The sequence below is a fragment of the Cryptomeria japonica genome, chromosome 5 (genome assembly GCF_030272615.1).
Source record: "Cryptomeria japonica chromosome 5, Sugi_1.0, whole genome shotgun sequence".
Taxonomy (NCBI): domain Eukaryota; kingdom Viridiplantae; phylum Streptophyta; class Pinopsida; order Cupressales; family Cupressaceae; genus Cryptomeria; species Cryptomeria japonica.
In genome coordinates, this window is record NC_081409.1 from 900,727,303 (window position 1) to 900,799,391 (window position 72,089).

At 37.4% G+C, this 72,089-nt stretch overlaps 2 protein-coding genes across 2 annotated transcripts; both read right to left on the bottom strand.

Moving 5' to 3' along the window:
- Window positions 1–2,186: 2,186 nt before the first annotated feature.
- LOC131034693 (subtilisin-like protease SBT1.5) lies at window positions 2,187–3,224 on the bottom strand. Its single transcript, XM_057966262.2, has one exon. The coding sequence runs from the start codon at window positions 3,222–3,224 to the stop codon at window positions 2,187–2,189; it is 1,038 nt and encodes a 345-aa protein (XP_057822245.2).
- A 9,383-nt stretch (window positions 3,225–12,607) lies between these two features.
- LOC131034692 (subtilisin-like protease SBT1.4) lies at window positions 12,608–15,100 on the bottom strand. Its single transcript, XM_057966261.2, has one exon. The coding sequence runs from the start codon at window positions 15,058–15,060 to the stop codon at window positions 12,799–12,801; it is 2,262 nt and encodes a 753-aa protein (XP_057822244.1). The 5' UTR covers window positions 15,061–15,100; the 3' UTR covers window positions 12,608–12,798.
- Between the last annotated feature and the right edge of the window lie 56,989 nt (window positions 15,101–72,089).

Consider the following 72,089-nt stretch of genomic DNA (forward strand, 5'->3'; position numbering starts at 1 on the left):
GGTGGTGTATGGTGGTGGAGGCTAAAAACAGTTATGAGATGCATGTAGTTGCATGCTCAAGTAGCATCAGTTATCAACATATTATAAATCTTGTGTAGGGATGAATGAAAACCAGACATCGTTTTATAGGGATAAGCGGAGGTAGATGTTACCGATTAACCCATGTGAGAAAAGCATAGTGCAGATCATATTCCTCGACATGAGAGTCTGGGTCCTTGCATCCTCCTTTATATAAAGTGACTATGATCATTATTGTTCAACGTGGGATTTCCACTATAAAGGATATATGATGATTTTTTTTTAAACAAATACCCTTAGACAATCAGTCAACATAAAGAACCCAACTATGATATTTCTCATCTTGATTATTCATACGCGATGATATGGTCAAATTGTCAAATGAACAACTTACAGATAAGAACAAATAAAAGATGATAATCACAAAAATAAGGTGTCAACATATTATGCTTGCGGTCAATTAGAGCTCAACTTTCAAGCATGGAACTTCCATGTCATATACAAGTATACATCAATGATACATGGCACTATTATAAAAAAAAAGTGTAGTAAAGAATAAAGAGGTATCTACCTTAGCTAATTCTCCACTATGAAGATAACTCTCCACAAGGCCAATTTGTGGTTACCTTAATATTAATAAACTCCACTTAAAACATAAACCGCTAGGTAAACAAGTCAAAGAGTTATTATAATTAAAGGGCTTTAGATAACATGAAAGGGCTACCATGACTACGCATGTTAGAATCATATTAAGATACAATAGTAACACAAATAACATAGAAGAGATCCAATAGTACACAAGGGAATAATTTTCCAGCTTGAGAAGGTATAATTTCGGGGTGTCTTTTCAACTGAAATTTTTATTCCCCGGATGAGAAAGTTATGTGGATGACCTGGTCTGAAAAGGAATGGGAATATTTTTTAGAGTAATTTTATTCACTAAAAAGTATTTCTTTTTTATGTTTTTTTCACATGAAATACTTTATATAAGATTGAAGACTTTGACCGATGTTTAAATGATGTAGGACATGCTTACAATAGATTTTTTTAATAGACCTAGAAAACATTCAATAAAAACGTAATTTGGCAAGCATAAAGCCCAATTCCACAACCTAGCCTATGGAAGTCTTAGAACAAATATAGAACAAATAACAGAAGAGATATAATCACAGACTAAATGTTGGACAATATCGCTTAAGGAAACGAGATCAAGGAAAGTAAAGATATGTAGCTTAAACTTAAGCCTTCGACCTAACAAAGATTGTGTAAAGCCTTTATCCATGAAAGATATGGAAGCATTTACAAGTTGTGTAGACAATTTATTCAATGCCTCAAAGAGATAGAATTGCAGTAATCACAAATTAGAATAGAAAACTTCAACCGCAGGCAAATAGCTAATGTGGAGTCGAATTTCCTTAGACTGCACTAGGCATTCTACTTAAACAAGATAAATGGAAATATCTAATTTAAATGGGAAGGAACATATAGATAACTACTAATGAAAAAAGAGTAATATATATTTAGAATAGTCATCCCACTACATATGAGAAAGGCTCTTTTTGAGCTAAATTGTAAGAAGTACTTAACGGTCCATTTTTTAGCTAAATTGTAACACCTAAATGTAGAACTTGTACTCATAGGATGAAACAGTCACTGTCAAGCTTTGATGCTTATGGCAACTGTGCTTCAGACAATCTATGACCCACCTTAGGTACATTTCCAAATTATATCTCCCGACGCAATTGTCTCACCACTATAACCGACTGTTCCTTCAAATTTAACAGTATAGCTTGTAGTTTCCAAGTGCTTTCCGAACTTCAATGTTTGTGGTTCCACGATTATAGTGCACCAGCAGGGTTCTTCACACTCACTTGGTACACTGCATCAGCCCCTATGCCCACATATGTCACTGTTTTTCTCTTTACCTAGACCAAATTGCTCCATGATTTCATCAACATAGAAAATGATGGATAGTTGAGATTGTCGGCTTCCAACCTGGAGTTGGGATAGGAAACTGACTCCTTTGTAAGAAGAGAAATATGTTGTTCTTTGTAGTTGAGAGAGCAGAGGAAGGTGATGTAATCTTGAGGCACCATGTCGTAGACAAGCCCCGGGTCTACCGCAGCATTTGGATCCACATGACCCACGCCCAATGCAAAGGGATCCACTTATTTAATTGTATTTGAATCCTTGATGGGCTGATCTGCATTATTAGTCACGTAGGGTGACGTCATGAGCACAGACTTGATAGCAGCAGGGCTCCATGTAGGGTGTATGGCTTTTATTAGTGTTGCTATGCCGCTGACGTGAGGGCACGACATGGAAGTTCCAGAAAGGATGTTGTAGGGAAACTCTCCGGCGTATGCTTCCAATATGTTCAAACCCGGTGAAATCATATCTAGCCTGAGAATTTGCCGATACGCTTCACTAGGCCCCCTCGAAGAAAAGGAAGCCACAATGGGAGCAGTTGTTTCCTTTCGCACAACCATTAATCCTTTGAGATTCATGGTAGCGGTTGCATTATTCCCAGTGCGTTTGATGTAATCTTTGATTTTTTCTCTAGTCGTCAAACTCACGCTAATAGCCGATAGAATATTTGGATTTGTAATGCACTGCTCTGACCCATAACGCTCATCATTTGCACCAATCTTTCCTGCACCCCCTTCTCTAGCCACTTCTTTATAGGACATTATCTGATCACCAACCATGATTTTGTCCTTAACCAACTTGGGATCAAGGCTGCCAGGGACACAATAGCTTGTGCTGGTGTTGGTGGATACGTAGACCAATGGCAAAGACCATTGCAAGGTTGTATCATCTAGTCGACTGTACGTGGAAGTGCCTCTGTACATCTCTTGGTTACCCAAAACAACAGATGCAGGGAAATCTCTATTGATGTTGCTTGCACCCACAGTAGTAATGTAGGGTGCAACGTTACCAAGACTAGACGGATAAGGCTCATCGTTTCCTACCAAGGCAGAGAAAAAAACACCCTTTTCGATGGCCCTAAATGCTGCAATAGCTCTGTTATCGTCGGTAAATGGCGTTTCTGGTGAGCCAATTGAGATAGAAATGATTTCGATGCTGTCGGCAAAGGTTTGTTCCATGGCAACAATGGTTTGTTCCATGGCAGCAACGGTGCCCGTGTCATAGCAACCATCTTCCCAACAGGCTTTGTAGATGGCCAACCTGGCCTGAGGGGCCATCCCTCTAGCCGCCCCATTGGCAAAGCCAAAGTAACTGATCCAGAAACTGCGGCACCAGCCACGGTTGAAGTTATATGGGTGCCATGTCCTGATACCTCAGGCAGAAAATAACAATCTGGAATCTCTGTTAGCAGATAGAAAAAAGAATGAAAAGAATGGCAATCTGAATATAATTTGTATTCCCACAAAAACTGTTACAACAAAATAAAATAAACAAACAGATATAAGAGGAGGCAAAAATAGTTGTAAACTGTTATACAAAACTGCTAGAATGGAAAAAACCTAATTGAATAAATTAATGAAAAATTAATCTAAATAAAACTAAACCCTTGATGAGATATTAACATCCCCCCCTTAATCTGAAGGGGTTAAGCCGAGCATTTCTCTAAACTTCTCAAACTTTTCTCTGCCCAAAGCCTTGGTAAGAATATCTACTGGTTGATCTGTAGTGGGGCAATATTTAAGGTATATGCTGTCATATTTCACATAATGCCAAATCAAATGAAACTTTGTATTGATGTGCTTGGTGCGATCATGAAATACTGGATTTTTTGCCATTTTTATAGCAGATTGATTGTCAATGAAGAGTGGAGTTGACAAAATCTGTGGTGTCTGCAAGTCTTCAAGAATTCTTCAAAGCCATAAGATTTCTCGAGTTGCTTCAAAGGCGGCCATATATTCAGCTTCAGAAGAAGAGGCAGCTTGAATAGATTGCTTTTTAGATCTCCAAGAGATGAGAGCAGATCCAAGATACATTAAATACCCGGATGCAGATTTTCCATCTATGGAATCACCTGCATAATCAAAATCGAAATAGACAACCAAAGAAAATTTGTTGTTCTTGGAGTATTTGAGCCCATAGTGTTGAGTACATTGCGAATAGCGAAGAATGTGTTTGGCAGCTAACCAATGAGTTTCTCTAGGTTGTTGCATAAACCTTGAAAGAACTCCAATAGCAAAAGAAATATCCGGATGGACAGTTGTAGCATAAATCAAACTACCAACAAGTTTCCTGTAGATAGTCACATCAACCAATGCTAAGGGTCATCTGAAGAGAGCTTAAGATTTTTCTCCATAGGAGTAATAAGGGGCTTACAATCAGCCATGCCAAACTTCTGCAAAATTTTACCAATATATTTTTGTTGGGTGATAAAAGTAAAATGAGGTGTTTGAGTTACCTCAATACCCAAATAGTAATGAAGATGGCCCAAATCAGTCATATCAAAACCTTGCTTCAGTTGTTCTTTCATGTTTTGAATATTATTTTCATCGGGACCAGTGATAAATAAATCATCCACATAAACAACAAGATAAGAAATAATGTTATCATGTTTTTTAACAAAAAGTGTGGCATCATCAAATTCAAAATGCTGAAAATTCAACTTTAAGAGATACTCGATAAGTTTTTCATGCCAAGTTCGTGGAGCTTGTTTCAAACCATATAATGATTTGACAAGCTTGCATACCTGATGTTCTTTTCTATTGACTGCATACCCATCTGGTTGAGTCATATAAACTGATTATTTGAGATCACCATTTAAGAATTCTATTTTAACATCCATTTGGTGAATTTTCCACCCATATTGAGCCGCAAGGGCCAACAAAGCACGAATAGTGGTCCATTTTGCTGTAGGTGCAAAGGTTTCATCATAATCTATGCCCTCCTTCTGAGCATAACCTTTGGCAACAAGTCGGGCTTTGTGTTTGTCAAGTGTACCATCTGTTTTATATTTATTCTTGAAAATCCACTTGCAGTCAATAGGTTTACAACCAAGTGGAGGATCAACCAACTCCCATTTGCCATTTTTCAAAAGTGCATCATACTCATCTTGCATAGCTTTCCTCCATAGTGTAATATTTTTGGCTTCGTTATAGGATGATGGTTCAGAGTCAATTATAAGATTGAGTTCACCAATGGTCTCCAAGTTATCAGCACTATTGGTTTGAGCTTGGAGCCTTTCTTTGTAAGAGCTTCTTGTACCTATTTTACCTATTTCATCAGGTCTTAAATCTTTCAATGTTTGTTGGACTTGTTTTGCCCACTTATGAGAAGACTTTGGTTGCACAAAAGATGTGACTATTTCATTACTAGATGTTGCATTAGTGGTTAATGGTTCAGAGAGTTCAAGCTCATCATGATGGGTTTCTTCTTGGTCATTTATTGATGGAGCAACATGAGTTAGATTACCTGGAGATATAGATTCTATATGTGGAATCTCTCAAGAGTTTTCTATTCAAGGAGAAAAATTTGTAATTGTATCAAGTTGTTTGAATTTACATTCATAATTTTCATCAACGTTGGAGGTTTCAACAAATACAACATCACATGGAATAAAGAAAGTTTTGTTGACTTCATCATACGACCTATATGCTTTGGAATATTTTGAATAACCAAGAAAAATACACTTAATAGTGTGATGTTGCAACTTACTTCTTTTGTCCTTGGGAATTAAAGCATAGAAAGTGGAACCAAAAATGCAAAGATGTCGAATAGAAGGAGGATATCCAAACCACACTTCATATGGAATAGATTGGTGTAATGCAGATGATGGAGATCTATTATGAAGATAAACTACAGCTTTTGCTGGGGTCAAAAATGTAATTTGATTCCTTTAAAATATAACATTGCATGAACCATATTCATGATAGTTCTATTCATTTGTTCAACAACACCATTTTGTTGAGGAGTACCTAGAACAGTAAGATGATGTTGGATCCCATTTTGATGTAGATAGTCCTAAAAAACTAGAGAAGTAAATTCTCCACCATTATCTGTTCGAAGAGTACTAATTTGAGTTTGAGCTTGTTTTTTAATCATAACACGAAATCTTTTAAAAATTTCAAAAGCTTCTGAGTTTTGCTACAAGAAATAAATCCAAGTCATGCGACTATAATCATTAATAAACAACATGAAATACTTAGATCCTCCCACGAAATTTAGTGGTAAAGGCCCACATAAATGAGAATAAATAAGCTGCAATTTTCTTTGTGCTCTCCAAGTGGAGGGAGGGAAAAAATTTCTATGTTGCTTGGCAAGAATACATGCTTCACATTTTTCAGTTGTTTTAGGCAAAACAGGTAAGCCATCAACACCATTCTTTTGCAGGATATGAATGTTATCATAACCAATATGCCCAATTCTTGCATGCCATAAAAGAATAGGAGATAGACTACCTTATTCAGTAAGATATGTAAAAATTTTAGAAAAATAATAAATGCCATTTAGTTTTAATAATCTTCCATCCTCACATCCAGTGAATTCAACTTGATTATTTGATTGTTTTCTAGCAATAACTTGCCCATATTTTAACAGAATAGAGTAGCCTTGTTGTTGAATCAATACTAGTGATAACAAATTACGTTACAATTGAGGAATAAACAATACATCATGAAGCACAAAGTCTGGAAGATTAGGCAACTTAAATCGAATAGTTCCTTTTCCAATAGGTTTGAGACTTGATTTATCAACTAAATAAATTGGACCACATGCACTTTCTTAAAATTCATCAAAGTAATCACGTCGGAATGTCATATGTTGTGTGGCTCCAGTATCTAAGATCCAAGAATCATCCCATGAGGATTAGATGCAAAGTCAGAAATAGAAAGCACATATTGATCACCATCACTATCACAAGCAAATTGGACTGCTCCTGGAATTTTATCATCTGAATGTTTATCATCATTATAAACTTTTTCTTTATCATTTTGCTTAAAAATATTTTCTTTAAAACTTTCTATCTTATCCCATGACAACTTGCATTCATGTGCTTCATGACTTCCTTTTCTACCACATCTTTTACAATATAAATGTTGCCTATCATTTTGATTTTCATTTTTCCTCCATTGATCTCTACCTTTGCCTCTATCATTATAGCCTCCTCTTGAAGAGCCTCTTATTTAGAGGTTTTTCTTGGTGAGCAAAACAAACATTTTCATTAGTATTATCTATTTTTCTTCCAAAAGCTTTTTCACATTCAGCCAACTTTTCAACCAATAAATCAAAAGTAATGGTTTTCAATTGGTTACTTGCTTGAAGGGACTCTACATAAGTAGAATGTGTTGGAAGGAGTGCCTTAATAAAAGCAGTGAGATAAATATCATCTTTCCCACCAATAACATTAACGTCTTGTTTTATGGCTCTAATTTCAGAAGCCAAACTCATAACATTGCCATTTTTTAATTCAAGATTGAACAATTTTAATTGTAATTGAATAAATTTTAATTCTGAATGAGAATCAAATAATTTTTTTAACTTGTCAAGGGCTTCCCAAACAAATTCGCATCCTTGTATATGACGATATACATCTCCATTAACTGAAGCTCTTATCAAAGCCAAGGCTTTTCAATTTTTATAATTCCAAATTCTTTTTCTTTAACATCTGTTGGTTCTGTAGGTTGGGTATCTCCATCACATATTTTATACCATAAATCATTAAAAATTAATGTAGTTTCCACTTTTCTATGCCATTCCAACCAAGTATCTTTTCTAGTTAATATTTCCCCAATCAATGAAACAATAGACTGCATTGTAAATTGAAAATAAATGTATATAGAATTTGCACAGTTTGCAAATTTATAGGATTGCTCAAAATCTCTTGCCCAACTTTACCAAATATAACAAGATATAAAATTCTTGTAAAAATAAATAAATTGATTTCACCTAATCAATTTTTGTTTCCGTATTTTGATTACGTAGAAAGCTACAATCTTCAGATGCTTCACATAAAAATATACTACAAACTCCAAAGCTCTGATACCACTGATAGCCCAGGCAGAAAATAACAATTTGGAATCTCTGTTAGCAGATAGAAAAAAGAATGGAAACAATGACAATTTGAATATAAAAACCTAATAAAATAAACTAATAAAAAATTAATCTAAATAAAACTAAACCCCCGATCAGATATTAACAATGCCCATCGTTGTCTCTGGGAGATTTGTATTCCAAAGTTTCGTTAATCGGACTCGGGTTCTCCGATTCGTAGCCTTTCGAGAGGTATCTAGCTCGAATGATTTTTCCATTGCAGTTGGAGGAATCAAAGCCCCTCCCACTTTCGCACGCGCCTTTCCATCCAGTGGGAGCTGCGGGTCCCAAACCTTCATCTTTGAAGCTTTTGCTTTCAGGCCATATTCCCGTAGGATCATGCCCACTATGATATCTTTGCCATATGTAGAGTAGCGCGACCACAATCCAGAGGAGGAGGAGAGACCAAGAAACTCTGGTGTGCGCGTGGTGGAAATTTTATTGAGGGAGGAGGGGATGACATCCAAGCAGCCGTCCATAACCTCCATGGCCTGGGCCTCTGCCTTGCTCAGCCGCGCAGCAAAGTCGTGCAAGAGAGTATCATATGTATATAATATCTCATTCACACTCGGATCCGACAGCACGACCTGGTCAAGCACTGAAGCACACCAGTGGTGGTGCGAAGTGAAGTGTTGGGGTTTCATGGATTTTAGGACATGAACAATGTAAGCCTTTCTTCCATCTTCACTTTCAGCGGTACCCAAAAGGGCAGAGAGAGAAAGCAGTGTGAATACGAAGGTGACAAGACAAGCCTTCGCCATTCTTTTAGAAGAATAGTATAAGAGAAATATCTTTTATATGGATGAATGTAAACGAGACAGCGTTTTATAGGAACTGATGGCTGCGACATAACCGTGTGGAAAAACCATAGTTGCTTTTGAACTTTCTATCATATTTCTGGATAAAGGAAGCTACATGCGAGTGTGGGTACCTGGATATACCTTGATTTAAAGCACCATTGGACATTGTTGTTTGATTGAAAATAATATTAAGGGTTATTCTTAAACCACGTAAACTTTCTATATTTTTTTAATAATAGTAAGCAGTATTGACTATTTGATATTTATAGTGAATAGTAAAAAGATTAAATAAATGACAAGCAAAAATTCTCTTGTACAAATAAAAATTTTAATTAGAGAAAGATTAAAGAAAATAAGGAAGGAAAATATTTTCTTTATTTTTAATATTTTAAATATATAAAAAAAGTTAATGTTGAATTAATATTAACATTTAATATAGTAGTAAATTTATTTCATGATATAATGGTGAAATTATCAATGTCATTTTTCATTTAGTTTTCTACCCACCTTTATGAAAATATCTTTATGAAATAATATATGGAGTGTAATATTCATATGCTATGTTTGTCTTGAGGTTCATTTCTTATCTATTTTCATTAATGTTCATACATTCGTTATCTAGAAATCACCTTATCTCTATGGATCACTTTTTAGTGGCTTATGTTTAAGCCATTTCAATTTAAGGAGATTTAGAATGATACCTAAAGTCCACAACATTAAATTTTAATTGAAACTTTCTTACCATTTTATTATCACTATTATCAGTCAATCTAACATACATTTAGCATGATAGGTTGTTATGTAATGACATTTAAGAAATTTATTTTTTGCATAACACCTATTAGAGGGAATCCAAGAAAAAGGAGGATAATTAAACCATAATTTAATTGTAAAAGGTTATAAAGAAATGAGATCTATATGGGTGTTAAACAATGAGTCTACTTTTTACCTCATAAGTGGATACATTTTTATTGATAATAAAAATCGTCATAGTTCAAACATAAATTTCAAGAATTTACACATAGAACATTAATATTGGAAATATCAAATGTAGGATTTAATTTCTAGTTTTCAAATATATAATTTATTCTAATAATCAAACAATAAAAGTTAGTTTTATATAAGATTTATGAAAGTATCATTAAAAAACCATATGTTGAAGGCGAAAATATGCATGCATATAATAAAAAAGAAAACTAGTAAATATTTATTTATTTTTTTGTAAAGAAGTTCTGTAGGAAGATTAATATGACACAAATATTTGGTCAAGATATTTTTCAATAATTACATAACAAATATATATTTTTCATTAGTTCATTTCAAAGATTAAAATGTTTCTCTTAAACTTTTGGTATACAACCAACATAAAAAAGTATCATATAGTGAATGATTTATATATTCATAAGCTATTTTTGTCCAAAAAGATGTGAAAATATCAAGCGCAACTCGCAATTGTGAAGACAACTCTTCACAAGGCCAATTTGTGGTTAATGCAATATTTATAAACTCCACTTAAATCTTGAATACACATTATAATCATATTATGACACTAAAGTACCACAAATAAAACAGAGAGTTCTAATACTACACAAGTGAGTACTTGTAAAGATTGACCAAGATATAATAGGTCATGAATTATCCTTCCAAGCCAAGAACATAAATGCAAAGTATGCACCAAATATAAGAAATGATCTAAACGAAAATGAAGTACTTAATGGGGTCCATTAAATAAAATTTATCAAATTAGTTACGAAAGGGCCATGAAATGAAGTAAAAGAAAAATACCAAATTATAAGATTTGAGAGAAATAAAATGGGTAAAAGATAACTAAAGTTTAGATCTAAAATTTAAGATATTTAAGGTTGCATTCACATTTGTGGAATTGATTGTACATGATTTTGAGAGAAAACCAACTTTAATCTCATGATTCTTCGAACATGTACAAGTAGTTGCAATTGTGTGTTCTTTCAAAATTTATGATCAAAATACCAAACAACTATCTTTTTGGCTATACAAACAAAACTATGATAAATTTGATATAGAATTAAATGTCTAAAACTAAATACATAAATAGACATAATAAATAATAGTCATATATAAGAATATAAATAAATATGAATTAAATAAAAATAAAAATATATAAATTAAAAAACAAAAAGTAAAAAGAATCCCAATTTCTATAAAATTAAATTATTATTTAATATATAATTTTAATATATATTATTTTATATAAAGTGGAAGAGAACTAGTAGCCATTATAGTTCCAATAAACTGTTCACTCCTTATGCACACAACCCACCAATTACTAACTTTAAAGAAACTAAATAAATGATAACTAAAAGTTTTTTTAATAAATTTAGCATGTATCAATAGCTAGTCAGGTTTTAGCATTTTTGGACCATAATTGGTCCATTTGTGCACAACTAATGAGACATTTGTGTGTCCCTATTGGACCATTTGTGCATAAGTATTGACAATTTTAAGTGCACGATTGTTGGGACATCTTTTAGTAGGTATCAGGGGACTCTTTGAAATGTGTATGTTTTTTACCGTTGTGCTCATAATGAATCCCACACTTTGTCATTACTACCTAGAAACAAAAACAAAAACTATAAGCTGTTAAGTCGCATATGAAAACAACCCCCAAAAATCATTGAAATCCAACATATTGTTTAAAATTTGTTAGTGGTACACTTCTCCTATATAACTTTATTTTTAATATATAAGATTACATATTTATTTGTGACTTGTTATTTTCATTAATATATTTATAAAAAAATTAATAATTGTGACGTGATTCTAGAATAAGACATGGGATCTAACATTATTGCCCCACTTCCACTTTAATGACTTCTCGCAAAATGTGGAAAATCAGAGAAAAAATTACGTCAGCGTGTCTTTTCACGTGAGATTTTTGATTCCTTGGATAAAGTTACGTGGATAGCATTGGTGAATGGATAAAAAGAAAAGGGAATATTTTACGTTATTGTTTAATGAGCAAGTTTACTCACTATAGTGTCTCGTTTTTATGTAGTTTTTCTGGATGAAATAGTTTATATAAGACTGAAGGCTTAGGTCGACGTTTAAATGATTGAAACTTCATCAATATCATTTGACATCCGTAAACTGTGGAGGAAAAAGTAATTTGGAAGGCATAAAGCCCAATTCTGTGCTTTAGAACAAGTATGGACACAGAATAACATAAGAGAAATTTACTCGATTTTGACGTTGCGAGTTCCTTGGTAGACATGCATGTAAAACTGTTGAATAATAATTAAAGCACACAAATTGAAAAGCTTCAAGAAAATGTGGTCTCATGAAACGGCATTGATTGTAGGGTATGACAAAAATATTTTGTTGAAAGAACATAAGAAATTTTCAAATAAAATATGATTGGAGAATAGTCAGATTAAAATTTTAATCTATACCAGCATTCTTCTTGCGTCGGCCAATGTGTGCATTTAGAAACAGTGAATGGTCATCCATCAAAGAATAGAGGAATTCTAGCAGATGTAGATGTTGTGGCTAACCTTAAAGTCATTGCATGTAACATGGAAAACAATGAGCAAGCACAAGAACTCTTGGATAATACGCTAAAAGAAAAGAGCTTAAGGAAAGTAAAGTTTTTTACGTTAAACTTAAACCTCTGACCTAAACAATAATGTGGAAAGTCTTATACGAAATAGAAAAAAATTCGAATGCTTGCAAATTAAATACAGGAATAGAAAAAAAATCAACTGAGAATTAGGCAATGTGATGTTCTAATTAAAGATGATAAATGGTAATATCAAATTTAAATGGGAAGGTGCACATACATATAAATATACTTATGAAAATGATTAATATATATAGTCAAGTCATCCCACAACATATGCGAAGGGCTCTTTCTGAGCTAAATTTGTAAGATGTACTTAACGTTACATTCTTAATATTATAAATTATATATAATGATACGATGAGACAGTCACTGTCAAGCTTCATTGCTAACGGCAACTGGGCTTCGGACAATCTGTGATCCTCCGTGAGTACATTTCCACATTATCTCTCCAAACGCAGCTGTGTCAGTGCTAGAAGCGACTGTGCCTTCGACTTTTACGCTATAGCTGGCAGTTTCCAAGGGCTTTCCGAACTTTAACGTTTGAGGTTCCACGCTTATAGTGATGCCAGCAGGGTTCTTTACACTCACTTGGTACACTGCATCAGACCCTGTACCTACATATGTCACTGTTCTCCTCTTTACCTGAACTGAATTGCTCCCTGATTTCATCACAACGGAAAATGATGGATAGTTGAGATCGTCGGCTTCCAAACTGGAGTTAGGACAGGAAACTGACTCCTTTGTAAGAAGAGAAAGCTGTTGTTCTGTGTAGTTGAGAGAGCAGAGGAAGGTGATGTAATCTTGAGGCACCATGTCGTAGACAAGCCCCGGGTCTACCGCAGCATTTGGATCCACGTGACCCGCACCCAACGCAAAGGGATCGGCTTCTTTCATTGTATTTGAAATCTTGATGGGCTGCTCTGAATTGTCAGTCAAGTAGGATGAGGTCATGAGCGCAGACTTGATAGCGGCAGGGCTCCATGTAGGGTGTATGGCTTTTATCAGCGCTGCTATGCCGCTGACGTGAGGGCACGACATGGAAGTTCCTGAAAGGATGCTGTAGGGAAACTCTCCGGCGTATGCTGCCAATATGTTCAAACCCGGTGCAGTCATATCCGGCTTGAGAACTTGCGGATACGCTTCACTAGGCCCCCTCGAAGAAAAGGAAGCCACAATGGGAGCAGTTGTTTCTTTTCCCACAACCGTCAATCCTTTGAGATTCATGGTAGCGGTTGCGTTATTCCCGGTGCTTTTGATGTAATCTTTGATTTTTTCTCCAGTCGTCAAACTCACGCTAATAGCCGGCAGAATATTTGGATTTGTAATGCGCTGCTGTGACCCATAACGTTCATCGTTTGCACCAATCATTCCTGCACCTCCTGCTCTCGCCACTTCTCTGAAGGAGGATATTTGATTACAGACCACAATTTTGCCCTTAACCAAATTGGGATCAAGGCTGCCAGGGACACAATAACTTGTGCTGTCGTTGGTGGATACGTAGACCAATGGCAGAGGCTGTTGCAAGGTTGCATCATCTAGTCGGCTGTAGGTGGAAGTGCCTTTGTACATCTCTTGGCTGCCCAAAACAACAGATGCAGGAAAATCTCTATCGATGCTGCTCGCACCCACAGTAGTAATCCAGGGCGAAACGTTACCAAGAGTGGAAGCATAAGGTCCAGCGTTTCCTGCCGCGGCAGAAACAAAAACACCCTTTTCGATGGCCCCAAACGCTGCAATAGCTCTGTTATCACTGTAAAATGCCCTATCTCGTGACCCAATTGAAATAGAAATGACGTCCACGCCATCAGCAATGGCCTGTTCCATGGCAGCAACGGTGTCCGTGTCATAGCAACCATCTTCCCAACAGGCTTTGTAGATGGCCAGCCTGGCTTGAGGGGCCATTCCTCTGGCCGTCCCGTTGGCAAAGCCAAAGTAACTGATCCCGGAAACTGCAGCACCAGCAACGGTCGAGGCTGTATGGGTGCCATGCCCATTGTTGTCTCTCGGAGATTTGTACTCCAAAGTCTCGTTAATCGGAAACGGGTTCTGCGCTTCGTAGCCTTTGGAGAAGTATCGAGCTCCAATGATTTTTCCATTGCAGTTGGAGGAATCGAAGCCCCGCCCGTTTTCACAAGTGCCTTTCCATCTAGCCGGAGCGGCCCCAAGGCCTTCATCTTTGAAGCTTTTGCTTTCAGGCCATATTCCTGTGTCGATCATGCCCACTATGATATCTTTGCCATATGTATAGTGCGACCACAATCCAGAGGAGGAGGAGAGACCCAGGAACTCTGGTGTGTGCGTGGTGGCAATTTTATTGAGGGAAGAGGGAATGACAGCCAAGCACCCGTCTGTAGACTCCATTGCCTGGGCCTCTGCCTTGCTCAGCCGCGCAGCAAAGCCGTGCAAGAGAGTGTCATATGTATATAACATCTGATTTGCACTCGGCTCTGACTGCACGACCTGGTCAAGCATTGAAGCATACCAGTGCTGGTGCGAAGTGAAGTGTTGGGGTTTCATGGACTTGAGGATATGAACAATGTAAGCCTCTCTTCCATCTTCACTCTCAGCAGTGCCCAAAATGGCAGAGAGAGAAAGCAATGTGAATACGAATATGACAAGACAAGCCTTCGCCATTCTTAGAGTAGAAAAATATAAGAGAAATTTTCATGTGTGGATGAATGAAACCCAGAGAGCGTTTAATAGGGAGTAGTGGAGGCAGCTATGACTTGACTACTATTGCAAACCAATCTGTCGGAAAATCGAAGTTGGAATCCTATTCCTCTGTGGGTCCCTGGCCTGCATCCAGCTTTATCTAAAGCGAGACTGCATATTCTTCTTGCACGTGATTGACAAAAATAAAGTTCGATGTGATTGGCTCGATAATTATTTACAACTTTTTCCTAGAGATTGATGTGTAATATATGTTACTATTTCTTCTATAATTCATTGAATATAAACTTTAATTATTTAATTAATTATGTGATTTTATTCTTTTATTAATATTTTATTATTTAATTAATAAAATCACTATTCGCCCACATCCCATGTAGAACCTAAATCACTTAATCATATTTATTTTAATGTCCGCTTTAGATAAATAAATTTAAATATTCTTTTACTTAAGTTCCCCATCCTCATCTAAAAAAATAAACAAATGTCCTATTTATTTAATTGTTTATTTTACTCACTTTTCATTATGTGGATTACAATATATTAACCCCTTAACCATCCTCTGGCACATTCAAAATTCTAATTGGATCCCCTCCAATCCTCTACATTGTCCAAGTTGTAGAAAGGCATGGACTCTTTGGACATAAGACATGGGCCTTAATACATGTGGTACCATGACACATTGCTCAAAGAACTTGCCCATGTCTAAAGGTTCTCCAGAGTACCCAAGTCCATCTTGTCCATTCAATCTTCCCGAGGATAATCTCCATGGGCTTGATTTTATCCTCAATCCCTCTCCCTCCATCTTCTACCACAACAACCATTCCATGGTGCAAAAAGGGTTAATATGATGAGATTTTTATGTTTTCATCATATTTTATTAACTCGTGCTTAATCATGAGTGTTTATTTTATTTGGATAGAATAGGTTAATATTAATTTAGCTCATTTTATATGTTCAAAATTACATGCACACATCTTTGGAAACTTTCTTGAGGACTCATGTCCCTTTTCTAATAATTTTCTAGTGGTAACAATGATTTTTTCATTCTTGTAGGTTATACTTTGGCATATCAATGAGTTGCTTGTTAAATTTATTTCATTTTGATTGCATTGTTTTGCTTTGTGTTGAGGAGAAAACCTATCGTTCCATGGTGAAAAGAAAGAGTATCTCGGGTTGTTCTAGTAGGGTGTGGCACTCTTAGGAAGGGGTATGAGTACCCATGGTATTTCTATGTGGTATGAGTACTACCATTCTATTACGTGAATGTTACTTGAAGGGAATGAGTAGCAATTACCACAATTCTATTATGTGAATGTTAATTGAAGGGGCATGGGTTCCCACGATTTTTCATGTGGTATGAGCACCACCATACTATTAAGTGGAACTCCAATTGTTTTATGCTTACACTTTGAGATGGGGATTGGGAGATACAAGGGAAATTTGATGTGTAATTTTAATTATATTCCTCAGAAGGTGTCTCATACACCCTTTGGAATGTGAGAGACATACTCTCCTTTTGTGGGCATGATATGTTGAACCTGTTGTAAAGTGGAAAATTGGATCCTAGTGACTCCCCACCTAGGGGAGAGAAAGGAAGCCACTAGGATGATTTACACTTGGGAAGAACTTTACATTCAAAAGAGGGGCTTGAATCCGCTAGATCCAAATCCAAGGGAAACAAGGATGTGAATTTTGAGTGGATTGCAACTGGTTGAAGTGCAATTTACCCTCTTTTGTAAATGAGAAAGTTGACTTGTTGACTATGTGGACAAGAGAGAGGAAATGAGTGAAATGAGGTGCTACCAGTTCAGGGTCGCATTGTAACTTCCGATTTCAAATAATTAATCTGACATGGATCTGCCTTGCAAATTTGGAGAAAATTCGTCAGGACCGTGGCAGGAATGTACGTGGTATGCCACAAAATCTGCGAAATGAAAAGGGTTCTTTCATCTCTGCAAATGAAGCCCAAACCTGCAATTACAACTACGCACCTACAACCTACATACAAAAAAGAGAGGGAGAATGGTTGTGGATGATGAATAATGATGAACAACAGATACCCCAACCGGTACTGAGAGGGGGGGGGTGAATCAGTATAGGTAAAAACTCTCCTAACAACTTATCTAGCTAAAGCAAAAACCAACTGGTTATCACCATTATGGAACTTAACCATGGTGATACCAGTTAAACATAGTAAGACACTAGACACCATAAACTGATAGGTTTGAATACTTCAAATACGATCAATTATGCAACAACAACTTTACCCATAAATATATGCATGTGGTATACTAAAAATACCATAACCTATTAACCTTGCATGAATTATCTTTCAACCAAATACTTCATAAACATCACATGAAAAATGCATAACACATAACACACAGATTTTTCACGTGGAAACCCAAATGGAGAAAACCACGGTGGGGATGAATAGCCACAAGCTTGTTTTGAACTCTTTTGAATCTCGCCATGTTAGGAGCCTAGTCTGGTTAAAGACTTTACAATAAGGTTCTGCTAGGAACCGATCCTGTTAGAGATCACTCGGTTAAGGGATGGCTATATACCCTGTTAAAGGTTGAAACCCTATTAAAGGTTACCTCGCTAGAGGATTTAAAGAACTCAATGATCTTGAGTCACCTGGTTACAGGTTTTACAATAAGCTTGTTAAAGCTACCCGATAAAGGGATTTTCCATCTGTTGAAATGATTAGAAGACAACAAGAAAAACTACGATCTGATAATAGCACTACATGCCAAGGCAGATCCTTTTCATATCCTCTACTCTACAATCACACTTTGTAGTTTCCCTCTTACTTGTCTGGCAAGTATCAAGTATCTCTTCACTCGGATACATACACACAACATTTTCCAACAACTTTTCAATAACAAACATCATCAACCTTATAGACAACAGATAGGTCAGTAACATAAACCCTAAACCCTAAGATGCTTAGGTTTACAACACAGGCGGTCCAATCTTGACCATCCAAACATATTACATAGAGCATTACAATTTCAAACAGATCACAAGATAATATGCATCATTCATTCATCGCTGCACATGGGAATGAGTAACCCATCACATTCTCTTCTCATACCACTAAGAAGAATGATCATTCCCGAGGTAGACTTCAAACATGGTCGATCTTCTTATGCCTCAATCCTTCATGCACACAAATTTGACATGGCACCTCGATCACATCTCTTAGCTAACTCATCATAGAGTATCATTAGTTTAACACACAAGCTGGATCACCAAACTGATAACCATAGAGCTGAGACTATCAACCACTAATCACACTTAGTGAAACCCTAACACCAGTTCACCAACTTCTTCCAATCTACACATCGGTGCACTTACACTTATTTGACATCAATGACAACATACATTATCATCATATCAACATACTGGTTCATCATATGCCAATGATATCCAACAATCTCCCCCTTTAGCATTGATTGCAATACTCAGTGTAGCATTGCAACTGAAAACCTCATAGATCAGTGTATCTGCATTATTAGATATCTTCTCCTCCATACATCAGATATCTTCTTCCCATACATCTATCATATATCCTCTCCCCCTTTGATAGCAATGCCAAAGTGGAGGCATAAGATTCCAAAATCTACTATGTTGCTACCCCTAAGGAGTAGCTTCCATCAGCACATCAATCCTAAAATAGTTGATGCTATAGTACTTGACTGATGCGGAGCACACAACCTTAATTGATTTCATGGAGGGGCAGAACCCCTAATTCACCTCTCAAATAGGTAAATGTAGTCTTCGGTAAGGGCTTAGTGAATATATCTACTAGCTACTCTAAACTGGAAACATGTTGTAATACAACCTCCTTATTCTGAACTTTCTCTCTCAAGAAATGATATTTAAGCTCAATGTACTTAGTTCTAGCATGCAATACCGGATTCTTGGAGATGTTTATTACACTTGTGTTACCACAAAATATGTTCACTGATTCAGATACAAGTACCTTGAAACCTTCCAATACATGCTTCATCCAAATTGCTTGAGTGCAGTTCATAAATGCTACCACATATTCTGCTTCGATTGCAGATTAAGAAGCATATCTCTGCTTCTTGCTTGTCCATGAGACTAATCTTCCATCGAGAAATAATGCTCCACTGGTTGTGCTCTTCTGGTCTCCACATTACCTGCCCATTCGGCATCGGTATATACTTTGAGATTATAGTCACCATTATATGTATACCACAATCCATAATCAATTGTTCCTTTCAGATATCTAAGAATCCTCTTCACAACTACCAAGTGGGATGCTCTCGGACATTTTTGAAAACAAGCTACTATGCCCACTACATGAGCAATATCCGGTCTGTTGTGCACCACATAGTGTAGTTTACCGATCACTTACCGATACTCTTTTTCATTCACTAGTGCTGAGTCATCTTCCTTGGTCAGTTTACAGCCAGTCACCATCGGTGTACCAACCGGTTTGCTTTCCTCCATGCCAAAAGTCTTCAGACCTCTTTGACATACTTGGACTGGGTAATAAAGATACCCTCTTTCATTTGTTGAATCTGTAAACCAATGAAGAATTTTATCTGTCCTATTAAAGACATCTCAAACTCTTTCTTCATTTCATTTGCAAATGTATGACTCATTTTATCATCTCCTCCAAAGATTATGTCATCCACAAACACTTCACAAATCAGAATCTGATCACCTTCTGATTTCAAGTAGATGTTGCTATCTTCACTAGTTCTTTGAAATCCAATCTTCACAAGATGAGAGTTTAGTCTTTCATACAATGCCCTAGCTACCTATTTCAGTCCATACAGGGCTTTGTGTAATCTACACACCATGTGACTACATCCTGATAAGGCAAACCCTTCTGATTTCTCTATATAAACTTCCTCTTCTAGGATTCCATTCAGAAAAGAAAACTTTACATCAATCTGATAAACCTTAAATCCCTTAAATGCTGCAAATGCAAGTAGCATTCAAACACCTTCTAATCTAGCCATAGGAGCAAAAGTTTCTCCATAGTCTTCTCCTTCCTCCTGAGCATATCCCTTACATACAAGCCTAGCCTTGTTCCTGACAACTGTGCCTTCTTCATTTAGCTTATTCTGGAAGACCCATTTGGTACCTATGACATTTTTATGTTCCGGTGTAGGCACCAAAGACCATGTCACATTCTTTTCTATCAGGTCTAGCTCCTCTTCCATTGCTTTAATCCAGTCTTCATCTGTAAGAGCTTCTCTTTATGTCTTGGGTTCAAATTTAGAAATCATGCAAGAGTTTTCTTTCACTTTTCTTCTTGTGAGTATCCCTGCATCTTTGTCTCCTATGATTTGCTTTGGATCATGGTGTAGCTTCCCATATCTAGGAATGATTCTAGCCTGATCTGGTCACTTTTCTTCTTCTTCTTCACTAACCTCTTCTTCTTCTCTTACTGTAGCTTCTACCGGTATAGGAACATTAAGATCTTTACAAATTTCTTTCTTAACCAGTTCCCAGAAAGCTAGACCCGGTTCATCTTCCACTTCTTCGCTACATGTTTCCTCAGGTTCCTCAGGGAATTCCTCAACCCTGATATTGATAATTTGAACAATCTTCTGAGTTCTATTGTTGTAACACTTGAGAGCTTTGCTCTTAGTGGAATATCCCATAAATATTCCTTCATCACATTTTGCATCAAATTTTCTCAAATGTTCACCTCTCTTGATATAGCACTTACTACCAAACACTTTAAAGTAACTCACAGTGAGATTTTTCCCAGTCCAATACTCATAAGGGGTTTTATCTTTAGCTTTCTTGATGAGTACCTAGTTCATAGTGTAGACTGCAGTACTCACTGCTTCTCTCCAAAAAGTGTGAGCAACCTTTCCTTGGATCAACATAGTTCTATCTGCTTCAACTATAGTCCTGTTATTTCTTTCTGCTATGCCATTTTGTTGTGGTTTCCTTGGGGCAAACAACTGCCTCTTGATACTGTTATCTTCAAAGTACTTATTGAATTCATCAGAAGTGATTCTCCTCCTTGATTAGTTCTCAAGCACTTTATCTTTTTACCACTTTCTTTCTCTACTAATTCTCTGAAAGCTTTGAACTTTCCAAATGCTTCAGACTTGTCTTTCAAGAATGTGATCCACATCATTCTTGAGCAGTCATCACTAAGAATCATAAAATACCTATCTCCCTGAATACTTCTAGTTTTCATAGGACCACACAAGTCAGTATGCACAAGATCAAGTAAATTTTCTGCTGAGAAAGACTTACCTTTAAAATTTTAGGAAGACATCTTCCCAAGTTCATATTCTCTGCACAAAGAATTCTTAGGTTTGTCCAGCTCCGGTAATCCTCTTACCACCTTGATCTTACCAGCTTTAATAATGTTGTCAAAGTTCATATGAAAGAGTCTCCTATGCCATATCCAACTATCATCAAACCTAGCCATTAAACACCAACTTATCTTGGCATTCAACTGAAATAAGTTACCTTGGGCTACTTACCAGTCACAATAAATTCACCACTCTTTCCAATTATACTGCAAATTCCACCTTTGAATTCCAGAATTAATCCTTTTTTATTCAGCTGAGCAAAACTCAACAGGTTATGCTTAAGACCTTCTACCCAGTAGACATCATCTGCACTTCTCTTTCCATTCAATGAGATGGATCCTTTTCCTTTCACCAAGCATGGTGCATCATTGCCAAATCTGACAACACCTCCATCATATTCCTCTAGAGACATAAACTTTCTCCAGTCACTAGTCATATGGTGAGAACAACCACTATCAATTATCCACTCATTGGAGTTTTCAATGCGAGAGACAAGAGATTTCTTGTTGGACACTTGTTCTTTTACTGCTACAGACACCATGTCTGAACATTTTCTTCATCTTTTGATTCTTCATCAGTGACACCTTCATCCACAGCAACTAGACAATTTCTTCTGTTTCCTCCTTTATACTTTCTGATCCTCTCTAGTTTGTCCTTATTGTCATTGTTAGGGCAATTTACAGCTATATGTCCTATCTTTGTAGGAAAAACATTTCAAAGGAAGTTTACCTCTATATTTTTTGGTTCCCTTTGGAAGTCTTTTAGCAAGAAGAGCTTCAAACTCCATCAGAATCTCTTCATCATCCATATCTCTGCATTGCCTAGATTCATAACTGGTACTAGTTTCGTTTCCTTTTCTGGATGGTACAGTAGATTCTTTAAAGGTTGACTCAGTCTTCTGAACACTACCATCATAGCTATTCAACTCATATGTAGTTAATTTTGCAATGATAGAGTCTAAGGATACCTTGGTCTTATCAATAGACCTCAATTCTTGGATAGTAGCAACTCTGATTGCATTGATTGTTAATAATGATACAAGGACTTTACTAACAATAGTGGTATCATCAATAGTTCCACCAGTGCTTTTGATATCACCAACCATAGTCTTAATCCTAATATCATACTGTTGAATGGTTTCTCCTTCAACCATCCTCATATCCTCAAATTTACCTCTAAGGCTTTCTTCCTTAGCTCGTTTTACATGCTCATGACCACCATAGATTTTTTCCAGTGTATCCCATACATCCTTAGGTGTGTCCTTGTCTTGAACATCAATAAACTCAATGTCTAACAAGCTACTAATAAGGGCTTCCATGACTTGCCCATTTTCCTGGATTTCTCTCTTCTGATCATCAGTCAAAGTGCTAGTGGGAGTCACTTATGCATTCTCAACATAGCTCCAGTGTTGAGCACCCATACTCCTGATGTAAATCTTCATTATGTCCTTCCATATCTTAAAGTTATCTCTATAACTTAGCACCTTCCCTCTTCATCATTACAGTAGGATCTTTTACCTCAAGAGGTTAAGCTTATATCACCGAGGACTTGGAGTTGCTATGATACCAATTGATGAATAATTATGAACAATAGATACCCCAACTGGTACTGAGAGGGGGGGGTGGGTGAATCAGTACAAGTAAAAACTCTCCTAACAACTTATCTAGATAAAGAAAAAACCAACTGGTTATCACCATTACTGAACTTAACCATGGCGATACTGGTTAAACACAGTAAGACACCAGACACCATAAACTCATAGGTCTAAATACTTCAAATGCAATCAATTATGTAACATCAACTTCACCCATAAACATATGCATGTGGTATACTAAAAATACCATAACCTATTAACCCTGCATGCATAATCTTTCAACCAAATACTTCATAAACATCACATGAAAAATGCATAACACATAACACATAGATTTTTCACGTGGAAACCCAAATTGGAAAAACCACGGTGGGGATGAATACCCACAAGCTTGTTTTGAACTATTTTGAAGATCAGTATGTTAGGAGCCTAGTCCAGTTAAAGACTTTACAATAAGGTTCTGCTAGGAACCAATCCTGTTAGAGATGACCCGGTTAAGGGATGGCTATATACCCTATTAAAGGTTACCTCGCTAGAAGATTTATAGAACTCAATGATCTTGAGTCACCTGGTTATAGGTTTTACAATAAGCCTGTTAAAGCTACCTGATAAAGGGATTTTCCATCTGTTGAAATGATTAGAAGACAACAGGAAAAAATATGATCTGATAACAACACTACATGCCAAGGCAAATCCTTTTCATATCCTCTACTCTGCAATCACACTCTGCAGTTTCCCTCTTACCAGTATGGCAAGTATCGAGTATCTCTTCACTTGGATACATACACACAACATTTGCCAGCAACTTTTCAATAACAAACATCATCGATCTTATAAACAATAGATAGGTCGGTAACATAAACCCTAAACCCTAAGATGCTTAGGTTTACAACATAGGTGGTCCAATCATGACTGTCCAAACATACTGCATAGAGCATTACAATTTCAAACAGATCACAAGACAAATTGCATCGTTCATTCATCACCGCACATGGGAATCAGCAACCCATCACGTTCTCTTCTCATACCACTAAGAAGAATGATCATTCCTGAGGTAGACTTCAAATGCGATCGATCTTCTTATGCCTCAATCCTTCATGCGCACAAAGATGACATGGCACCTCAATCACATCTCTTAGCTAACTCATCACAGAGTATCATCAATTCATCATACAAGCTGGATTACCAAACCGATAAGCATATAGTTGACACTACCAACCAGTAATCACACTTAGTGAAACCCTAAGACCGGTTCATTGAATCTCCTCATGCCTCTTCATACCAGTTCACCAACTTCTTCCAATTTGCACATAGGTTCACTTACACTTATTTGACATCAGTGACAACATACATTATCATCATATCAACATACCGGTTCATCATATGCCAATGATATCCAACAGTGGATAGGGGTTTGCCTCAGTCAAACCCCAGTTGAGGAATCAACCTAGAAAGAAAGTAATGGCAAATACCTAAATGTAAATAATGGAGATGTATACTTTGTAGATCTGGAACTTGTTGATGATGATTTCTTTACTTCTTGAATGTAATCACAAATGTTGTATGAAATGGCATGTAACATGACAAAACCCTAACACACACACATGCTTGCAAATGAATGTTGTAATGTTGCTCCAATGGATGAATGAAGAAGACTTGAATTCTTGAATGCTTGATGATGACCTTGAAATCTTGTATCTTCTCCTTATGCTCTTTATCTATCCTTTCGCTTTTCCATTCATCCTTGAATGAGGGTATTGAATTCCCTTTGATACATGCCTCAAAGATTAATTTTCAACCACCAAAGGCCAACAAAGAGGAAAAAAAACCTCAAAGAAAAGAAATGAATAGTAGATCAGACAGACTGAACATAGGGCCACCCTCAAAGGTGGGGACAATGGTGCCAGGCCCCTATCCTAGGGGGACAAGGGCACCACACCCTTGTCCTAGGGGAGAAAAGGGCACCACGCCCCTGTCCCACCCTATTTTGGGGCCTAGACAAGGTCTAGAGAAGACACAAGACATGAAGGAGGAAGAGTGAAGGGTTGGAAAAGCAAAATAAGTTCTTGGTTAGGGAAGGGGATGACATCACTAAGGTGAGGACCCAAAATATGGTTAAAAATGTAGGGGTCACAATTTTATGACACTACATTTAGCCCCACTTTAGCGAGAGTATGGCTTACGCCACTACTATTGGTAAAGTAGAAGAAGAGATGAAGATGAGAGATGAGGAGCAATGTCACAAGGAGTATATGACACCAGGGTATGTGCATAAAGAAGGTGGTCAAAAAAGTGGACACCACCCAAAAAAAACATGGAAAAACAAGCAGTGTGTACGCGGTTCTAAAATTTGAATTCACCGTGTACGCGCTTAGGTTTGTTGTTCACGAGCCTAGGGAAGGTAGCGCATACACACTTCTTTTAGGGAAAGTAGTGCGTACGTGCTACCTCTGGGAAAATGAGCACATACGTGCTACTTATAGGAAAATGAGTGTGTACATGCTAATAATCCCAAGAGAACCACATACACGATGCTTGTCAAAAAAAGTTTTTTTAAAAAAATTGGGTCTTATTTTCCCATGAATAGTGCGTTTTTACTTTGTTTTTCTTCATTTTCTCTCCTAAACCGCGAACGGGGTGCTAGATTTCTCCTTCGAACTATTGATCAAGGTTAGTTTTTATTTATTTTTGTCTTTCTTTCTCGTTTGTTTAATTTGTTTTACATTTTAAATTTAATTTCATTAATTTTGATTAGGTTTTTTCATTTTTTTTTCAAAAGCCAAATTCTTCTAATCCACAACAAGAACAACCAAATGCACCTCCTGAAAACCCACAAGATACACCCCCAATTCCTCCTTTTGACTGCACACCCAAAACACGGGAGCATTTAATTAATCAGTTAGGACAAAATATGTCTAAAATCAATAGACTAATTGTTAAATTGAAAACATCTGAACTTGAGCATCATCAATCCCTCACCACTAGCCTAGAAACATTATCTAGTGGTGCCATAGTTGTTTCCACACAAATTACCAAATGGGGAAGCTTTAGGGATAGGTGTCATGAATTCTATGCTGATGGTATATCATACGAGGGAGTAAAAAACAAAAATATTAGTAAACAAGAAATATGTGCCCTTTTCGTTGATCCCAAAACTGGTCAGTCATTATCTCTTAATGCAAAGAGGTTTCCCATACATTGGTGTACCAATGTACAAATGAAGAATCCTTTTTGGCAGAGATGGTGGATGGTCTTTGATGATCCACCTTGTAATAATTATGAGGTGCCATTATATTTTTTGAGAAAAGTATATTGTGAGTTTGTGCTCAATGTGCGCCCAAACTATCTTAAAATGAGAGAGTTCCATGGTAGATGTGGTGGGTCTGCCCAAGATAGACCTGGAGCTCGTAGGTGATTACTCACGGAGATTCGTCACCCCCTAGCACCCAAACCCAAGGTGCATCTGGTTGTCCTAGTAGAGCTGAAAGAGTCGATGGAGCTACATACTCTTCAAGCGGCCACAACGTTGACGGGTGTCATCATCCAACATGGGATGTCGTTAGCACACCCTATTGTATTGGATGATGAGCTCTTAGTTTCTCCGGGTGGTGACAGAGAGCCCATCCAACATATGTGTGTCAGTTGCTCGGGGATATGCTTGGGGATAGATGATGCAGCTGGTGCAGATGGATCCTCATCTCATCTATGCACGATTTGGGGGAGTAGATGTCAGGCCCACATGGCTAAGGATTTTGAGCTGATAGATGAGCTGATGGACATGGTGTTTGCACTCGTACATGTATGTATCTCTACTTTATTTTCTTCATTTCATGATTATATGCACGCGTACATGTGAACTTGGGATATATTATAATCTTATAATTTTTTCATACAGGAAATATCCATGCCTATTTCTTCAATGGCGAACCCTCCTCCATGCACTGGAGAAGCATCTCAAGATCCGGTACACTTTTGTTTGATATGTAAAATTAATTGTTTTTAACCTACAATACTTATCATTATATTAATTGTACTTAATCCTTGAAATTTTTTTGTATAGGTAATAGTGACAGTTTCTCCATCGATGGTGAGCCATCATCAGTCCATTGGAGAAGCATCTCAAGCATAGGTCTGTCATTGTTCTCTATATTATAGCTTTTAAGTGTTTTTGGTATATTTATGTTAGTACATTATGTTAATTGTACATTTAATCTGTAATAGACCCCTTCATGGTACAACCATAACGTGGATCCATTTAATTATGTCTTCAAGAAAACTCCTAAGAGTGACAAGGAGAGGAGAGTGAAGACATTAGCTCCTAGATCAGCCGATAAGGTAATCTACATTTCAATTGCAAAGGAATTATAGTTAAATGCATAGTTATGTTGTTAATTGTGAACAATTTTCTACAAAATAATTCTAACTTGGTTTTTGAATTGTGGTTTTGCAGCCATCTACAGAGCCGCATACTACATCGAAGAGGCTTGATTTTGATGATCCACCACAAGTTTAGAATCATCTAGTGTTAGTTTTGGTCATAGAATGACCAATACATGTAGATATATTATACATTTTTATTGTATATCAATTTGGACATGGCATATGCCACATTTTTGTAATACTTGTATTGACTTGGCAGACATGCCTTTTTTTATATATATAAATGTTGATATTTGATCCAATAAATGTGTACTTTTATTATTTTGTATTTGTTGTATTTTGTGGTTTTCCTTTTATAAATTTAATTGATCATTTGCCTATGTAATCAACAATATGAATATAAACAACAAAAATATATGATATAAAACATTGCAATCGTGGAGTATGATTTGATAAAATTTCTAAAATGTTGAATTAACCCTACAAAATTCCTTGTATTCAATTCATTATTGTGTATTTGTTGTATTTGGTGGCTACCCTTTTATAAATTTAAATGAATATTTGCATATGTAATCAACAATATGAATATAAACAACAAAAATCGACAATATGAATATAAACAACAATATGTGTTTGGTGTGAGAGCACCCTCATGCTCACAATGGTCAAATTTTGTTAGTCATGTGCACAAACCGATTTCGCGAGCGCATCCGGGTGGGCAGGCTTAGGCTAGGCATGCCCTTGTTGTGCATCACAAAGCATTGGAACGTCGAGAGTCATACCATACCGGTGCGATCTCTCAAGTGCCCTGAGTCCAAAAAATTGTCAAAATTTGACGGACTGTTTCCTCAAATCTATGACACATATGGTCGATCTATTTGAACCCGTGGGGTCGCGTGAGGGTCCTCTACAATGGCTGATCTCATTTTTTGATGACTCAAAGCCATTTTCAATTGGTAGCATTTTTTTGCCTGCTACAAAAACTGTCAGTTGCATGCAATGCAAAGTTGCAAGATTGGCTAGAATTGATACGGTTCATCGTGTGCACAACACGACATCACGACCACATCCATGTGCAAATTTTTAGGCTAGGCATTCCCCTCTCATGCATCCTAAAGTGTCGAAACATTGAGAGTCATACCATACCAGTGCGATCTCTCAAGTGCCCCGAGTCCAAAAAATTATCAAAATTTGACAGACTGTTTCTTCAAATCTAGGACACATATGGTCAATCTGGTTGAACCCGTGGGGTCGCATGAGGCTCCTCTACAATGGCCTATCTCATTTTTTGACGAATCAGAGCCATTTTCAATTGGTAGCATTTTTTCGCCTGCTACAAAAACCGTCAGTTGCATGCAATGCAAAGTTGCAAGACTGGCTAGAATTGATTTGGTTCGTCATGTGCACAAACCAATGTCACGAGCACGTACGAGTGGGAAATTTTACGCTAGGAATTCCCTTCTCATTCATCCCAAAGCATCGGAACATCGAGAGTCATACCGTACCGGGGCGATCTCTCAAGTTCCATGAGTCCAAACAATTGTCAAAATTTGACGGTCTGTTTCTTCCAATCCAGAACAAATATGGTCAATCCATTTTGACCCATGGTTTCACATGATGCTCCTCTACAATAGCCTATCTTAGTTTTTGATGACTTGGAGCCATTTTCAATTGGTAGCATTTTTTCGCCTGCTACAAAAATCATTAGTTGCATGCAATGCAAAGTTGCAAGATTGGCTAGAATTGATTTGGTTCGTCATGTGCACAAAACAACATCATGAGCATGTTTGGGTGGGTAGGTTTTCTCTAGGAATTCCCCTCTCATGAATCCCAAAGCATCAGAACGTCGAGAGTCATACCATACCAGTGCGATCTCTCAAGTGCTTTTTGATGGACTATTTCTTCAAATTCAGGACACATATGGTTGATCTATTTTAACCCGTGGAGTCGCATGAGGCTTCTCTACAATTTCCTATCTTTTTTTTTGACAACTCGGAGCCATTTTCAATTTGTAGCATTTTTTTGCCTCCTGAAAAAATTGTTAGTTGCATGCAATGCAAAGTTGCAAGATTGGCTAGAACTGATTCGGTTCGTCATGTGCACAAACTGACATCACAAGCGTGTCCAAGTGGGAGGTTTTATACCAGGCATGCCCCTCTCATACATCCCAAAGTATAGGAACATCAAGAGTCATACCATACTGGGCCGATCTCTCAAGTGCCATGAGTCCAAAAAATTATCAAAATTTGATGGACTATTTCTTCCAATCCAAACACATATGATTGATCTGTTTCAACCCGTGGGGTTGCATGAGGCTCCTCTACAATGGCCTATCTCTTTTTTTGATGACTTGGAGCCATTTTCAATTGGTAGCATTTTTTCACTTGCTGCAAAAACTATCAGTTGCATGCAATGCAAAGTTGCAAGATTGGATAGAATTGATTTGGTTCGTCATGTGCACAAACCAATGTCACGAGCACATCTGGGTGGGAATTTTTACACTAGGCATTCCCCTCTCATGCATCCCAAAGTGTCGAAACGTCGAGAGTCATACCATACCAGGGCGATCTCTCAAGTGCCATGAGTCCGAAAAATTATCAAAATTTGACTGAATGTTTCTTCAAATAGAGGACACATATGGTCAATAAATTTGATCCTGTGGGGTTACATGAGGCTCTTCTACAATTTCCTTTCTCATTTTTTGATGACTCGAAGCTATTTTCAATTGGTAGCATTTTTTTGCCTGCTGCAAAAACCGTCAATTGCATGCAATGCAAAGTTGTAGGATTGGCTACAATTGATTCAGTTCATCATGTGCACAAACCGACATCATGAGTGCATCTAGATGGGTAGTTTTAACCTAGGCATTCCCCTATCATGCATCCCAAAGTGTCAAAACACCGAGAGTCATACCATACCGGTGAGATCTCTCAAGTTCCCCGAATCCAAAAAATTGTCAAAATTTGACAGACTGTTTCTTCAAATCCAGGAAACAGATGGTCGATCTATTTGAACCGGTGCGGTCATGTGAGGCTCCTCTACAATGTATTATCTCGGTTTTTTATAACTCAGATCCTTTTCAATTGGTAACATTTTTTCGCCTACTACAAAAGTCGTCAGTTGCATGCAAAGTCGCAGGATTGGATAGAATTGATTCGGTTCATCGTGTGGACAAACCAACGTCACGAGCGCATCTGGGTGGGAATTTTAATGCTAGGCATGCCCTTGTTGTGCATCCCAAAGTATCGGAATGTCAAGAGTCATACCCTACTGATGCAATGTAGAAGTTGCTTGACAACTTTTTTGACAATTTTTGCTTAAATTGTATCTAGTCTCAATCTATGACCCCTATGACCCGATAATGACTGAAATAATTCTCCATGATTATAAAAGAATCAAGAATACTCATGATTGACCAGGGACACATCACATATACTCAAAACATAGTCACAAAACATTGAGACACAAAATTGTCACAAAACATTGTCACATATTATTCAAAAATTTGCCTCTAAATATGGTCAAATCGGCTCTTGGCTATTTGATTATACAAAAAAATGTCTTACAAATCATCTCATGGGATTTTATACAAAATTTGGCATTACAATATGTGTGATTCAGCTCATCACCATTTTAATATACAAATCATCTCATGGTCTTTTATACAAAATTTGGCATTACAATATGTGCGGTTCAGCTCATCGCCATTTTAATATACAAAATTTGGCATGTACATATGTACAAATCAGCTCATTGCCATTTAAATATACAAAATTATGCCCCTAAACATGTATAAATCAGCTCATGGGCATTTATATATACAAAAAATGAATATAGAATAATTCGTCGATGATTTATACAAAATTCTCAAAATCATTCTACTCTGAACCATAGAGTCAATCAAGTGAGCCTTCAGGATCGACTCAAATCTAGTATTGTGTCAAGTATTGTCTCGTGGTCAAATTCATGAACTTCATGTAAAATCTTGTTTTGAGGTCTATCACGATACTTCATCAAATGAATATTTGTTGCAACAACAAGGTTAGACAAAATGAAGAAAATGTCTGTGTGTTTCAAAGTCCTCGAATAACCAAACATCAGAATTATTGATAGGGTATCTCCGAAGCCATGTTCCTATCATGACAACAGACCCTATTGGGTACTCAATACCCTCTCCGTCAATGATTCTGGTTGTCAATTTTCTTTTTGGCTCAACACAATGACACAAATAGTAATTTTTTCCTTCTTCATTGTTATCTTCTACAACAACTACATACACATGACTTGTATTTTATAAAGTGTTAATTAATACCAAAAATAAAGTATGATGTACAAAAAAATAAACCAAAAAGAATACTTGCAAAAAAATTAACTCAAAATATCACTTGAATCCACTAGGTCAGATACATGGTCAAAATCCATTGATGTCTCCATCTGGCTCAATTGTAGTGCTTTAGGAATTTGATATGAATCAATGGGAACCAATGGTCTACAAGACCATTTGTCAACCCACTCTTGTGATTCAAATTCTTCCCACAAACAATACATGCATGAAGAGCAAAAACATATCATCTATCTCGTATAAATTACCAGTGAGCTTGAATTTGAACTCATAAATAAGTGCATGTCACTCGATCCTACAACTGTACAACAATCTAGATAGTTTTCAATGTTAGATTCAGTGATCAACCAAAAATATCTATGAACCATTGATGTACCTGGATTACCTGGACCCATCGTAGACTGACACCATCGCACAATTGTTTCTGCATCTATCAATTCAATGCCACCTTCGTACTTCAATTCTTCTCTAGCTAGGGCTCTTTTCACACATTCTCATGCACCATCGTGCTCTCCCTTACCATGTCCAGCCTTAGTGAAATTCCAAAAATGTTGTACGCTGCTTGTCATATGCATCCTTGTCAACCAGTAAAACATCCTTGCATTCTTTAATTGTGCGGTGCAATTATCTGACCATATTAAGTGTCGGTTGTATCGTATGTTCCTTTCCCTTAAACTGTCATAGAAAAATTTAAAGCATCCTTGTACAAACTCCTATGAATGAGTACGATCATCACTTATGTAGAAGTGATACTCTCTTACAACCTTTTTATCCTCCTGTGTGCTATCGTCTACATGCATGAATGCTATGTGTACAAAAATAGAAACTTGTGTAGAGTGATAATACATAGATTTCACTTCATTTTGAGGTTGTAGTGTATAATTTTCAGCGAAATCAATGATACAGACAATGGTGCCAAGAGGAAATGTGTCCTTACATAACTTGAATTTCTCATCTAACCATCGAGCTCTATGTGTATGCATTATGTACTCATAAACTAGTTTCTCTTGAAAAATTTTCATAAATTCAACTACACATATATCATTTTTCACTAGCTCACATCTCTTCAAATCTTTTCCATCTTTAACTCCATATGTGACTGTCTTGTATTTTTCGAAAGAAACTAGTTTCGTACCGATTTGATGTGTTCTCTAAAAATGTACGCATCTTGGTAAACATTGTGAACCACCACATATAGCACAAGAACCTTCCAAACAAGGCATCTTATAATAAATGCAACCATCATATCTATTACATAGCACACTTGAAATAAATTCTCTTACCAACTTTGGAGGTGCTTGTATTTTGCATTCCTGCAAAACATTGTTAGTGTGCAAAGTAGAACAAATATGATGAAAAATGTCATAGTGCATGGAAAATTCAATATGCATCCTACAACAACACGTGGTGTGTACATGATTAATCTTAATATAAAAAGGTTTTGTCATTTCAAAAAATATTTGAAAAATTCTTATTTGAGGAAACTTTTGAAGGAATCTTTCATAAAATTTAGTTTGAGTCATATCCAAATAGTGTTTGGCATGTGGCTCATGATTTTTAGAGCCAATTCACCTTCTAACAACATCTCTTTGGTTAGGTGAAACTCTTGTGTTGTCATGCCAAATTTTTTCAATTAATGTTCTTAGTGCATCAACAACAACCTTGTCTTTGCGTGGTAGTCTACTTGAGAATGCCCAAAGAGAATTATTGTTAGGTTCCTCTATTTTTTCCCACCTCTTTAATGCTTTACTTAATGTTGTTCTACTAATGTTTAATGACTTTCTTGTTTTGCTTATCAAACGATCTTTTTTTTTTCTTGTTCATTATGGTTGATGTAATGACACGTCGAGTAGCATTAGAATCTTTAGTATGTGATTCAGAACCAATAGCTTGATATGTATCAAATAGATTTCTCACAATAGTTCTTTCATTGTTACTTTCAGATGATCTTAGGCCTAGAATTTTTATTGTCTCTCTAAAATTCAAATTTTTAATCATTTGAATAATTAATTGACATCTTGCGGTTTTATTTAAGTTTTCATAATAGTTTTTCTATATTCTTTTAACCATTCTCCTACAAGTTCGTTCATTCATTTTATTGGGAATTAGCTTCAATATATTCTCATCAATGTCAATTATATACTTTGGTTTCGTACGAATGATTCTAGGAGGTGTTAACATTGGTGTATTATGTACATTCAATTCATCAAATAGAGAAGGTGTATGTTCATCATTTAATTGATTATTCAATGTGGTATCTTCTTCAATTGCATTAGGTTCATACAGTAAATCAAATGTGTCTTCTTCAATCATATTGGGTGCATTATGTTTGTTTGGTAAATCGAAGTGAGATGTTGTTGATCGCATACCTTCTTGTCCCATTGTTCTTATGTCACATAATTTCTTCATACGCTTCCTTTGTCTTTGCTTTTCAACCTCTCATTGTTCCATCATTCCTCACTTGTTCTTTCCCATGGGTGATATCAGTTGTCCTAAATAGAATCATATTACATATATATGTAAACAAAAGTTCATAAACAAACAAATAAACATAAATATGCATCTTATCACTATTTTTTAGAATCAAACTATTAAACAATCACAATACTATTGACAAAACTAATAAGAACAACAATTCAATTATTTTAAATCATGTAAAAACAAAAAATTCACTTACTTCTATGTATAAAACAGCGATAGAAGTGTGCACACAGTTCCAGTGGGGCCTTCAATGACCTCAGAAACTTCTTTTCAGTTTATTGAGGCTCTTGGGAAACTAAAACTATGTCTATGTACCACGTACATGCTACATTAATAACTATGTATGAGTTGTTAGTCCATAAAATTTTGGCAAGCTCAATGGTATTTTTGAGAGGGGGGAGTAGGGGGGAGGGAAAGAGGAGGAGGGCAGAAGGGAAGAAGGGAGAGAGGGAGATAAGGAGGGGGGAGGGAGAGGAGTGGGGGGGGAGGGAGGGGGAGGGAGAGAAAGAGAAAGAGAGGGAAGGAGGGAGAGGGAGAGAGAAAGGGGGGAGGAGGGAGAGGAAGAGAGAGAGAGAGGAGGGAGGGAAGGTAGAGAGAGGGAGAGAGGTAGAGGGAGGGAGAGAGGGAGAGAAGAGGGGGGAGGGAGGGAGAGAAGAAGGGAGGGACCTATAACAACACTTAATAGCACACCATAGGACCTATAACGACACCAAATAGTGTCCTAAGGGGTCATAGAACACCATATGACCCTTTAGAACACCATATGGTGTTTTTATGGGTCATTGGTGTCCCAATAGGTCATATGGTGTCCTAAGGGGTTAGAGGACACCATATGCCCTCTTAGGAAACAATAAAACCTCTAATGACACCTAAGGGGTCATATGGTGGGCTAATAAAATGATATATTAAATTTAAAGTTATGAATAGAATATCATACAATAGAACAACAATAGTTTAGTTTTGATATAGCTAAGTTAGACCATTGTCAGCATAAGAGAGACTCCAAGCGAACAAACAACGAGGTTTCGCTAAAAAGCAAGTGTAAGAGCTTGAACTAACCCTAAGAGTACTGCCTAAGTTCTAAAACATATGATGCTATTAAATTTGCAAGGTTATAGGACTGATCTTGATTGTGACTATGGGAATTACAAAAGAAGAGAAAGAGGGAGGGAGAGAAGAAGAGAAAGAGGGATGGGGTATGGAGGAAGAGAGAAAGATAGAGAGGGATGGGGTACAGAGGAAGGGAGAAGGGGAGAGAGAGAGAGAGAGAGAGAGAGAGAGAGAGAGAGAGAGAGAGAGAGAGAGAGAGAGAGAGAGAGAGAGAGAGAGAGAGAGAGAGAGAGAAGAAGGAGGGGGAGGGAGAGGAAGAGAGATCGAACCCAGGACACAATATGACCCTTAGAACACAACATGACCCCTAACAATATCTAAGGGGTCATAGGGAGTCCTAAGGGGTCATATGACACTATATTATCCCTTAGCACACCATAGGACCTATAACGACACCAAATAGTGTCCTAAGGGGTCATAGAACACCATATGACCCTTTAGAACACCATATCATGTTGTTATGGGTCATTAGTGTCCCGAGGGGTCATATGGCATCCTATGACCCCTTAGGACACCATATGGTATTGTTATGGGTTGTATGGTGTCTTAAGGGGTCATATGGTGTCCTAATGGGTCACACGACACCATATGACCTCTTAGGAAACAATACGACCTCTAATGACACCTAAGAGGTCATATGGTGGGCTAATAAAATGATATATTAAATTTAAAGTTATGAATAGAACATCGGTATTTTAGTTTTGATATAGCTAAGTTACACCGTTGTCAACATAAGAGAGACTCCAAGTGAACAAACAATGAGGCTTAACTAAAAAGCAAGTGTAAGAGCTTGAACTAACCCTAAGAGTACTGCCTAAGTTATAAAACATATGATGCTATTTAATTTGCAAGTTTATAGGACTGATCTCGATTGTGACTATAGGAATTACAGAAGAAGAGAAAGAGGCATGGGGTATGGAGGAAGGGAGAGAGAGAGAGAGAGAGAGAGAGAGAGAGAGAGAGAGAGAGAGAGAGAGAGAGAGAGAGAGAGAGAGAGAGAGAAGAAGGAGGGGGGGAGGAAGAGAGATCAAATCCAGGACACAATATGACCATTAGAACACAATATGACCCCTAACAACATCTAAGGGGTCATAGGGTGTCCTAAGGGGTCATATGACACTATATTATCCCTTAGCACACCATAGGACCTATAACGACACCAAATAGTGTACTAAGGGGTCATAGAATACCATATGACCCTTTAGAACAACATATGGTGTTGTTATGGGTTATTGGTGTCCTGAGGGGTCATATGGTATCCTATGACCCCTTAGGAAACCATATGGTGTTGTTATGGGTCGTATGGTGTCTTAAGGGGTCATATGGTGTCCTAAGGGGTCATAGGACATCATATGACCTCTTAGGAAACAATATGACCTCTAATGACACCTAAGGGGTCATATGGTGGGCTAATAAAATGATATATTAAATTTAAAGTTATGAATAGAACATCATACAATAGAACATCTGTAGTTTAGTTTCAAATGATATAGCTAAGTTAGACCATTGTCAGCATAAGAGAAACTCCAAGCAAACAAACAATGAGGCTTCGCTAAAAAGCAAGTGTAAGAGCTTGACCTAATCGTAAGAGTACTGCCTAAGTTCTAAAACATACGATGCTATTAAATTTGTAAGGTTATAGGACTGATCTCAATTGTGACTATAGGAATTACACACTTGATTTCTTTCATGGGTATACCCTGTTCCAATCCGTTTGACAAGTGATGATCATCATATACTACCACTGCCATGCATACAACAAAATTTAATTTCTTTAGGTGACAGGCGTTGTGTAACAACATGGGAACTCTCACATACCCACCACTATCATTCTCCAGGACTTCATCTGTGTTACTCTCCCTCTTTCTCTTCCTACCAGTTGTTTCCTTCTGAAAAACATATTGCAGGTACACTGACTCATCATGTTTCTTTGTTGACACTATTTTCCACATCTGCTCTGCTCATTAAAAACACATTCAAGAAGAATATTGCTACAGGTTTCCTTGTTTGTCACGGTAATGCACTCGTGGTTCAATTTCAAACCCTATTCCTCCTATTCAATATACACACACAAATCCATCAGTAAATTTTCTTAGGAGAGAATACATGATAAAAATCAAAGAGGAAGTTCCAGACAAGAAATAAATTCACTTACTTCTATAGAAGTGCAGACATAGTTGCAGTGGGATATGGAGAGAGGGAGGGAGAGAAGAAGAGAAAGAGGGATGGGGTATGGAGGAAGGGAGAAGGGGAGAGAGAAAGAGAGAGAGGGATGGGGTATGGAGGAATGGATAAGGGGAGAGAGAGAGAGAGAGAGAGAGAGGCACGTTGTATGCATTTGAGAGGGGGAGACAATACACTTATATGTGTATATATATACTTAATATATTATATATTATTATATACATATACATATATATATGTATATATATATATATTATATATTATATGTATATACACATATTATATATACAATATCATATTGTATAATAGCGCGTACGCATTGTTTATAGTAAAAAGAGCGCATACACACCTCTTACACCATAAGTACCCCATACGTGCTTTTGATTGTTTAGGCTTGGAAATAGGCCTGCATGACAAAGCTATGGTTTGGAAGTTTGATTTCCCTCCATTTCTCTCATTTTTGAAGTGTTTTATTTTATCAACTTGGTTTATCGACTTTGTCATCATCAGGTTTACACTTCATCAAGTGGGTATTTCTAAAATCGCCACCATATTTTCACCCATCTTCTGAGATTTCTAACCATATAATGTTTTTTCAATTTGAACAACAATAACATATTATTATTGAATTTCTTTTACCAGTGTCTCCATTGTTCTCATAGACATAGGTGCACCATTTTTTTAATAACTTTTGATATACTTATCCAAAAAAAATTTAAAATTATTTATTATTGTAGTGCACTTGATTCTTTACAATTTTATTTATTTTTAAATGTATTTTTGATTTGTTTAATGCAACTTATGCTTCATGCACGAAAAGGTACCTAATTTTCAAGATGTGCTCGATTGGAAAAATCATAAAAAAAAAATACTCAACAAAAAATTATAAAAAACAATACACATCTTCTATTGCTCACTCTTAACTATCTTTCTGCCAAAGGATTTGTCAAAATACTAAATCCAACTATGACATTTTTGATGCGCACGTCAGACACTACGTTATGTTTTTCAAAAAAAATCAGGCTCTGTTTTTTGTGCGCGAAGGACTTGACTCCCTTAATATTATCCAATTTTGAAAAAGTTTAGTAGTTTGGAAATGAGATTCAGAGTACTACAATATTTGTTCTTTTATTATCTTCATATCTTAAGTAGATGACTTTCAAATTTTGCCTCCAATTTTAGGTTCACCTAATTTCAGAAAAAAAGTGTCCACTTATACCCCCCTTTTTTACCACCATCTTTGTACACTTACCCACCACTAATATTGAGGAGAAAAAAGCCCCCAATCTTAGGGTCTCAGCTCATGCCAACATATGCAAGATCACACAAAACAAAAAGGCACAAGACACACAACACAAAGAAAAAGCACAAAAAGACACAACAAGAACAAGACACAAGATGAAAAACTAACTAGCCAAAGAGATCTCGAGCTTAGATGTCTCAAAAACTAATCAGGACACAAAGACCAATGTCATCACATAAACATGAACTATCATATAAAATAGCAAAGCCAACATCATCCATGAACTATCAATAGTAAAACTATGAGTTCATGAGAGGAAGAACAGAGAGAACATGAATAAACACTTTGGTGATCCATGAGAAGAAAAGAAAAGAAGAAAGAAACCATGGACATCTCGCCCCAAAAAATTAGGTGATCCATGGAGAGAAGGAAATGGAAAATCTTGCCCCTAGAGATTTCCTAGGTGATCCATCTAAAGAGAGAGGGTGAGAACATCGTTAGTTCCGCTCAACCTCATACGTGTGTGTGAAAGTGAGGTTCAAAGTGCCTCATAGGATTCTATGCCTGAGTACGCTACAACCTGTATACAATGTATAGTACAAGTGTCAAGAAAGGTGTGATATCTCACTCTTCTAGACCATGCTCTGGTTCTGAGAATAATCACCCAACATAAAAGAAAACTAGTGTCATCTTGCTCTAAGAGATTGTGCTCTGGTTCTAAGAATAACCCATTGTACAAGAGAAAAGTGACGACATCTTGCTCTAAGAGGTTTCCTTATGGTTCCAATAATATCCCACTATACAAGACAAGAAGAAGTGAAGACATCTCACTCTAAGAGTCCATTCTCTGATTTCGAGAATGACCCACTATACAAAAAGTGATAGCATCTTTCTCTAAGAGGTTTCCCTCTGGTTCCAAGAATGTCCCACTGTTCAATGCATGAGAGAAGTATAGTACAAAGGAATAGTGTGGGTGCCCCCCTTAAGATTTCAACATAGGTTGATGTTGAAATCTTAAAGAAATAAGAACAAGTATACCTACCTTCATTACAAAGAAGATCTCCGCTATGCAACAATGTCATAAATCCAAGCAAGAGAGGGAATACTCTTCAAGCAAGGATAAGATAGTTGAAAAGAGATATCTTTTTGTAAGTGTAAAGGTGGTCCTTGGAGGAGAAGAGATCTTTGTCTTAGACAAATATAACATCTTCTAGGATAAGAAAAGGAAAGAACAAGAATGAAATCCTTCCTCCTATTTCTAAGTGAAAGGGATTCTTGATGAGGGATGATTCACTTTTAGCCTCCAGAGGGATGGGTGAATTTATCACAGATGTACATTACCAAGTGTGAAAAAGGTTGTAATCAAGGATTAACACCTATTTTATAAGAGAGAATCCTTGAGCCAACAACCAACAATTCTACTCAAGGAATGACATCAAGTAATAGAACTCACACCATCCACTAAATAGGGTAAAGTGGATCCCTAGAGAAAGAGAGAGAGAAGAATCATTGCCCCCCCTAGATAAGGGACAATGAGAAGAGCTTACATAATCTACTAGAGAGAGATTAAACATAATAAAATCTGCAATGAACTTACATGAACACATGCAAGAAAAGACATCAGTAAGTGTAAAATACACATCTCAAGAAGTGGTAATCTTTGAAAAGAAGAGAGAAAAAGAATCATACATTCTCCAAGGGGGATTGGTTATAAATGCATACCATTGTAAGAAATGATAATCACATATGAAAAATGCAGCCCCTAAAGGAAATAATGATACAAGGGAAAGGAGTAAAAATCCTTGCCCCCAAAGTGAGGAGAACAAGGAGAAATATTAGACATTTTATGATGGTGATTAGTTTCAAGTGATATGTCGTCCCAGTGGAATAAATCCTTTCAAGGAAGGGATACATACTTCGCAAGAGATCATTCCCTTCTAAGGGGCATATCATACTTGTGAATAATTGAAACCATAGAAGAGGTAATATTTACAAGAGAATGAAGGAAAGAGAAGAGGTACAATACTCATATAAAGATGCCCCTCTCCAAGAAAAGAGAAAAACCAAAGAATAATTATATGCTCACATAATAATAACCCTATGCAAGAAAAGAGATCTAATAATGAGGATTTCACAAAGATAGAGATAAATGTATAGAAAGAAGAAGAAAAATAGACTTCATGTTTCTGGCCCAAAGTATGTTAAAGTGAAACAATACCACCACTAATGATAAAGATCCCCCGGTAAATGGGCTAATTATGCCATAGGATGAAGAGAAACATGAAGGGAAAATAAGTCTAAGGCATGATGTTTTTACCCAAAAATACAGCTAGATCCTATGTGAGACAAATGTGTGTAAGATTATATTATAGTTGAACAAATTTCTTAAATGCATAACATTTTCCAAGAGAATGTGAATATAAATCATGAAAAATGAAATATTCAATACCTTTCACTTGCGTAAGATTTTTGTTTTTATTTTGAGGAGGAAAGGAAATGTTCTTGTCATATTTAAATGTCCAATAGATTCTTGTAGCTAATCTGTCAGGATGGTAAATATCATCTTCCCATGAAGAAGAAGGTTTGTTAGAAGAATGAGTTTCATTATCCACAATTCTAACTTCGCCACTTTCTATGCCATCTTGAATAGAATTTTGAAAATCAGGGCAATCATCAGCATTATGGTCATGGGTTTGATGAAATGAACAAAAATGATGCTTTGAAGAAGAAGCATTCTTACAGGCTCTCTTGATTTGTTGTTTTTGAAGGTAATCTTGAAAGTGTTGAATTTTAAGGAATTCATTCATAGAAAGAGGGGTACCACTTCCTATGCCTCTTTTAGTAGTTTGTGTAGGAGGATTTATAGGGACACGAATTCCATGCTCAAATTTCCCAATTCCTTGTCCTTTAAAACCTTGTTTTCTAATTATATGAAATCCATGACTATAAGAATGTTGTAATTGACTAGATGGAGGAATAGGATCATGAATTTATTTGAAATCTGATGTATAAGGAGGTAGAAAAGGATTTGTAGATGAAGGAGGAGTATCATGTGAAATGACAATCTCTTTGCCTTTATCAAGCTTATCCTTTTTGGAAGATTGGGGAAGAACATTTTCATCATCTAAAAGCTCATTTTTAGTGATTTTTGTGCGAGGAGAAAGGTCATGAATAAAATGCATGACATCATCCGCTCTACTTTGATGTTGAAGATAGATCTTGGGAGAATAAGGAGGGTAAGAATGTTGATGTTGTCATATTTCCCCCCTTGCTCAAGGGTATGTGTAGAAGAAGAAGATGGATCCATATTACGTTCCAATGCTTTCTCTCTTGTAGAAAGATCATTGGGTAAAGCATTAGATCTCATTTCTTTCACACAAGATACCCTAGGAGAGGTACAAGGGTTAGGATCTTTAGGTTTAGGATCCACAAAAGCTTTAAGGTGATTAACATAGGAAATGCATTTTGTTAACAACATCACCATATTGTAACATAAATGATACATGAAAGCTTTGAGATCTAATAATTTGGAAATCCTAACAACACAATATGACCAAGTGCTATGAATAAAGAGACGCAACAGGAAATGAAAGAAAATCTTATCCAACACATGATAAATATATGCAACAAGCAAAGTAATCATATGTGAAAGAGAAAGTAAATCCAATTTATTAATTGCCATTAAAAAGTCTCTTAAGTAAAATCCGAAGTTGCTAGAAAAGCAGATCTAAAATTAGGACCTTTTTATGAAAATCAATTTTAAGATGTGAATTTGATGAATTTTGAATTTGTGTTTGACCTTAGAGAGTGTTAAAATTGATAAAGTACGCTGATTTTCTAGATTTGAGCAGAAAAATACAGTCAATTCCGTCTCCTAAAATTTTGGGAAAAAAGTCTCGGACCGTGGCGGGAACACACATGGTCCGACCAACTTTTATCTAAATTTTTAGGGATGATAAATATTATGAATTTAATGCAGATTCCAAAAAACCAACTGATTTGGAGATGTCTAGATCAGTCAAAATTGATGTCAAAGGTCAAAAATGAAAAGATCTTAAAAATTTGGGTTTTATGATTTAACCACTAAATTTTCAGAATAAAGAGACAAATTTGAATTGCAATTTTTTGATGAATAGGCCTTCTATATTAATTTAAAATATTAAAGTATATATTCACAAAAAAAGGCCGGGGGATATAAGATCACCCCGCGAGAGTCACACGGCCAGCAACCAGAAGGAAAAAAACAAAGCTTTTCATCAAAAAACTTCCTCAAGTAGCCAAAGAAAAGGCAGCCGAGGAAGGAGGATTAGGATCATCTTTCTTGCCTCATACATCAACAGGGTCAGGAGTTGGGTCCAGTACGCACCACCCATCTTCAGGATATTTGTCAATTTCTCCTTCCTCCTTCTTGGGAGGTGAAATCGCTAGAGCTAGGTGAGGAAACTTGGAAGGAGTGGTAGAAGGCCACCTAGAGCCATCACTAGTAGGAGGAGAAAAGGTCACAGGAGCAGCAGAGGACCACCCTGAGGCAGAGCCATGATGCGGAGAAGAATCCAAGCGGCACCTCCAAGAATCATCTCTCCCACCAGAGGAGCGACAAGGAGCGTGGGACCGTGGGATATGAGAGCAGCGAGTAGAGGAACTACGACTGTGGCTACGGCCATGGGGCGGAGTGCGATTGGCAGAGACAGAATCCGGTGGTACTCTAGCAACTGCATAAGGGGCATTGCCCCAACGCTAGAGGAGCTCTTGTAAGTTGCCCACCTCTAGTGCCACTTTGTCATCTTGTACCTAAATCTGCATTAATACATTATTACAAATGTAAGATTTAGCATAAAGAGACATTAATATCCAAAAAGTTGTGAGTAAAAATAACTGCATTTCTATGCTTCCAAAGAGTGAATACAATCTCCATTCTGAAAGCATGCCATATCCGAGAAAATTTGAAGGGGATTCTAGGCGAATCACCCAGAAGAGCCATATGCCAAGAAAAGGGCTCAAGCTGAAAAGGCCAATGGAAATCATGAATCTAGCTCCAATACTATTGAGCTCTTCTATAGAACTAAAAAATATGCATAAAAGTTTATGGGTGACCATAAAAAGGGCACTGGGGACTAGGAACCCGCAAATGCTTAAGTCTGGAACCCAAAGGCAACCCTTGGAAAAACACACACCAATCAAAGTGTGCAATCTTGGGTTTAGTGGTGGTAGACCAGACTGCAAGAAACCTAAATCTCCAGGAAGTCTGAGAAGACTGCAAGTGCCACCGCTGGTTGAGGATATGGACCATAGGCAAATGAGGAACCAACTAGAGATAACCCATTTTTTATTTTTAGTTGGTGAAAGGAGTCCAAGGATACCATTTCCAATATTTTCACCAAGGTCTCATGGATTGAATGCTAAGATTATGTAACAAATTTGAGGGTAAGGCCAAGATGAGAAGGTCATAATTCTGTCGATCTGGTCGAGACAGACGAAACTGGACCTAGAGGTACTCTCATGACTAGAGACTCATAGAAGCTCTGGAAAACAGATCCTTAGGTGTTCTAATGTCATGTTTATGAAAATGTAGAGCATTAACACCCTGAATTTTGGCCAATGGTAACCCTTGCACCTGAAAAGGAGGTGACAACCAAAGGTTGTGTTGATTTATGGATATCCCATCCCGAAAACCATCACCCGCCCATCGAGGACAAGGCTTGATAGCTTCCCAAGCATGCTAGATGCTTTTAACCACAAAAGTACCCTGGATCTAAGCTGGCCTGTTGGCAGGAAATCCTAAAGAAATGCAATGTTGAAGAAAGATTTTCCAGGTCTCGTCGCGAAGTAAGGCTCTGATAATCCATTTAGCACATAACAAAAGCCCTTGTTTTTGGGTAGAAATAAGGCCAAGCCCTCTAGACTCCTTGGGAAGACAATAATACTCCCAAGTGACCCTATGGAAGCCTTGATGGTCAAACCCAGAGGCCCAAAGAAAGGTTCATAGAAGTATTTAGAACTTCATGTAAGAGGCCATAGAAGGAGCCCAACATGAGGAATAATGGGCATGGGTGGCAGCCAACACCTTAGAACAAATTTGGAATTTACCAGCCAAAGAGAGAGGCTTGGTAATCCAGTAGACCAATGTTTTCTTAATCGTAGCTAAAACAACATTCCAAATATCCATAAGGGAAGCTTGAAAGGAAAAGGGAATGCCTAGAAAGAAAAACATTTCACCCTGATGAAGCCATTTCCAGCCATATTAGAGAATCCAAGGCAAAGCAGGCAGAAAGGACTACCTATAACATTACGTCTTGTGCCATTGAATGGCCAAACCAGAAGCCAAGCAAAAGGTGTTCACACATTAAAGAGTGACATGCACATTGTCTTCTTCCTTAATGAGAGTGAGGAAGGAATCATCTGCAAAGTGATCATTGACAAGTTGAGAAGGTGAATTGAGAAAGGAGATACCACAAACACGCTCAACAAAGATAGCATTAGCAAGTAAGTAACCAAACCCTTCTGCCACAAGAACATATAAAGCAGGAGCCAGAGAACATCCTTGATGAATGGATCTTAAAAGGCCAAAAGCCTTAGACTATCGGTCATTAATGGTGATATAGGCCAAGGCATCTCAGAATAACATATGGACAGCCTGGATGAATCTGGGACCAAAGACAAGGGCTTTGAGCATAGCCAAGATAAAAGGCCACTCAATGTGATCGTACACCTTAGCAAAGTCAATCTTAAGGAAGGTTGCCCACTGTTTAAAGCATTTGGCCTAGTCCATCCCTTCCCAAATGGAAATAATATTGTCCAGAATAAACCTAGACTTGATAAATCCAGTCTGGTCCGAATGAACAAGAGGTAGAAGATGGCCAATCTTGAGAGCCAAGGCTTTGAGAATGATTTTGTATGAGACATTGAGTAAGGTACTAGGCCTCTAATTGCAAATGCCCTCTGGATCCCTAGCCTTAGGGATAAATTTGATGTTGCCTCGGTTAGTCATTTTTCCCAGGGATTGGGAATGAAAAGCTTCCAGATAGAGCTTATGGAGGTCAGGACAAATACAAGGCCAAAGAGCTTTGTAGAATTCGTAGAGGAAGCCATCACATCTAGGGGTTTTATCATCTGCCATAGAACAAGAAGCTTCCTTGAGATCATCCATGGTCAGTAAGAGATCATTAAAGGCCTGTTGAGACTTGGAAAGTCATTTGGGAACAACAGCTAAACAATCTTGCAAAGCTTGGGCTCTAGCCGATGAGTCTCCCTATGCTGTGAACACCTTCTCACAATGACAGACAAAGGCTTGCATAATATCAGGCAATTTTATGAGAAGAGCTTGCCCCTCTTTGATTTTCTTGATCCCTACAGAGGTATGACATGCACACAAAGCTAGGAAAAATTCCTTGGAGGCCCTATCACCCACCTTGAGCCATTGTAACCTAGCTTTGATTTGAGCTCCTCTGGCAAAGTGGCTATCTGCAACTTGTTTCTCATGGCAGAGCTAGGATAAAAGAAGTTGCAGGTTAGGATCAAAAGGATTCAAGGCCAGAGATTTTGTGGCAACAAAAAGAGCTTTGGTGGTCACATCATATGATTGCCTGTGGTACATGGCAAGCTATCTACCATAAATGCGTGGAAAACTTGCAGAGTGGGTGATGGCATCATGCCACCATGTAATCCAACAAGTATGATGATGGGGTCTTGGCTCTAAATTCCAAATGCTTTCAATGTGGGCCATCGTGGTTTGATGATGCAGGTGAGATTTGTTGAGGTAGAACTGTGTTTTGGAAGGACGTTGCCTAGCTAGCTGCCATTGAATGCTAAACTTTATGGGGAAGTGATCAGACATCCTCACATCAATAAGAGGAGTGACAAGTAGATCGTGATCTTCAGAAAAAGAAAAAAATGATTGTGTAGTTGTCATAGCATGATAAAGCCTTTTAAGAATTTTGTTAGAGATGACTCTGAAATTAGACCAAGTGTGCCAGACCCCACTAGGGCGGTGGTGGTTGGTGTTGGGGTCAAAAAGATCCAATTTATTATGCATATAGTACCATGCTTCCCACTCACCAGCAGTCCAACAGAAACGCAAAATTATGTCCTTATCAGTCGCCACCTCAACCATATTGAAGTCCCCACACATGACCCAAGTTGTAGGTGGTAGATTGTTAACAATCCAGTGCCATAGGTATGATCTATCAACCATATCATTGGGAGCATAAACATCAACGATCCCAACATAATGATTATCAATTAATAGAAAAACCCATACAATGTGTTGCATGGGATCAAAACCGTGAGAAATAACAACAGAGAGACAACGAGGTGAAATGAGCATAACAACTCCACCTTGACCAGCTTCATGTTGGGAGGCAAAAACAAACCTATCCAGCCAAATAACACAACATGCAATATTGAGCATGAAATCAACAATTTTGACTTCTTGGAGGCAAAGAACATCCAGGCCTACAACACGCTGACAAGCATCTCGAACATAATACTTTCTAGTGAGGTCTCTAAGACCTCAAAAATTCCATGAGATGTAATTAATGACAAAACTTGCATATATTCCTCATCCACAAGAGAGGAAAATCTATTGCACAACAAATCTAAGTCCCCACCAGAAATAACTCGTCATTTTTTTTTGAACCACCATCTCCAATCTCAGCATGCCCACAAGGACTGCAAGAGTGGCACAGAGAGTGTGGAGAAAAAATTGCAGATGCATCCTAAGAAGTGTGAACCCAAGGTGGTCGAGCGGCACCCTTAGAAGAATATTTCCCCTACTGGTCAGGGTTTGAAACTAAAGTAGAAACCGCCTAGGAAGATGGTGTCTGCGTAGGAGGTTTCTCCGTCTGTTGAGAACTAAAACTGACATGAGTCTTTTGGGCTGAAGCCGCAAAGTTTTTACCTTTATGAACTATAGTGGTCCATTCATCCTTCTTAGCTCCCTCCACAGGTTGAGAGTCGGACTCCTTAACAGGGGGTTTTATTTTGGAACAAGCCAATAGACAATCCCTGATCTTGTGTTCTGTCGATTGATATTGATAACAAGTGTTAAATAGGTTTAAATAAAGCACCTTCTTGGTGAAGGTATTGCCTCCTACTTGGATATCAACAGTTTCTTTCAACTCGCGCAAAAGGTCGACCTCAACACAAACCCTCTTTTGAGGGAAAGCATTAAAAAATTGTCTGGATCGAGGCAAACAACTTTGCCAACAAATTGAGCAATGGTCTACATGAAAGGCCAACAAGGAAAAGGAAGACCAATGAACTCAACCTAGACTGGTACCCACAATTTTTTGTCATTTGAGATAGAAAATTCACAAGACCAGTGCTGAAAAACTAGAAGGGAAGACCAAATGGTCCATGGCTGATGGGAGATAATAGCCTCAACATGAGAAGGGTTCAAAAAGATAAACAAAAAGAATCCCTTCGTGAGACTTTGTATGTCACCAAGACAGACTCTATGAGGAGACCAGGATTTGGCGACCCAATCACGAAGCATGCTTTCGGGAGGGATCCTACCCACAAAATATCCTATCAAAGTATATTTTTCAAGCCACTCACAAGCATTATCAAAATCTTGAACATGAAGTACAGCATCAGACGAGGTGGTGAAGGAACACTTGAGCAATTTTTTTGTGTAGTTTCCAAGAGTTTGGAATCATGGTGATTTTGGTTTGTAATAAGGTCAATAGGATTTTGAATAAGTGCTCAAATGATGTAAGGACCCTAGGAGTTATCATTTGACCAATGTTGGCCTAATGGTTCTTAAGGGTGCCAGATAGAGCTTTTGGTAGAATAAGCTAGAATTATATTAGAATAGGTTGGTTTGATGTAATTACGAGGTTTTAAGGTCATTTGAACCTTTAGGAGTGACCTAGGTTTGATTTGGGCAAAAGTTGCTCAACTATGTAAAAGTTGTAAAAAGTTGCAAAAGTTGCTCATAGCAACTTTGCAACATTTGCATTTCCAAACACCAACGGCTAGTTAGTTGTCTTTTTCAGTTAAAAGACATTTGTAACCAACCCAAGGCTGATATAAGGCTTGGGACAACCGATGGTAATGGGGATTGAAGATTTGAATGAAGAAAAGCAAGTTTAGTCTTTCAAAAGTTGTGTTTTCAACGAGTTGAGTTGAGTTTCATTGACATTGTATGGTCTGTATGGAATTCTAAGCCCAGACCAAGGCATGAGACATACCTTTATTTTCATGGTGATTTGAGGTTTTGAAGTGTTATAGTTTGTAAGTTTTATCAGTTTTGTTGCAAGCAGGTCCTAAAGACCTTAAAAGAAGGGTTTGAGTACTCTATGGCTCAATCCTAGCATTCCATGGTGGAACCTTGTACTGAAACCTTGTGGAATGCTAGGAGACCTTGTAAAGTATGTTTTCATTTTGTTATTAAGACAAGGGAATGTTGGTATTATGGATGACTTTGTCATGTGTTGCATTCGCTTTGCCATTGATGTCAACACTTATCTTCTTGGAGGTCTACATTATGTTCACCAGTATGGTTAGTGGCTTATGCATAGTCACCGGTATATGTTCACCAGCAGGTTATATTGTTCACCAACAATGATGATAACCTGGATATCATTTGGTTATGATTTGGTGTTTTACTTATTGGTCTAATTAGGTTGACAGATTTGCCTTTACCGGCATATAGGTCTAGGTTATGGACCGGTACATGATATCTATTCCAGATCAGCATGGCACATTTTGGAAATGGTTTATTGATTGAATAATGTGGTAAATGTATTGAGCATACATGTTGTACCACATCAAGACTTATTTGTAATTGATTTAATTGTAATATCTTTAGTGAGCTGACCTATACATTTGGTCTTAGGTTTTGTATAAATGATTGTAAGATCTTATTGAAGACCGGATATAGGATCATATGAGCGTGTTTGAATATTGAAGAGAGAAAATAAGTAGATCCTTGTGTGAATCACGCAAACATTATTTTAAGGTTGAAGGAAGGTTATGAAGGTGTTCAACACTCATATTCAGAGCTTAAACCAATATTGAATCAAACATTGCAGATGCTATTTTGAGCAATACATTATTATTGGATTTAACCATCCAATTGTAGTCAATGTGACTCCTATTTTGTGATTGAAGAGTTGGCTCTAGGTGGTCGGCCTTTCTGCATGTGCAGACCCCATTGGTATACACTTACTATCGATAGTAGCATCATCTGATTGTGGGTAAGGTTTCCCGGCATGATTTTTCCCCTTATCGAGTTTCCACGTCAAAATCTCTGTGTCATGTGTTGTGGATGTTGTTTCTCTTTATGTTTGATGCATTAATTTATACCGGTACTGCTATAACTGTTAATCTATTTTACCGGCACTTAAGTTTGGTTTATCAGCACTAAGTTAAAATTGGAATAAATCAAATTTGAGTTATAATTTATTGACAACTTGTTGACAACTGATTCACCCCCCCATCTTAGTTGTCCTTGTTGGGTCCTAACAATTGGTATTAGAGCTAAGTCCTCCTTTTGCAGAAGCCTAACAGCTTGAGGAGATCCTATGGAAATAAATATTTTCAAGAAGGATAGTCTGAAACTTGATGGAACTAACTATGGTATATGGAAGATCAGAATGGAAACACATTTGAACTGCATTGGAAGAGATATATGAGATGTTACAAATAATGGCTATGTTGGTCCTATTCTGAATCAACCCCATCCACTGACATTGGCTAAGGACTTGGAAAATGATTGCAAAGCAAGAGAAGCACTTCTGAGCACATTATCAAATCAACAAATCATGGGATTATCAGACCGATCTACTGCTAAAGATATTTCAGATAAAGTAGAAACATTGAATGAAACAGATACCACTATCAAAATTGAAAAATTGGAATGATACCGAGACGAGTATGAAAACTTAAAAATGGAAGAAGATGAAATAATTTCTGCATTTATGGAAAGAATTAACGAAATTATTTTAGGAATACAATGTTGTGGAGGATCCTTAAGTGAAGATGAAATTATGTATAAAGTTTTAAGAGCTTTGCTACCAACTTATAAAATGGAAGTGACTGCTATTAATGAGTTCAGAATAATGCCTAATACTTTAAATTTTAGAGATACATTGGTTGCAAAAATTTATGCATTTGAGCTTGAAGAGTTTGGTCCAGTTGCTACAGTCAAGACTGATAACTCAATGATGAACCACGAGTACCAAAATAATACTGCGAGGGGGGGGTGAATTAGTACAAACACAAATACAGTCCAAAACCAGTTTGACAGCAAATACCCCAAATGACTGACAAACAGGGATACCGGTAAAATAGAGTGCAACCGGTAACATCCAGTACAGCTCAATCAACCATGAACCGGTCACTCAATAAGCTACCCTCTTAGCTCAATACTACAATATCATTATATTCTCATGCATAAATAGGTAAATTTAACCATCAGATCTTCACAACAGTGAGTTCAATATGTTTTATAGACATGCATAAAACATAGAACCTTCAAATGCTTAACAGGTAAAACAAAGCATCACAAGACAAAATCATTTCACATGACACAAATATTTTTCACATGGAAACCCAACTAGGAAAAACCACGGTGGGGATGAATACCCACAAGCTGCTTTTTGAACTCTTTAGAAGTCCACTCTGTTAGGAGCCTTGTCCAGTTCAAGACATTACAATAGGTTCTACTAGGAACTGATCTTGTTAGGGATAACTTGGTTAAGGGATACCCGGTTAAGGGTTAAACTCGATAGGGTCACCTTGTTAGAGGATTTCAAGAACTCAATAGCTGAAAGGATCTCCTAAGCTCTATAGCTTCTTAGAACTCATTAGCCTCGACTTACCCAGTTAGGGGATTTGAATCAAGCCTGTTAGGACCACTCGATTTAAGGGATTTTGAATCAAGCCAATTAAGGCTACCCTATTAGGGGATTTTACAACTATTGAAGTGGTTAGAGATCAATAGGAATTACAATGATCTGTTAACAGTACTCAATGCGAATGCAGATCCGTTTAGGCTCCTCTTTTCCTTCTGCACTTTCACTTTGCAAGTATCTCTTCTCTCCTTTGGTCTAGCAAAAATTACGTATCACTTCCCTTGGATACACACTCACAAATTTTGCCAACAACCTCAGAAAGAAACACAACATCGACATTATAGGAAACATACAGGTCGGTAGCAAAAACCCTAAACCCTAAACCTGTTAGGTTGAGCAATTTAAATGGTTTGATCCTGACCGTTGATGCATACTGCATTAAATGCAACAATCTTGAGTCGATCTCAAGACATTCTCCATTGTCCATTATCCACCGATTTCATGGCGGCTGATAACCCATCACGCGTTATCACCGTTTGACAAACTTTGCACATTCCTGAGGTAGATAGGAATAGTCATCTTCATGCAAGATCCTTCATGCACACAGGGCTTACATGGAAACACATTCTGTCCTCCATCATACTGCTAACTCATCACACAAAGATCACCGATTGTGTCACACAGACTTGAGGTACTCCAACTGGAAGTCCTAAAGTGGAAGCTACCTACCAACTGATAGTCATACAATGCTTCCATGTGCCGGTTCCCATAACTACATGCTGGTTCACCTTGAACAAATATGCCGCTTCACTTTGGCATATAAACCGGTTCATACATATGCTGGTTCCTCTCTCGCTTCACCTATCACATGTGCTGGTTCACACCATGTCTCATATTGACATCAATGACAACATACAATATCATTATGTCTTCATGCCAATTTACATAATACCAACAATCTCCCCCTTTGGCATTGATGGCAATATACAAAAGATATCTTCTCTGGTTCACATCTTCTCCCCATTTGCTGCAGGTATCTTTTCACTTCACTCCTTCTCCCCCTTTGACAACAATGCCAAAGTGGAGGTACAATCATCCATGTTTCATCCTGCTGCTCCCCCTGAGGAGTAGCATCCTTCAACACACGAATCAACCAAAAATTTGTCTTTCCAGTACCAGACTGATGTGGAACAATTACTTTTTAGTTCACCTCCTGAAGGGGCAATACCCCTAATTCACCTCTCAAATGCAGAAATGTTGTCTTTGGGAGAGGCTTGGTGAATATGTCTTCTAACTGCTCCTTACTGGACACATGCTCCAGTGCAATCTCTTTATTATGAACCTTTTCCCTCAAGAAATGATACTTAAGCTCAAAATGCTTGGTTCTAGAAGGTAAAACCGGACTCTTTGATATATTGATAGCACTTGTGTTATCATAGAATATACTTACCAGTTCAGATACAGGGATCTTGAAGCCTTCCAGTATATGCTTCATCCAAATTGTCTAAGTGCAGTTCATGAAAGTTGCAACATACTCCGCTTCCACTGTAGACTGAGAGATAGAACTCTACTTTTTACTCATCCATGAGACCAGTCTACCACCGAGAAAGAATGCACCACCAATTGTGCTCTTCTGGTCATCCACATTACCTGCCCAATCAGCATCTGTGAACACTTTTAGATTGAAATTATTGTTGTATGGGTACCACAATCCATAGTCTACTGTTCCCTTCAGATACCTAAGAATCCACTTGACTGTAATCAAGTGAGATTCTCTTGGACTCTTCTGGAACCTTGCAGTAATGCCAACTGCATGTGCAATACTGGTCTTCTATGCACTACATAATGCAACTTACCAATCATTGATCGGTATTCCTTCTCATCAACCAGTGCAGAATCATCCTCTTTTGTCAATTTGCAACCGGTCACCTTTGGTGTACCAACCGGTTTTCTATCTTCCATGCCAAAATTCTTCAACACCTCTTTGACATATTTGGACTGAGTGATGAAGATTCCATCTTCCATCTATTGGATCTGCAGTCTGATGAAGAACTTAATCTCCCCTATGAGTGACATCTCAAACTCTTTCTTCATCTCATCAGCAAACTCATGACTCATCTTGTCATCTCCACCACATATGATGTCATCAACAAAAACTTCACAGATCAGGATCTGGTCTCCTTCAGACTTTAAGTAGATATTGCTATCTTCACTTGTTCTCTCAAATCCAAACTTCACAAGATGGGAATGTAGGCACTCATACCATGCCCTAGGTGCTTGCTTTAGACCATATAATGCTTTATGTAGCCTACATACCATGTCACTATCTTCAAATAGGGCAAACCCATCTGGTTGCTCAATAGACACCTCCTCTTCAAGTACACCATTTAGGAATGCAGATTTTACATCCATTTGATATACCTTGAACCTCTTAAAAGCTGCATATGCAAGAAGCATATGAACTCCTTCCAATCTGGCTACAGGAGAAAAGGTTTCCCCATAGTCTTCTCCTTCTTCTTGAGCATATCCTTTGCATACCAATCTGGCTTTATTCCTAATCAATGTGCCATCCTCATTCAACTTATTTCTGAACACCCATTTGGTGCCAATGACATTTTTATGCTCTGGTCTAGGTACCAAGGACCATGTACCATTTTTCTCTATCTGGTCAAGTTCTTCTTCCATTGCCTTGATCCAGTCTTCATTTTTATGAGCCTCTTTGAATGACTTAGGCTCAAATTTAGAGATCATACATGAGTTTTCTCTGATCTTTCTTCTAGTAAGGATTCCTGCATCCTTATCACCTATGATCTGCTTGGGATCATGATTCAACTTGATATACCGAGGAATGGTCTTAACTGGTTCTTCTTGCTTTTCTTTTTCATCCTCATCTTCATCAGTATCAACATTCACCGGTTCAGGAACACTGTTACTGGTACTTGGTTGACTGACAACCGGTTCCCAGAAGGTTGCAATTGATTCATTTATAGCTTGCTCACTACTGGTTTCCTCAGTCTTCTCAGAGGATTCATCAATTCTTACATAATGCTTTCCATAATTCTCTGAGTCCTATTGTTGTAGCACTTGAAAGCTTTACTCTTGGTGGAATATCCTAGAAATATTCCCTCCTCACATTTAGCTTCAAATTTTCCTTGATGTTCACTCCTCTTGATGTAACATTTGCTACCAAATACCTTAAAGTAGTTAACCATAGGTGTCTTACCGGTCAAATACTCATAAGGATTTTTGTCCTTACCCTTTTTGATGAGTACCCGGTTCATAGTGTAGACTGTAGTGCTCACCGCTTCTCTCCAAAAGGTGTGAGCTACCTTTCATTGAATCAACATGGTTCTAGCTGCTTCAACCACCATCCGGTTATTCCTCTCTGCTAGGCCATTCTACTATGGAGTCCAAGGGGTAGACAACTGTCTCTTGATGCCAAATTCTTCACAATACTTGTTGAATTCATCGGAAGTGAATTCCCCTCCTTGATCAGTTCTGAGACATTTGATCCTTTTGCCGCTTTCCTTCTCCACTAATGCTCTGAAAGATTTGAATTTCACAAAGGCTTCAGACTTGTCTTTCAAGAATGTGACCCACATCATTCTTGAGCAGTCATCAGTGAGAATCATGAAGTACCTATCACCCTGCACACTTCTATTTTTCATAGGACCACATAAATCAGTATGCACAAGATCAAGCAAGTTGTCAGCAGTGAAAGATTTACCTTTAAAGGTTGAGGAAGACATTTTCCCCAATTGACACTCTCTGCATAAGGTATTGTCCGGTTTGCTCAACATCGACAACCCTCTAACTGCCTTGATCTTACTAGCCTTTACAATGTTATCAAAGTTTACATGGCAAAGTCTCCTATGCCATATCCAACTATCATCAAGCTTAGCCATAAGACATGTACTAATATTTGCATTCAGATGAAATAAGTTACCTTTAGTCTGCATGTCGGTGGCCACCAATTTACCATCTTTTCCCTTGATTCTATAGGCTCCATTCTTGAATTTCAGAGTGAGGCCATTGTCATTTAGCTAGGCAACACTTAGAAGGTTGAGTCTGAGACCATCAACCTAGTACACATTGTCAGCACTACTCTTTCCATTCAAAGAGATGGACCCTCTGCCTTTGACCATGCATGGTGCATCATTGCCAAAGCGAACCACACCACCATCATACTCCTCTAAGGATAGAAACTTGCTCCAGTCACTAGTCATATGGTGAGAACAACTACTGTCAATGATCCACTCATTGAAATTATCAAACTGGGAGACAAGAGCCTTCTTGTCTACCACATCTTCCTTTATAGCAACAAACACAATGTCTTCATTCTCTTCATCTTTTGATTCCTCATCTGTGACACCTTCATCAACTGCCACAAAATAGTTTCTCCGGTTTCCTCCTTTGAATTTCTTGAACCTTTCCAGTTTATCCTTGTTGTCACTATTGGGATAGTTCATAGCAATATGTCCTATCCAGTTACAGGAGAAAATTTTCAAAGAGAGCTTACCTTTGTATTTACCAGTCCCTTTTGGAAATCTCTTGGCAAGAAGAGCTTCAAATTCCATCAGAAACTCTTCATCCTTCGTTTCTCTATTCTGATTAGGTTCCCCACTAGTGCTAGCCTCTTTTCCTTGTCTGGATGGTATAGCAGAGGCTTTAAAAGTTGATTCTATCTTTTGAACACTGCCATCAAAACTATTCAATTCATAGGCTGTCAACTTGGCTATGATGGAGTCCAAGAACACCTTAGACTTGTCTATTAATCTCAGCTCCTGAATAGCAGTGACCCTTATTGCATAGACTGGCAACAGGGATCTCAGGACTTTACTTACCATAGTAGAATCTTCTATTTTGCCACCTGCACTCTTTATTTCTCCAACAACTGTTTTGATTCTTATTCCATACTGCTGAATGGTCTCTCCTTCAACCATCTGCATGTCTTCAAACTTCCCTCTCAGGCTCTCTTCCTTAGCCTGTTTTACATGCTCATCACCACCATAAATATTTTCAAGAGCATCCCATACCTCTTTGGGATTTGCCTTGTCCTGAACATCAATAAACTCAATGTCAGATAGACTACTGATGAGGGCTTCCATGACTTGCCCATTTTCTTGTATCTCTCTCTTTTGGTCATCGGTGAGAGTACTAGTAGGAACAACATATACATTTTCAACATAACTCCAGTGTTGAACACCCATGCTTTTGATGAATATCTTCATCCTGTCTTTCCATATACCAAAATTTTCCCTGTTAAACTTTGGACCTTCCCTCTTCATCATTTGACTAGGATCTTTTCCTCAAGAGGTTAAGCTTACAACACAGAGGACCTGGAGTGCTCTGATACCAATTGATAACTCAATGATGAACCACAAGTACCAAAATGGTACTGAGAGGGGGGGGTGAATCAATACAAACACAAATACAGTCCAAAACCAGTTTGACAGCAAATACCCCAAATGACTGACAAACAGGGATACCGATAAAACAAAGTGCAACTGGTAACATCCAGTACAACTCAATCAGTCATGAACCGGTCACTCAATAAGCTACCCTCTTAGATCAATTCTACAGTATCATTATATTCTCATGCATAAATAGGTAAACTTAACCATCAGATCTTCACAACAGTGAGTTCAATACGTTTTATAGATAGGCATAAAACATAGAACCTTCATATGCTTAATAGGTAAAACAAAGCATCACAAGACAAAAGCATTTCACATGACACACATATTTTTCATGTGGAAACCCAACTGGGAAAAACCACAGTGGGGATGAATACCCACAAGCTGCTTTTTGAACTCTTTAGAAATCCGCTCTGTTAGGAGCCTTGTCCAGTTAAAGACATTACAATAGGTTCTACTAGGAACCGATCTTGTTAGGGATCACCTGGTTAAGGGATACCTGGTTAAGGGTTAAACCCGGTAGGGTCACCTTGTTAGAGGATTTCAAGAACTCAATACCTGAAAGGATCTCCTAAGCTCTATAGCTTCTTAGAACTCATTAGCCTTGAGTTACCCGGTTAGGGGATTTGAATCAAGCCTGTTAGGACCACCCGATTTAAGGGATTTTGAATCAAGCCAATTAAGGCTACCCTGTTAGGGGATTTTACAACTGTTGAAGTGGTTAGAGATCAACAGGAATTACAATGATCTGTTAATAGCACTTAATGCTAATGCATATCCGTTTAAGCTCCTCTTTTCCTTCTGCATTTTCACTTTGCAAGTATCTCTTCTCTCCTTTGGTCTGGCAAGAATTGCGTATCACTTCCCTTGGATACACACTCACAACTTTTGCCAACAACCTCAAAAAGAAACACAACATTGACCTTATAGGAAACATACAAGTCGGTAGCAAAAACCCTAAACCCTAAACTTGTTAGGTTAATCAATTTAAATGGTTCGATCTTGACCGTTGAAACATACTGCATTAAATGCAACAATCTTGAGTCGATCTCAAGACATTCTCCATTGTCCATTATCCACTGATTTCATGGCAGCTAATAGCCCATCACATGTTATCATTGTTTGATAGACTTCGCACATTCCCGAGGTAGATAGGAATAGTCATCTTCATGCAAGATCCTTCATGCACACAGGGCTTACATGGCAACACGATCTGTCCTCCATCATACTGCTAACTCATCACACAAAGATCACCGATTGAGTCACACAGACTTGAGGTACTCCAACTGGAATTCTTGAAGTGGAAGCTACCTACCAACCAGTAGTCATACAATGCTTCCATGTGCCGGTTCCCATAACTACATGTCGGTTCACCTTGAACAAATATGTCGCTTCACTTTGGCATATAAACTATTTCATACATATGTCGGTTCCTCTCTTGCTTCACCTATCACATGTGTTGGTTCACACCATGTCTCATATTGACATCAATGACAACATACAATATCATTATGTCTTCATGTTGGCTTACATAATGCCAACACAGACTGATTTATCTTTCAAAGCATCATCATCAGCATCAACATCATCATCATTTGACAAAACCGATTGGAAATAACTTTATGCAAAAGAACTTGAAGATAAGAGAAGAGAAAATGAACAACTTGAAGAACTTGAAGCACTATTTACAAGGAAGATGCCTAAAGGTCCAGCAGGAAGTAAGTATGAAGGTAAAGCACCTTTCAAATGTTTTAATTGCAATAAAGTTGGTCATATAGCTTCTAGATGTCCGGATAGACATGCAAGACTAAGGGAGGAAGCAAAAAGATCATATAAGCCCAACCCTAAATATCAGAGATATAGATTTAAGAAAAAAAAAGATAAGTCATGTTACTATGCAGATGAAGGTATTACAGATGATTCAGATGAAGATCCAACAAATAGCAGATGGGCTTTTGTTGCAATAAAAGAAGATCAACCGACACCCATTGTCAAACCGGCAGAACAGACACTGGTAGCAAAAATTGAAGAAAAGGATGAATAGATAATAGATAGTGGATACTCACATCATATGACTAGTGATAAAAGAAAATAAATATCATTTTAGGAAATTCATGGAGGTCTAGTAAGGTTTGGACATGATAAATCTTGTTTAATCAAAGGAAAAGGCACTATATCTTTTGATGGTAAGCACAACACTGACAATGTTTATTATGTAGAAGGTTTAAAGCATAATCTTTTGAGTGTTGGTCAGTTAGTGGAAAAAAGATTTTAGTTGCAATTCAAGAATGGAAAATGCAAAATCATAAACAAAACTAGATTGGAGATTGCAATCAGTAATCAGACTAAAGATAATATCTTTCACTTGAATACCAGTGATAAGACATGTTTGATTGCACACATAGTTGAAAGTTTGTTATGGCATAAAAGACTCTATCACGTGAATTTTGATTGCATTGTAAAGATCAGTTCAACTAATGCAGTAAGGGATTTACCTAGGATTGTAAAACCTCATAATTTGGTGTGTAAGGAATGTCAAATGGGAAAACAAGTTAGAACAACATTTAAGAGCATTACTGAGAAATCCAATAATATTCTTGATTTAATTCATACTGATTTGTGTGGTCCAACAAGAACAAGAAGTTTACAAGGTGATAAATACTTTATACTAATAATTGATGATTATTCTAGAATGTGTTGGGTTAATTTTCTCAGGGAGAAGTTAGAAGCTTTTGGAAGATTCAAAATATACAAGGCAATGGTAGAGAATGAAACCGACAAGAAAATCAAATGTTTAAGATCAAATCAAGGAGGAGAATTGTCATCTAGAGAATTTAATGCATTCTGTGAAGTGAATGAAATCAAAAGACAACTATCAGCACCTCGGACACCCCAGTAGAATGGAGTTGTGGAAAGGAAGAACAAAACTATTCTATATGCAGCAAGAACCATGTTGATGGAAGAAAATCTACCTCATGTGTACTGGAGAGAAGTAGTGAATACAACGGTTTATACTTTCAACAGAGTTCACATCAAAAGTGAAACTAATAAGACCCCTTATGAACTGTGGTTTGGTCATGCTCCTACTCTTAAGTAATTTGGAATATTTGGAAGAAAGTGTTATATTAGAAGAGATGAGTATATTGGCAAATTTGATCCTATAAGTGATGAAGGAATCTTTCTTGGTTATTCATCTAAAAGCAAGGCATATAGATGTTACAATAAAAGGTCACATAAAATCATTGAGAGTACTAATGTAAAGATAGATGAACATTTTAGAGGAGATTCAAGATCTGTTGAACTAGCAGTTGAAATGATTATATATGGACCGACACAAATTGCACTGGTATGGAGTGAAGATCTAGTCACACCTGCATCCTAAAAAAACTCAACTGTGACTAAAGAACAACAACATGTAAGTGGAAATCAGAACAAACCAAGGTATGTAAGATTGAATCATTTAGAGAATCAGATAATTGGAAACAAGAATTAAGGTGTTATGACTAGAGGAAGATTAGCAAATGAAGAGGTATGTTTAATTTCTCAAGTTGAACCAACATCTATTATTGAAGCATGTCAAGATGAATATTGGATAAAAGCAAAGGAAGAATAATTAGAACAAATTGAAAAGAATAATACTTGGACATTAGTTCCCTGGCCTAAAGACAAAAATGTAATTAGAACCAAATGGGTATATAGAAATAAACTTAATAAGAATGGTGAAGTAATCTGGAACCAAGAAAGATTAGTTTTTAAAGGTTATTCACAAAACGAAGGAATAGATTATAATGAAACCTTTGCATCGGTAGCCAAAATTGAGGTAATTAGACTACATCTTGCATTTGCAGCTCATAAGAACTATAAAGTTTATCAGATGGATGTAAAATGTGCATTTTTTAATGGAGATCTTGAGGAGGAATCTAACATTGAACAACCTAATGGATTTTCTTTGAGAAATAATAAGGATATGGTTTTTAGGTTAAGGAAAGCTTTATATAGATTGAAGCAAGCTCCCAGAGCTTGGTATGCTAAATTGGATAAATATCTTTTGAAGCTTGGTTACACAAAAGGCAATGCTGACAACAATTTGTATTACATAGTTACTAATAATGATATTTTGGTTATTGAAGTATTTGTGGATGATATCATTTTTGGAGGTGAAGATGGATTATGTAAAGACTTTGCTAACCAGATGCAAAAAGAATCTGAAATGTCTATGATTGGAGAGATAAAAAAAATTCTAGGTTTGCAGATTTCACAAACAAATAAAGGTATATTCATATGTCAAACAAAGTACTTGAAGGAACTCTTGAAGAAATTTGGTATGGAAAATTCCAAACTGGTAAGCACTCATATGACTACAACTGATAAATTGATATTGAAGGATGATTCAACTCCTATTAACCTGACAAGGTACAAATCTATGATTGGAGGTTTACTGTATTTGACACAAACCAGACCTGATATAATGAATGCAGTATGTATTGTATCTAGATTTTAAACAAATCCTAAAGAAAATCATGAATCAGCAGTAAAAAGGATTTTTTGGTACCTACAAGGCACAACAAATCTTGGTTTATGGTATCCTAAGGATGAAAATTTTGATTTTTGTGCATAAACCAATGCAAATTGGGCAAGAGATGTAGATGACAGAAAGATTACCACTGGTGGTGCATTCTTTCTTGGTAGAAGATTGATTTCATGGATAAGCAAGAAGCAAGCTTGTACATCATTATCTACAGTAGAATCAGAATATGTTGCAGCAACAACTAATTGTACTCAGGTATTATGGATCAAGCAAATGTTGAAGGATATTAAGGTAAAATGCAAAGAACCAATAATTATTTATTGTGATAATTCAGCAGCAATTGATATATCAAAAATCTGGTATTTCACTCTAAGACAAAGCATATTTCTATTAAGTACAATTTTTTGAAAGAGAATGTTGAAGCAAATGAGGTAAGATTGGTTTATGTGAATAATAAAGAGCAAATTGTAGATATCTTTACAAAGCCTTTTCCTAAAGAAATATTTGAATATCTCAGAGAGCCACTTGGGGTAATTTCCCCACCGGCAGAAACTTAAATGTTGAAGATTGGCATCAAACCAACATGGACTAACAGAACAAAAAAAATCAAGCTTTGATGAAGGAGAGCTACTACTCAGGGGGAGTAGTCAGTTGTATGTTATGTTTTGAATGCCTAACTGCTTTGGCATTTGATGTCAAAGGGGGAGAGATATCTATGGAAAACATTATACCTTAAGGGAGAGATATACTCTTTAAATGTATGTATTTTTGGTTTATGTTTCTATTACAAAACTTTCTATTGATCTATCTTTGGGAGATTGTTGGTTTATTGGTTTTTGGCATTCTGTTTTTGGCACTTAGATGTTTTTCCATCTAGTGTTGCTATCAGTACCAAAGGGGGATATTGTTGGTATTATGGATGACTTCGTCATGTGTTGCATTGGTTTTACCATTGATGTCAACACTTATCTTCTTGGAGGAATACATTATATTCACCAGTATGGTTAGTGGCTTATGCACAGTCACCAGTATATGTTCACCAGCAGGTTATATTGGTCATCGACAGCGATGATAACCTGGAAATGATTTGGTTATGATTTGGTGTTTTTCTTATTGGTCTAATTGGGTTGACAGATTTGCCTTTACTGGCAGATAGGTCTAGGTTATAGACTGGTACATGATATCTATTCCAGATCAGCATGACATGTTTTGGAAATGGTTTATTGATTGAATAATGTGGTAAATGTATTGAGCCGACATGTTGTATCACATCAAGACTTATTTGTAATCGATTTAATTGTAATATCTTTAGTGAGCTGACCTATACATTTTGTCTTAGGTTTTGTATAAATGATTGTAAGATCTTATCGAAGATCAGATAGAGGATCATATGAGTGTGTTCGAATATTGAAGAGTGAAAATTAGCAAATCCTTGTGCAAATCACGCAGACATTATTTGAAGGTTGAAGGAAGGTTATGAATGTGTTTAAAACTCATGTTCAAAGCTTAAACCGGTACTGTTCCAGCATTGCAGATGCTATTTTGAGTAATACATTTTTATTGGATTTAACCATCCAATTGTAGTCAATATGACTCCTATTTTATGATTGAGCAGTGAGCTCTAGGCGATTGGCCTTTCTACATGTGCAGACCCCATTTGTATACACTTACTATCTGGAGTAGTATCATCTGATTGTGGGTAAGGTTTCCCATCGTGGTTTTTCCCCTTATCGGGTTTTCCCGTCAAAATATTTGTGTCATGTCTTGTGGATGTTTTTTCTCTTTATGTTTCATGCATTAAGTTATACCGGTACTCCTATAATTGTTAATCTATTTTACTGGCACTTAAGTTTGGTTTACCGGCACTAAGTTTAAATTAGAATAAATTAAATTTGGGTTATTATTTATTGACAACTTGTTGACAACTAATTCACCCTCCCTCTTAGTTGTCCTTCCCAGGTCCTAACAAGGAGGCTATACTCCAAATTTGCCACCATACCCTAGGCTTGGCACGTTGAGTTGGCAAGCAATGGGGATCATGGACAACATGCCCTAGATGGGTAAATCCATTGGATGGATTTGATACCAGGATGGATTGGAAATCCTCATGGGTGTATAGACCTGAACCAATCATCAGAATCCTTAGCCAAATAGACTGGTGAGGACATTTGAGCAAAACCCTATTTTGTAGGTTTAAAAGGAGGGAATTAGGCCTAAAAAGGGTTAGCTGGGTTAGAGACCAAACCCAGATCCAATTCTAACATATTGTATGAAGCTTCCAAAAGGGTATCCGAAAAGAAAAAGAGGTCATACCGGCATGCAGGAATTCTAGCAGATAAGTGCAAAATACCTCACTGGTAGGGCTAATTTGACTAGGAGTCCTAGTAGGCCTAAAAGACGATTTGGTCCTTAAGCTTGAAATTAGTAATCTCCAAAACCTAGATGACGGGATAGGGTTTGAAATCAAAATCAAATCCACCCTATGTGTGTTGGGAATGTGTGAATGACAATCCTATTGTGGAGGGGGTTGGCTCATGGTGAAGGTGTGAGTAGGTGTTGGGTTGGAGAGTCTCAATTGAGGAGTGTTAGACACTCAAAGTCTAGGGATTATCACCCTAGTCATAAGACCTTAGGAAGATTAGTAAAGGTGGGCCCTACAACCTTTGGAAGGTTGGGTTAGAGAGGAACCATAGGATGGTTCAAGAGACAGCTTAGTGAGACACCAAGAATTAGCAAACCCTGAAGAACTGAGCATCCTCTCTACATCAAATTGGTATCAGAACCACTTGATTGAAAAAAGTAGTGTATGCTATACCAAGAGGTATAATTAGAAGCCACTAGCATGCCACCAAAGGCAATGAGTCAAGAGGCCATTAGGAATTTGGTCCAAGACATGCTTAATGAAGCCTGGGAGCAAGACTCCAAGAAAGGTAAGGGTAAGATCATAGAGTGGGGTGATGAAACTAATGATGAAAATGCAGATGTGATAGGAGTGGTAACTGAAAAGAAGGAGTTGGAGATAGATCAACAAAATCTTCCTACATGCCCTTAAATCACTCAACAAAGATAGCCTAGATGGTTTACCAGTCTATAGTGGAAGCCTGGATGGAGAAGAACTATTGGATTGGATAGGAGGTTTGAACAACTATTTTAAATATAAGGAGGTTGCAAAAGAGAAGAGGGTCAATATGGCTAAGACCAAGTTGAAAGGATCAGCTCTATTGTGGTGGAACATGATGCAAGAAGAAAGGGAACAAACCAGTAGAAAAAAGATCAAATCTTGGGAGAGAATGAAGATCAGAATCAAAACTCAATTCCTACCTCTAGATTATGAGGTGCAGATACAAAAGAAGTTCATGAGTTTGAAGAAAAGGGAAATGGATGTGAGTTCTTACACAGAGGAGTTCAACAAACTAACTCTAAGACCAAGGAAAGAAGAGGAAGAAGTGGAGAAGGTAGAAAGATACCTAAATGGCCTTAGATAAAACATTCAAGATGAAATTAGCATGATGGCACTTGAGATGATGCATAAGAGTTTTCAGTTGGCCTTGAGAGAAGAGGACAAGATCAAGAGGAAAAGTGAATTCAATCAAAGAGGAAAAGGTGGTAGAGGATTCAGAGGAAGAGGCACTCCTGGAAGGGGTCATAACTCTGGAAAGAATGAAGAAAACAATCAATCTGAAAAATAGTGGGGATAACTTTAGCAAGAGTGGTTCATTTAGAGGAAACTCTAGAGGAAGAAACAACATAAGGGGAAGATTTGGTACTCAAGGAAGAGGACCCATAGTCTTCACCGGTAAATGCTTTCATTGTCATCAAGTGGGCCACACAATGAACTGGTGTCCTGAAAAATACTTCAAGTTCTTATGTAGGTGAAAGGAGAACTCAGTTGGTGCAAGAGGAAGGCAATCAAAGTGCTACCTCACTAATAAGAAAAGTTGGACTAGTTCTAGATGGAGAGAACCTGACGTTAAGGAGCACCTTCTTGAAGGCACCGCAGGCCAAAGAACCTACTCAAAGAAAGACACTCTTTAAAACCACTTGCAAATCATATGGTAAGATTTGTAGGGTCATAGTGGATTTAGGGTCTACTGAGAACATTGTAGCATTCGAGATGGTACACAAACTCAAGTTGAATAGGTTTCCATACACCAATCCCTATAAGGTATCATGGTTGAGTAAAGGACAACATGTGTTAGTTGATGAGAAATCTTGGACACACTTTGAAATCGGAGAGTATAAGGACATAGTACTATGTGATATAATACCCATGGATGCATGCCATTTGCTACTTGGACATCCTTGGCAATATGATGTCAAAGCCATACATGATGGGGAGAAGAATTCTTAGGTTATCACCAAGGAAGGAATTTCCAAATGGATCCTTTGGTTGTTTAGGAAGAAGAAAGACATGTAGGTTCTAGTGTTATGTTACTTAGTGGGAAGGAGTTCCTAAAAGAGTTGAAGCATGAAGGGAACCAAGGATATGCCATCATAGTGAAACCAAAAGAAGAGGAAAGGACTGAACCCAAACCGGTAATACCTCACGAAGTGAAGACCTTGTTGGACCGGTACAAAGACATTTGTGTAAATGAGATACCAGATTCTTTACCCCCATATAGAGATGTGAACCATCAGATAAACCTCATACCTGGAGCTACCTTGCAAAACAAAGCTGCTTACAAATTGACACCTACTTAAAATGAAGAAATAGTAAGACAAGTGCAAGAATTTCTAGATAAGGGGTTGATAAAGAAGAGTTTAATCCCATGTACAGTACCTACAGTTTTGGTACCTAAGAAAGATGGCAAATGGAGAATGTGAACCAACTCAAGAGCCATCAACAAGATTACCATCAAATATCAATTTCCAATGCCAAGAATTGAGGACCTAATGGACTACTTAGGAGGAGCTTGTTACTTTTCAAAAGTGGATTTGAAATCAAGCTATCATCAAATAAGGATCAGAACTTACCTTAGATTCCCTAATTTCAATCAACTTTTTACAGTGGAGTGTGATGCTAGCAAGTTGGCAATAGGAGCAGTTTTGAGCCAGGAAGGTCATCCGGTAGCATTTTTCTCTAAGAATCTCAATGAGGAAAAAAAAAAAGTATTCTACCTATAACCTAGAGTTGTATGCCATGGTATAAGCCCTTAAGAAATTGTGGCATTATCTACTTCCCAAAGAATTCATAGTTTATACTAACAACCATGCACTTAGCTTCTTGAATGGACAAGAGAAGTTACATCAAAGACACATAAAATGGGTTGAGCATTTGCAGGCCTATACCTTTTGCATCAAACACAAGAAAGGAGTCACCAATAAGGTAGCAAATGCCTTAAGTAGAAGATTTCTTACCATCCAAGAAGTGCAGCTCCAAAGGGTGGGGTTAAATGATCTCAAAGACCTATACCAAGGTGACAAGGATTTTGGTGAAGCATATGATGTTTGCACCAAGTTTACTAATATTTGTCATGTTGTATATTTTGATTTCATGTTGCAGGAAGGCCTTTTATTTAAAGGACACTTACTTTGCATACTAAGGTGCTCTATGAGAGACAATATCATCAAGGAGAAGCATCAAGGCAGCTTAGGAGGATATTTTGGTCTTGACAAGATCTTGGAGCAGGTTGGAAGGTTTTATCATTGGCCTAAACTTCAGTCAGATGTTAGGAGGTTTGTGGATAAATGTCCCATATGTCAAAGAGCTAAGGGAACCTCCAACAATGCAGGTTTATATCAACCATTGGCCATACCAACCAGACCTTAGGAATGTTTGATCATGGACTTTGTTCTTGGCTTGCTTAGGACACCAAGAGGGTATGACGGTGTTTTTGTCATAGTGGACAGGTTCAGAAAGATGGCACACTTTGTGCCTTGCAAATGCACTAATGATGCCTCCCACATAGCAGGGTTATTCTTTAAGGAAGTTGTGAGCATACATGGCTTACCAATTAGCATTGTGAGCAACAGAGACACTAAGTTTGTAAGTCACTTTTGGTGAACCTTATGAAAGAAACTAGGAACAAAACTTTCCTTTTCGTTAGCATACCATCCATAATCAGATGGTCAAACTAAAGTGGTTAACATATCCTTAGGTAACTTGTTGAGATGTCTCACCAAACAACATGGACAAGATTGGGATCTAGTATTGGGTCAAGTAGAGTATGCCTACAATGACTCAGTTAATAGAAGCACATGTCAGAGTCCCTTTGAAATTGTTTATGGATGTCATCCTAGGGGTATCTTGGAGCTTAGAGACCTTAGTCCTATGGACCATAGAAGTGCACAAGGGGAAAACTTTGTAGAGAACATAAAAGAGATACATGAGCAGGTCAAGAAGACATTGTAGCAACACAATGAGAAGTACAAGGCACTAGTAGATAAGAAAAGAAGAGAAGTACACGATAAGATTGGTGATCTAGTGTTGGCCTACTTGAGGAAGGAGAGGCTACCCAAGGGACAACCTAGTAAGCTAGGCATGAAGAAGATTAGACCTCTTAAGGTGATGCATAAATTTGGCAATAATGCATATGAGTTAGAATTACCTCCAAACTTTCGCATATCCCCAATCTTTAATGTATGTGATTTGTATCCATACAAATGGTTTCAGATAGCTACAAATCAAGAAGAACCTACTACTATAGAAGATGTAGACTGGTTACAAGATTTACCTCCAAGCCAACCGGTCACATTGGAATTCATTTTGGATTATAAGGTTGTAAAAGAGACTAGGAGAGGAGTCTATAAAGACTATCTGATCAAATGGGTAGGGCTACCAATGTCAAAAGCTACATGGATGTCAGAGATAGACATCATACAACATGGTACCACTGTCCAAGCTTCATCCACTCAAGAGACTTGAGTTCTTACCCCCGGAGTATGGTGCAGGAGCACTCGAGAAATTTTTTTTGTCTAGGTTCTAGGAGTTTGGAATCATGGTGATTTTGGTTTGTAATAAGGTCAATAGGATTTTGAATAAGTGCTCAGATGATGTAAGGACCCTAGGAGTTATTGTTTGACCAATGTTGGCCTAATGGTTCTTAAGGGTGCTAGATAGATCATTTGGTAGAATAAGCAAGTATTGTATTAGAATAGGTTGGTTTGATGTAGTTTAGGAGGTTTTAAGTTCATTTGAAACTTTAGAAGTGATCTAGGTTTGATTTGGGCAAAAGTTGCTCAACTATGTAAAAGTTGTAAAAAGTTGCAAAAGTTGCTCATAGAAACTTTGCAACATTTGCATTTTCCAAACACTAATGGCTAGTTGGTTGTCTTTTTTAGTTAAAATAAATTTGTAACCAACCCAAGGCCAATATAAGGCTTGGGAAAACAAATGGGAATGGGGGTTGAATATTTGAATGAATAAAAACAAGTTTAGCCTTTCAAAAATTATGTTTTCAGCGAGTTGAGTTGAGTTTCATTGACATTGTATGGGTTGTACGGACTTCTAATCCCAGACCAAGGAATGATTTTTTAGAGAAGAGACATACCTTTATTTTCATGGTGATTTGAGGTTTTGAAGTATTATAGTTTGTGTTTTATCAATTTTGTTGTAGGCGGGTCCTAAAGACCTTAAAACAAGGGTTTGAATACTCTATGGCTCAATCCTAGCATTCCATAGTGGAACCTTGTACTGAAAACTTGTGGAATGCTAGTAGAACTTGTAAAGTATGTTTGCATTTTTTTCTTAAGACAAGGGAGGCTATACTCCAGATTTGCCACCATACCCTAGGCTTGGCACGTTGAGTTGGCAAGCAATGGGGATCATGGACAACAGGCCCTAGATCAGTGAATCCATTGGATGGATTTGATACCAGGTTGGATTGGACATCCTCATGGGTGTACAGACCTAAACCAATCATCAGAATCCTTGGCCAAATGGACTGGTGAGGACATTTTAGCAAAACCTTATTTTGTAGGCTTAAAAGGAGGGAATTAGGCCCAAAAAGGGTTAGGTGAGTTAGAGATCAGACCCAGATCCAATTATGAGATATTGTATGAATCTTCCAAAAGGGTATCTGAAAATAAAAAGAGTTCATACCAGTGTGATGGACATTTGGCAGATAAGTGCAAAATACCTCATCGATAGGGCTAATTTGACTAGGACTCCTAGTGGGCCTAAAAGAGAAATTTGTTCCTTAAGCTTGAAATCGGTAATTTCCAAAGACCTAGATGAAGGGATAGGGTTGGAAATCAAAATAAAATCCACCCTATGTGTGTTGGGAATGTGTGAATGATGATCCTATTGTGGAGGAGGTTGGCTCATGGTGAAGGTGTGAGTAGTTGTTGGGTTGGAGAGTCTCAATTGAGGAGTGTTGGATACTCACAAGTCTAGGGGTGATCACCCTAGTCATAAGACCTTGGGAAGGTCAGTAAGGGTGGGCCCTACAACCTTTGGAAGGTTGGGTTAGAGAGGAACCATAGGATGGTTCAAGAGACATCTTAGTGAGACACCAAGAATTAGGAAACCCTGAAGAATTGAGCATCCTTTCTACATCATGAGGACATACATCATCAATCACTTTCAGAAAAAATTTGTGAGGGCGCTTCTTCTAAGGTGCCATGAGGGTCTGTTGCAGCAACTCTAGCACCAACATCAACTGTTGGGCTAAAGTTGTCCAGAGCCATAATAAATGCAAAAAATCCCACAGTAAATGCGGTCTGAAGAAAGCAATACGTAATACACAATCTCAACCCCTAGTAGAGAAGGGTTTTGAATTGCAATTTTGAAATAGAAATCAGATTTGAAATAAGTAATTAAAATTTTACACCTCACAAGCTTAATTTTCTCAAAATGAAAAATTAGGGTTTTAATGCAATTAACCTCTTAAATTTGCAAATAGATCAAACTTGAAAATGAAAATTTTGAAATTTAAATGGCAATTAATCAAATATAAGAATGAGAAATTAGAATTAATGTGTAGGATGTTGGGTTCACCGAAATGTAAATTGGAAAATTGGACCCTAGTGACTCCCCACCTAGGAGAGAGAAAGGAAGCCACTAGGATGATTTTCACTGGGGAAGAACTTTACATTCAAAAGAGGGGCTTGAAACCGCTAGATCCAAATCTGATGGAAACAAGGATGTGAATTCTAAGTGGATTGTAAGTGGTTGAAGTGCGATTTACCCTCTTTTGTAAATGAGAAAGTTGAGGACGAGAGAGAGGAAATGAGTGAAATGAGGTGCTACCAGTTCGAGATCGCACTGTAACTTTGGATATGAGTTAATTAAACTGATGCAAATCTTCTCTGAAAATTTGCAAAAAATTCATCTAGATCGTGGTGGGAATGTACATGATCTACCACAAAATCTGCAAAACAAAAAGGGTTCTTCTGTCTTTGCAAATGAAACCCAAACCTGCAATTATAGTTTCATACCTACAACCTACACACAGAAAAGAAAGGGAGAATGGTTGTGGATAGGGGTTTGCCTCGGTCAAACCCCAGTTGAGGAATCAACCTAGAAAGAAAGTAATTGCAAATGCTTCTATGTAAACAATGGAGATGTATACCTTGTAGATCTGCAACTTGTTGATGATGATTGCTTTGCTTCTTGAATGTAATCACAAATGTTGTATGAAATGGCATGTAACATGACAAAACCCTATCACACACATGCTTGCAAATGAATATTATAATTTTGCTCCAATGGATGAATGAAGAAGACTTGAATGCTTGAATGCTTGACGATGACCTTGAAATATTGTATCTTCTCCTTATGCTCTCTATCTATCATTTTGCTTTTCCATCCGTCCTTGAATGAGGGTATTTAATTCCCTTTTATACGTGCCTCAAGGATTAATTTTCAACCACTGAAGGTCAAAAAAGAGGAATAACAAATCCCGAAGACAAGAAATGCATAGGAGATTGAGCAGACCGAACATAGGACCACCCTCAAAGGTGGGGATAGGAGTGCCACACCCCTATCCTGCACTATTTTGGGGCCCAGACAACTTCTACAATAGACAGAGGACATGAAGGAGGAAAAGTGAAGGGTTGAAAATACAGAAATAGGTCTCGGTTAGGGAAGGAGATGCCATCGCTAAGGTGAGGACCCAAAATATGGTTAAAATTTCAGGGCTCGCAATTTTATGACACTACACTTGTAATTTGATTATTTGTGGAAATCCAATCCTTAATGTGATTCTTTTATGTAGATGCTCAACATTGTTAATATATTTACAATTATCTTGAATAATGTGGTGATTTGAGCTTGCATGAGTGTATCCCAAATTAGAGACTAATCCCCTATCGTGAGGGTGAAAAACATTACTTTCCTAAGGTTGGAAAGTGGACTTCCTATTGGCTTCCTAGGCTTTAACTTTTGTTTTTGGAGGATGGGAATGCTAAAGTAAAGTACTATGCTATGTTTGTGGAGGTTTTTTTTTGTTGTGTAACATGTTTCAAACTTGAGTTAAAGTGATGGGAAGAAATGTCATTCTTGTACCAATATTTTCATTGTTGGAGGATTGAAACTTAAAGTGTGTAATCAACTGTAAAGTACTTTAAGAATAGAATCCAAATAGACTAATACTTTTCTCTACCTCATGTAGCTTCAGAACAAGCTTGCATATTCTTTTTATAAATACAA

Coding starts and splice junctions, on each gene's coding strand:
- LOC131034693 (XM_057966262.2), bottom strand. CDS start 3,224: ATGGCCCCTCAGGCCAGGTTGGCCATCTACAAAGCCTGTTGGGAAGAT.
- LOC131034692 (XM_057966261.2), bottom strand. CDS start 15,060: ATGGCGAAGGCTTGTCTTGTCATATTCGTATTCACATTGCTTTCTCTC.